This window comes from Pinus tabuliformis, chromosome 3_1 (assembly GCF_031772625.1).
Source record: "Pinus tabuliformis cultivar Carrire ecotype Pingquan chromosome 3_1, CPIR1, whole genome shotgun sequence".
NCBI classification, from domain to species: Eukaryota; Viridiplantae; Streptophyta; class Pinopsida; order Pinales; family Pinaceae; genus Pinus; species Pinus tabuliformis.
This window is the reverse complement of record NC_142301.1, coordinates 71,903,895-71,975,983: the sequence shown is the minus strand read 5'-3', so window position 1 is coordinate 71,975,983 and position 72,089 is coordinate 71,903,895. Positions and strand designations below refer to the sequence as shown.

At 37.4% G+C, this 72,089-nt stretch overlaps 3 protein-coding genes across 3 annotated transcripts; all 3 read left to right on the top strand.

The window, feature by feature from the left end:
* The first annotated feature begins 8,692 nt into the window (after positions 1–8,692).
* LOC149185838 (uncharacterized) lies at positions 8,693–9,640 on the top strand. The gene has a single exon (XM_089412503.1). The coding sequence runs from the start codon at positions 8,942–8,944 to the stop codon at positions 9,143–9,145; it is 204 nt and encodes a 67-aa protein (XP_089268629.1). The 5' UTR covers positions 8,693–8,941; the 3' UTR covers positions 9,146–9,640.
* A 28,907-nt stretch (positions 9,641–38,547) lies between these two features.
* Positions 38,548–39,207, top strand: LOC149185837 (uncharacterized). Its single transcript, XM_089412502.1, has one exon. The coding sequence runs from the start codon at positions 38,771–38,773 to the stop codon at positions 38,972–38,974; it is 204 nt and encodes a 67-aa protein (XP_089268628.1). The 5' UTR covers positions 38,548–38,770; the 3' UTR covers positions 38,975–39,207.
* An 8,424-nt stretch (positions 39,208–47,631) lies between these two features.
* Positions 47,632–48,308, top strand: LOC149185836 (uncharacterized). The gene has a single exon (XM_089412501.1). It carries the CDS (start codon positions 47,866–47,868, stop codon positions 48,067–48,069), a length of 204 nt encoding a protein of 67 aa, XP_089268627.1. The 5' UTR covers positions 47,632–47,865; the 3' UTR covers positions 48,070–48,308.
* The last annotated feature ends 23,781 nt before the right edge of the window (positions 48,309–72,089 follow it).

Below are 72,089 nucleotides of genomic sequence, written 5' to 3'. Positions count from 1 at the left end.
AAACCCATAATGGATATTGGATTAAAATTGGCTCTGAAGCTAATGATTTATGAAATCCCACACATTGGACAAAGTCCTATATTGAAATGTAAATACAAACTCTGTTTGTTTTTTCATTAAGCACAATCTTTTATAACTTCACACGGAGAGAGTAACTCAACAAATTAGGAGAGAAATGATCAATACATCTTAATGACTAGCAACTAAGCACACTAATAGATATAGTTAGATATAGAAACTCAACTACTCCACAAGAATAAGCAATCAAGAAAGCTACAAAAATAATAATATCAATAATAATCTCCTAAGTGGACACAAAACCTAATCGATCATATACTAAAAACTAAAATCCCTATCTTTTTGTGTAAGTCAGATGAATATATTATATCACAAAATATGGTACAAAAAATCTGCAACAGCAGATCGAGAGGTACTGAAAGACTAGGAACCAAAACGCATCAACTGCTCAAAGAGTTCAAAAAGAAACTGCTCAGCGCACACCGCGCAGGGTGGCCCGAGCAAGGAGCTGATGCCTATTTACCCAACACTAAAACATGGTATCTGCTCACTGATTTATAGTGCATTCCCTTGTATTTCCTCATGAAGCCTGTCTTAATCCAGCTGGTAGTGGGAGTACTGTGATAATAAATTCGGTTGAGGTTCGCACAGGCCGAACCGCTCCAAGCCGAATGAGCTTGATTGTGGCTGATCTTAATTCCTGTTGAGTTGTGCCATGTGTCCTGTCCTTCTGAGCTGTTGATATGGTGAATTGTGGTGTTTGATTTTTCCCGATTACCAGTAAATCTAGCCTCCTTGTGCCATGACTCGGGCCAACCCGCTCCTCTCGATATCATCATAAATGTTGTTGATGCTTTCCCATACGGCACCGTCCCAGGTGTCTCATTTCCTATATTACTGATGCAGTATGCACTGTGGCGCGATCTATTATGATCATTCGCCTGACTGGCCTGCCACCGCCAAGAATTCCACCGCCAAAAATGTCCTGTCATCCGATTTCCGTTGATATTATTGCTAACGTAGCCGGAATCTTCAAACCTCCGGTGCCGTGACCCGAAACCGTCAACGGCTAGGCTTAATCGGCTTCGATTAAGTCCTTCTCTGCCAGCTGTGCGCATGTCGCTTTGAGAATTGGGCAGTCCACCTCCTGCCAACAGCTATCCCAAACTTTGTCCTGGTTGTCTACACCGTGGTTTGCCAAGTGGTCTGCCAACCCGTTCGCTTTCCTTCTGACTGTTTGGAACACTAAACCTCTCATTCCTGCTATCAGCTCCGCTATGTTCTCTGTAACCTTAGCCAACCTCCAATGTTTGGTTGCTTTGCTGGCCCTGGTTCCTGCTTGAATGCGTTTGGCCGTCGTAATTGCCAGAGAGGAATCCCCTTCAACTATTACATTGCCTTGTCGAATTGTCCTCAGGATTCTCAGACCTTGTTCGAGCGCAGCAAACTCCATTTCATTGTTTGTGCTTTCCCCAAGCGCCCTACAGTAGATATGTAAAATTTCTCCGGCCTGGTTGCGAATTATGCCTCCGATACCTGCTGTGCCTGGGTTGCCCCTCGATGCCCCGTCAAAATTCAATTTTAGGCCTCCCTCCGACGGGCATTGCCATCTATGGGTTTGCGAGGAAGGTTGTGCCCTGTTTCCCCCATTCGGTTGATAGTTGGATGCCTCCAAATGAAAGCTCTTCAGGATACGTAAGTCCTGAGCCGACGGTTTTTCATTCGGTACTTCTTTGCATTTTGTTTGAATGAGCTGTTGGATGTTGATTAAAATTGAATCTTTGGCAAATTCTATGTTTCTGGTTTCCTCTTGAAATATCCTTCGATTGCGCTCCTTCCATGTCGTCCATAAAATGAAACCTGGGATACATTTCCATATGCTTTCAACTCTTCGAGTGCGAGAAAAGTTTTTCCTCCAGTTAATGATAGTTCCTTGAATGGAATCTCTGTCCCGATCAGAGGCGCCTAGCAATCCTTCCACCCAGTGCCAAAGCTGGTTAGCCCACTCACAAGAATTGAATAGGTGATTCATGGTTTCCTCTGCTTCCGTGCACATTGGGCACCTTGAAGGTCCCTTAAATCCTTTTTTGAGTAGGTTTTCCCATGTCAGTGTTTTCTTTTGCATAAGAAGCCATAAAAATGTTCTGATCTTCGGCCAGTGAAGGCTGTCCCATACCTTGTCGGACCAGGGCACTGTTTCAGGCTGCTCTTCCTTCTCTATTATGCTCCTGGCTTCTTTCAGGGAGAAATCTCCGTTGCCATTCGGACCCCATCTCAACTTGTCATTCTCTCCGGCAATCCGAATTTTCCTTTTGAGAATTTTCTGATTTAAAACTTGAATTAATTCCTGAGTGTTTTCGTTATTGTTTGAATTGAAGACTGTCCACTCCCTCCATTCCGGGTCTCTACTGAGTGGGTTCCAGTATTGATTGACTCTAAATTTGCCCTCAATTTGATTAATTTGCTTCAGGGGTGAAAGCTGTGGGGATTCCAGTCTCGGGGATTGCTGCCATGCATCCTCCCAGAAAAGAGCTTGTGTGCCATTTCGTATCTCCCAGAAACTGTGTTCTTGAACTATGCCCCTGTTGCTTTTGGCATGATTCCATATTGGCGATCCTTCGGGAGCGTCCTGTATTCTGATAAGGTCTAGATTGTTACAATTCGGCAGATACTTTTCCTTCCAATGATTGGCCCAGGGTAGGCTTGTATCAGTGATCCATTTCCACCAGATTTTGGCCCCACAGATTCTGTTAACTACTGAGGGATCAACCAGATTTAGTCCCCCCCTATCCTTTGGTTTACATAATTTCTGCCAAGCAACCAGAGACCATTTTTTCTTGTCTCTGTTTCCACTCCATAAAAAGGATCGTTGGATTATTCTCATTTGATTCAAGATTCCTTTTGGAGCAGGAAGAATTGAGAGTAGATATTGAGGGATGGCCTGCAAGACCGCTTTGGTTAATATGAGTCTGCCTGCAAAATTTAGAGCTCTGTTAGTCCAATGTTTGCATTTCCTCTCCATACTGGCCAGAACTTTCTCCCAATGAACCTTTTGCCATGGTTTAAGGGTGAGAGGGGCTCCAAGATATCTCGAGGGCAAGGTTCCAATTTTGAATCCCAGAAGCCGAGACAGATGTGACTGGATGGCCTGATGAGTATTGAAAAAGAAGATTGTAGATTTGGAGAAATTGATCTCCATGCCCGAGGCTCTGCTGAACAAATTGAGAATATCCCTGTAAGCTAGTGCTTCTTTAACTGTAGGAACACCATGTAACATGGTGTCATCCACAAACTGTTGATGAGTTGTGGCTGGAATTGACCTAATAGGTTGCAGACCTCTGATTTGACCCTCTGCTTTTTTCTTGGCTATTAATCTACTTAGGCCTTCCATTAGAATGACAAAAAGGAAAGGGGATAGGGGATCACCCTGTCTGATGCCTCTTGATGGGCTAAGGGGGCTGAGGGGGCGCCATTCACAAGGATGGAGAGTCTAGGAGATTTTATGAGGGCTAAAACCCATTTTATCCATTGTTTACTGAAACCAAATGCTTCTAAAACTGCTTCCAAGTAAGTCCAGCTTACCTTGTCATAAGCTTTAGAAAGATCTAGTTGCATAAGCATTCCGGCTTCTTTCCTTGAATGAAGTGAATGAATCATCTCCTGTGCCAGCAGAATGTTATCTAGAATTTGCCTTCCTTCAACGTAACCAGATTGCTCCTGCGATATAATGCCCGGGAGGATCGACTTCAGCCTGTTGGCTATGACCTTGGAGATGATTTTGTAGATGACATTACAAAGGGCTATGGGCCTAAATTTCTCCGGTTTGTTGGCTGCTTCAACTTTGGGTATGAGAGCAATGAAGGTTGAATTTAGAGATTTTAGAATAGTTTTGGAACGTCTTGAATCTTCCACAACTTCCCATATTTCTTGCTTAACAATGGGCCAGCAGGCTTTGTAGAAGTTGATGGTGAATCCATCCGGTCCTGGTGCTTTGTCGCTAGGCATGCTACGTACTGCCTCCTCCACTTCTTCCAAAGTAATTTCTCTTCTAAGAGCCCAATTCTGATCCTCTGTGATGGATTTAGGGATGGCATTAGTGACTTCTTTGATGGCTTCCTCTCTATTGATCCTCGGTTCTTGCGCTATAAAGCTAAAGTGATCCGATAAGGAAACAAATATTTCGTTATGATTCTTAAGGATTTCTCCTTCACTGTTTATTAATTCTAAGATCTTGTTGGCACTTCTATAATCCATGGCTGATCTATGGAAGAACTTAGTATTTTGTTCCCCTTCCTTCAACCACTGAATTCTTGACTTCTGCCTCCATAAGGACTCTTCCTGCTTGCATCTATTATGCCATTGTTGAGTGAGCTCTTTTTCTTGCTCATAGGTCTCCTCATTCCTGCATCCTGCCGCACCATCCTTTTGAATTTGTTCCAGTTTGTTTTCTAGGATGATTTTCTCCTGAAAGATGTTGCCAAACACTGTTTTATTCCAGTCTTTTATCCTTATTTTGATGTTTTTTAGTTTCTTTTGAAGATTGAACATTTTGGAGCCCGTTTCATCCAAAGGTTCTGACCACCATTTTTCAACCATCGAGAGAAAGTTGGGGTGTTCTATCCAGAACTTTTCGAACCTAAAGGGTTTATTCCTGGGGGTGCCCTGAAGCTCGATAGTGAATGAAATCGGCCAATGATCCGACCCTCCACTTGGGAGGATGTTCGATTCAACTATTGTTCCATCCATAATTATGCTTTCCGAGACTAAGAAACGATCCAGTCTGGAAGCTATTAATCTTTCACCCCCCCTTCTGTTGTTCCAGGTAAATTTACCACTCTTAGGGAGTACATCTACCATTCTGGCACTTTCAATGAAGCTAATGAAAGCTTCCGCATCCCTGTTTAGTTTTCTGAGGCCTCCTTTTTTCTCTAGGAGGGAGGTGATCATGTTAAAATCTCCCCCTAAAATATGATTCGAGTCTGGGTACCTTTCTAGGAGTTTGGATAACGAAGCTAGGAAACTTATCTTATCTTCTAACTTCTGAGGGTTGTATAAATTAATACATAGGAAAGATTTGGAGTTACCTGTGGGTTGAGCTTCCAACACTATGTAGTGTTTGCTTGCCTCAGCTGTTAGAATCTGGATCTCCCTGGTGTTCCAAAATGTAGCTAGGCCCCCTTCTCGCCCCTGGCTTTCAATCTCCAGGACTTCAAAGTTTCTCCCCAGCTTGCTGCGTAGGCGATCTATGCTGGCTCTATTACATTTGGTCTCTTGTAGGAACAAAATTTCCGGGTTGTATTTCTGCATCTGCCGCTTCAGAATTCTCTGTTTAGCCTGGCTGTTAATCCCCCTTGCATTCCATGAGACTATCTTCATTATTAAACAAATTGTAGGAAGGACGGGAAGTCACTTAGCATCTTTATCTTACCTGCGTTATACAGCATCTCACCAAGCTCCTGCAAAACCTCTGCGCTTGTTTTGCGGCCTCTACGTCGTTTCTGCCTCGAGCCTGAAGTTTTTCCCAGGAGTTCTTTATGATGTAGGCTGCTTCCTTTGACTATGCCTAACTTTCTCTTCTGTTTTTCCATTTCGGCTTTCTGCCGTGCTATGAATAACTCATTGACCTTCTTGATTTCTTCCTCCGGAGCTGCCTCGATTCCTCCGTCTTTCCAGCTCTCAGCAATCGCTGGTAGGTCTATTCCTTCCATAGTTAGGGTTTCTTCCAGCTCCAGATCCTCACTCCCCCCTTCACTGGTCAGCATATCTGTCTCTTCTTCCGTTTCTGCTGTTCTTTCCTGCATTTGGACTTCATTGTAAAAGTCTCCTTCCTCAGTCCCTTTTCTTGTGGGTTCTTCCTGTCCTTCTTGCTCTGCCTCCACATTAGGTATGTTCTGCTTGTTCTCCGAGTCAGTTTCAAGATCCAGGATCTCAAAGGGGTTGCTGAAGTAATTTCTTTCTGTGCTACCTTTGTTAGCTCTTCTCCTGTTGGCTCTCTGCCTGTTCTTTGGCTTGATGAAATTGTTCTTGTCTTTGTTGTTCTGTGTTGTCTCTGCTTCTACCTCCTTTCTATTCAGTGGACAGTCCCTGATCAGATGCCCATGTTCGTGGCATTTACGACACCTAAAGGGTATTTGCTCATAGTCTAAGGCTTGATAGTATTCCTCATCCCTGTACTCGAGCCATAAGCCTTCATGTAATGCTCCAGATACATCCAGTTCCACACAGATTCGAGCGTATGAAGTGTATCTTTTCTGCATGGTAGCCTCCGAAGCTTTAACAAAGGTACCCAGCTTATCACCAATCTGTTTTAAGGCGTTCAATCCCCAATAGTCTATTGGGAGAGAGAACAGTCTGATCCATACCGGGACTTGAGTAAATGATTCCTTTTCTGGGACGAAGTTTGGCTTCCAAGGTCTCATGTACAGGCCCGCAGATGCTAGAAAATAAGGACCACCTTCGAATACTCTGTCTTTGTCTTCTAGATTTGTAAAGACTACCGTAAAAAATCCTTTAGCACCCAGATGGAGCTGCACATCTCCTTTCGGCTTCCACTGCTGTCTTATCCATTGGCACAGAGTCCTCTCAGATGGCCAGACTCCCATGAACTTACAAATGATGGCATGTTCCTCCATATGCTCTCTGTAAGCCTGGATTTCAGGGTCATTGATTATTACCCTCAGGTTGTCTGTTTTTTTGGGCTTGCAGGCATTATTGTTCATAGAGGTCTTGTTGGGGTTCGCGCTGGTCTCCCCTTCCTTCTCCGGTTGACCCTCGTTATTACTTTTTGGCTCTTTGTCTTCTTCTGGTTGTTCCTCCTCGTTTCCTGAGGGTTGAAGCTTTGCGGCTGTTTTGTCTTTAGTGTTTGCTCTGTTCTGCTTCTCTTTATTCCTGACTTCTGAGGTGTTGACTGTCTTGTCAGGTATCATTGGTTTCTTCTCCTTGTTTTTTCTGCTATTCTGCATCTTGCTGCTCATTCCATCTATTCTAACTCCCTCTTTCACGTTCTGTTGCTGCTTCTGCATTACAATCTGCTTGAAAGTTGGGGTCCCACTGGACCCCTCTGCTCCCATCCAGTCCGACAGCACTTGCCCCTTTCGAAACAGTGCTGCCAGTCTGAATCTGTGTTGTTCCAGCACTGTCTCAAACGCTGAACCGCATAAACCCTAGCTCAGAGCTAAACTAAAAAAAACCACTAAAATCCCTATCATTTGTTGCTTGTGTTTATTTTTTTATGGGCCAAGCCATCTCAATGTCTAGGAATGCCACTTTTTCAAAACACATTCCATCCACCAGTGATTATATTTTCCAAAATTAAAGTTTCCTAATCAAACTTGGGACATACCATTCAACTTTAAGAATCAATTCATTATTCGAGAGGTGGAGATAAACATAACAAAACCCCATAGTTCATTTGATGGGGCCTCACAAGGTAATCCATGTTAGAATTGGAGGAGGAGGTAATCTACCCTTGTCAAACTCATATAATTCACTTCTAATGTGGTTTAGGAAGATAGACTAACAATTGTATAGAAGAAAAAGCTAATGGAATACTATTGTCATTTACTTTGAAGATTGGAGTAATAGAGATATGAGTCATGTGAAACTTGACACTCGATATCTCGTTGTTGAATGCTAGAGGAACCTAAATATACATGTAAATTTACAATGAATAATGACATTAAAAACAACATTCACTTGTAAACAAGTGTATATATAGTTCAATTACAAAGTAAATAACATAAGAAAACATAATTATAACAGAAAATACATTTTTTCGTAAAAACAATAATTATTCCTTAATTCACATACTTAAATCAATATTAATCTAATACTTAGTATAAAAAATTAAAATCCTCACTTAAACTAATTATATATATTCATTATACTCACGAACCAAACCAATTTTGAATTTTAATATGCTTCTTGATTAAATAATTAAAATCCAACCCATGCTCATAATTTTATAATAAATGATTTCCAACCATTCAAATTTTCAATTTGAGAAGATAAAATAATAGTTTAAATGTTAAACACAACTACTTTAAATAGCTTTCTTTAAAAAAATGAGATGAAGTGGTCTGAGTAAAATGCGAATTGGTGGAAGGTGTATTTCTATTCATTTTCTTCTTAACTTGATATTAAGAATGATCAAATGTAAAGTATTTTTTATTTTTTTGGGTTCTCTCTTTACATTCAGTTTACTTTATACAACAAAGTAACGAGAAAATTGGGTAAAGACTAAATACTTTTGAAAGTTTGTAGTCAAAAATCTCACACTAAGATGTTTAAGTGGCATCTTAAATGGTATCGTTGAAAGTGACAGCGCAGCACCTTGGAATGAACATAAACTCTAAAGAACACCAACGGGAAGGATTGTAGGTGGCGTGCCCTACCTCCTTGCTTTGGGTCGTGGTGACTAAATTATTTGTTAGGCGTGTCAGGTGGGTCACTCGCAAATAAAGAAGAGGGGCAAGGCAAAAGCGAATCTATAGCTACCAATGATATGAACCCACGCATTGTGAAAATACCACAGCCAGCCTAGCGGCCATGCTGTCCGTTCGGCTGTCGCCATCCATACTGATTCCACTTTCCGACCCATATTTAATCAATTTTCCACATTTGACAGCTCGGATAGATATATTCATATATTTGTTCGAGACGCGTGATTTGCCCGTTGCTAGTGGGAGGTGGGGATGAGTATTAATATGCGCCACTCTCAACCGCACTGCTGTAGAAATTGTGCACTCACATCTGTCGATCTTTTTGGTTGAGTGTTCGAATCTCAGAGAAGAAGTGTGCCGCTTCACTTTTGGAGGGTTCTTGTCTTTCTGATATTCACATTTGTTCGGAGAGGCCTGGTCTTAGCATTTCAACATTTCAGTATCTGGTAGCAGAAGCAGGTTTCTTGTGAGTGCGAGAAAGAATGGCAGGCGCAGGCAAATACGTGTCTGTAGCCCTCTTGGTCATTGTCATGATGATGATGGGAGCATCAGAAGCAGCAGAGGTGAAGGCAGCTGCGCCTAGTCCGACAATGGAGGCAGGGGCTGCTTCAATGCTCGGCCTTCCCTCCCTATTCTCTGCCCTCGTCGCTTCCTTCATTCCCTTTCTGGCATGTCGATTTTACTGAGATGTCTTGCGGTTGATCTCAGTTCCATTTTTCTGATGCCCTTCAGAGGCGGCCACTATTTTCTTCATATATATAGTTCTCATTTATGTCATATTATTCTTTTCGATTCTTTTCCGGACTAGAGGCAGTGTATTTTGTACCTGGTACACTGTTTTCTTTTTTCAAGTTAATCAAGGAAATGAAGGGATCTTTTCAGGGTCCTTTCTAATTTATTGTATATTCTCTGAACCAATAAAATTCTCTTGGACAATCTTGGATTATTACAATAGGGACGACATTCCACGGAGTTAGGGTTTGTCCGTTTAAGGGTTATTGATGAATGATGAATGCCTTTGAGCAGAATGTACAGTAACTTTTCAGATTGAATAGGTGATGGCCATTTGTATCCTGTTGCTTCAAGTGAATACTATATATGTGGATGATTGCCGATGTTCAGTAATAGATTAGAAGATATACAAAGAAATGATCAGTGATTGTTCAATTAGTTTTCTAAAAGATTGAAATGGCTCACAACATCATGTTGGGTTCTTCATTTTATTTATCAGGCAGGAATGGCTTAACATTGTTCTTGGATGTATGGGATAATTGTAGGAAATAAATTTAATGATGTTTGACTTAAATTAATGTTAATTTGACCAAATTTACAAAACCATGGACAAAACTACCATGCTTAAAAACTCATGTGTGGGTTCACCCAAATTTGTTTTGTTGGGCTGCTCTAAACTTGTGTAGGGGATTACTACCCCTACAACTCCAATCATGCCTAGTGCAGCTTGTCGCTATTGTGGTTAGTCATGTAAAGAATATAACACATATCTAACATTTTGTTATTACCTATGAAAATGAGAAGAAAAAAAAACACTAGTATTTTGGGCCACCTCGAGAACCAACTGCAAAACCCAAAGCCCGGCCACCTAAAGAGCCAAAATATAGACTACTTATAGGACCTATTCCACCTAGAGTAATTAAAGGAAGGAGACATGCTAGGGATGGTGGACAAATTGAAATACGATGACCACGATGTCCAGGATTTGAAAAAATTGCCATATTTTGCATGTAAGACAACACAAATTGGAAACTAACTCAATTGTATATTAAGAATGATCTCAATGAATGATGTACATAGTGTATATATTAAAACAAGAAGGAAACTGTGGATTTACTTTTTGGGTTTCCTTGGACTCTAACAACTATCACTATAACACACACTAACCCAAACTTAATCCCGAGAATTACATGTCTAACATTCATTCCCCTCTTAATCCTAAGGGATGTATCAAAGTCCAAGAATAAAAGCTAAAACTGCAAAAATGCATCCCAACCAAGAACTAAATGTCTCTTAGAAATGGTTTTCAAGGATGACCACAAACTAATGATGATGGTTTTTAAAGGATGACCACAAACCAATGATGATGGTTTTTAAGAGAAAACCACAAACGATACCAAAAATGTGGGAGAACTCGAGGTCTCAACCAACACCAACTTTGGAACTTTCATAGCAGTTCTCAGAACAACCAAAAATGTGGTTTTAAGGTGACCACTAACTCTGTAACTATCAATGCAGTTCTTCGAACAATTTTGAATTTGGAAGTGCTCGTTCACAAACAACTCATTCAACAAAAACTGAAGTCTCTCTGGCTACAACTCTAGCTCTAACTAGTATAGGTTGTGTCTTAGGCTCACTTGTGGATCTTTGACTCAGGCTCATTTGACAAATTTGTGTCTTAGGTTCACTTGTGGATCTCTGACTCAAGCTCGTTTAACAAATCTGTATCTTAGGATCACTTATGGATCTTTGGCTCAAGCTCGTTTGAAAAATCTTCAAATCTGTAGCAGACCATCATTTCCCCCCTTGTCAAATATATGGTGAGAAGATGAAGTACTCTTTATCACTGCAACGCTGGTCAATACTCTCGAACATATCTTGTGGTATGACTTGTAAAAATTCTTGGTTGTTTTGGACTAATCCCAAGAAGCAATCCATCCAAAATTTAGTTTCTCTCTTGTAGTAGTCTTCTTTCTAGAACATATGTTTGAATGGTGATTATGCTTTCCACAATGCTCACACGGATGAATATCAAAACACCGATCTTTCACATGTCCAAATCTGTCACAATGTTGACATCGATCAATTTGTTCAAGAAGAACATCATCTAGAAATCCAACAATTCGAAATTGTATAGGTCTAGAAAAATTAGGGATTTCAAAAGATACATCTAAGACATCTGTTATATCCCAAGCCAATTTTGTTTTGTTGTGTACAATTTCTTCCCATGATCTTCTAAAGGTTTTGGGAACTGCAGGTTTCATAGTTGTATGTATGCAAATGACTCTTGCATACCCTTGCTTGAACATTACTTTCTGTTGCATCCAAATTTGCTTTTGAAATCACTTCATTACTCTGATCATTCTCTCATTGATGATCAGGCTCAAACAAACTATTGTTATGAACAAGAATAGGTTCATAATTCTTTTTTTTGCAATTCATGTATTTCATCTCGTTGGAATTCATATTTGAGTTGAAGAAACTCGATCTTCTCTTGTGCATTTTGCAAACAATTTATAATATAAAACATATTGTCTTTGATGATTTGGACATTGTTATGAATTGTAAACGACATTATATTTTTTAATAACTCTAACAAATCATTTAGTTTATCCATTTTCTCCAACTCACAATCAATTTCGAAAAGGTCTCAACTACCACCGAAAATGAACCCAATACAATGCTATTCAACAAATAAAATATGAATAGTTTTCCTTACAATATTTAAAATGCTGAAAAGAAAGGATGGACAAATGTACAAGGCAAAAATAAACACCCATATAGAAAGTTAAATACTTTATAAATCTTAAACACTCAACGCTATTCACTTCACACAAAATGCTTCAAAACCAATCCCAATACCTCTTTCTCAGCTATTTCCTCTTTTACATTGCTTTTTCTCAAACCTCTTCTACAAGTCCACTCGCAATATGATGCTCCTGACACCATTGATCCATGTTTTGCAAATATTCTTTGGGTGGTTATAAAATAATGTAATCCCTAGTTCGGATGGCCAGATATATTCGGTCTCACCCGTGTACCAAAGTCCTAAAAAATTGTTTTTTTAAGTACTTTAGCTCAATTATACTTTCTCTGATCTTTAGAAGCATGGTGCAACTTTTTCTTTTCTGGAGCTTGATGAGCAACAATGACTTGACACTACTAACATCAACGATGGCATGTAAAATTACCTTGGCTACCTTGCCAAATTCACCGGGAGGCAGTGTTCTCTACACAAAATCAGAATTCACACAACACAATTAGGTCAAATCAACAGATCACATGACAATGCCTCACAACTTCCGAACTGGGACTCTCAAGAAAACATTGTTTGACACCCACTCATTGGTTCATTATTCACATAGGTCTCTACCTATCTAACATTCCATGCAATGCATAAAATATTTGGATTCCCGCCAGAGTTAGACACACTTACACGTCATCCAGTCCTCCACGTCATGGCTTTCACTCTGGGCTTGGCTTCTATACTCCATGTTGTTCAACAGTCTTTCAGAATATTTAAAATCTTTTCTTGGCTGGTCAACAATGGTCTTGCATCGACTCACAATGTATTGCTTTATGTACATTTCTCCACAGCCATCGGACTTTCTTGAGTATTCCTTGATGCGGAAAAACAAGTAACTAGTTTTTTTTTTTTAACTTTTGTAACTTGAAATGAACAGGGATCGCGGGATCAAAGCTTCAATATGTCCAACCCAATTCCAGTGGGTGGCTTGTCGAAGAGTCTATGCACAATGTTGCAATTTGGAGCAGGGCTGCTAACATTGGACCAGACATTGATGTCGAGCCCCAAAATGAGAATGTTGGGGTATACTTACGCATGCCATGAATCATGCTTCCTTCTACTTCAATTTCTCTCAGGTCATGGACAAGATGAGAGCATACTTTAACAAATGTGTAAGAGTCCAAATACAACAAGAGCAGATGGCATAACAGTTGTTTGAAAAAAATGATGGAAAATCTCCATTCCATTCAAGTCAATATGAGACAAAGTACTTCTAAACGGGAAAACCATTCACTATATGACGACCTCTTTTGGAAACAAATAAAACATCTTTCATTTAATAATAAAAGTGCTTTTTAGAATTTCATGAATCCAATACACTTGGATGAAAAGTCAAATAAATCTTGCAACTAACAGAAACTAGCATACCACGTTGTGTGATCTCATCTCAGATTTCGATCTCGTCCATAGGGCTTTTTCAATGTTGTGAGAAAGTTTCCTGCAAGAAGTCTCCACAATCAAACTCCTTCAACAAGTCGTTCTATAACAATGTGTTAGATGAGAGGTCTCCTTATCAACCTTCTTGTTCTACACATTTTTGTTCTGCACAATGTCCCATCCGGGACGAATTTGATAGGCAACTTTGGCATCTCCTTCTCGGCATTAATATCACTTCACCTCAACAACCAGTGCCACCGCAATCATCGATTGAATCTACTTTGACACAACAGGCCATGTACAAACAACTAAGAAAGGAAAGCCACAAAAATAGTGGCTCGATCTATTCTCTTCTCTCATTCAACATAGCATTTCACCCACTCTGATACCACTATAAGACGATACAAATTGGAAACCAACTCAACTGTATATTAAGAATGATCTCAATGAATGTACCTAGTGTACATATTAATACAACAAGAAAATTGTTGATGTACTTTCTAGGTTTTCTTGGATTCTAACAACTATCACCATAACATGCACTAACCCAAAATTAATCATTAGGATTAGGTGTCTAACATTGCAGAGGACAGATACGCTACAAGGATCGAGCAAACGTGCCAACCCATTGTTGTCAAAGTTCAACGGTGGGTTGCAGGCTTAGAAAACTTAGGTATATTGAACTTATTGGATATTCTCTAAGCACAAAGATCAATATTTTGTCAAAATGTTATTGAGATGTATGCATGGTGGATTCTTATGGCTGGATGAACCAATTGAGATCAATACCCATTTAATTTCTCAAATCACAGGCATCCCAACTAACATTGAAGATCTAAAGCCCTTATTTGGCAAGAAAAATGAGAACTTAATGGAAAAAAAAATCACAGAGAAGTGTTCCACCATTTGCGGATAGCGTGGCGTGATGATATCCAACACAGCTCATGGCCTACAAGTTATTACAAAAATGCAAGAAAGATCAGTACCCTACAAGCGCAGAGGCTGCAACTCGACGGTGTCCAAATGAATTGGGTGACCTTCTTGTTCAATCAGTTCATGCAAGATTATGTTGAAGCCCAAGCCAAGAACATGGAGTTTCATTACTCCTAGCTATTAATTTGATAGCACTCGCAACTTGTCAAATTCCAAATGACACTTAATTTCAGCCACTAAGGAAGCCAAAAATACATTGCATTGAAGTTCAAGTATCTATGGCATACTGTGGACAAACAACGACAAATGGATAACAATGTGTCATTCTATGTATGGAAGGAGGCCATCCATGTCCTTCGTAAGGTACCTCACATTTGTGTTCAAATTGTTGAAGCTTATAGATCTGTGGCGATGTTTCGCGACAAACCACACTCCATGTGCGTTTAGGCTCACACTGACCCAAAGAAGCGATCGTTGTAGTTCCTCTACAAGCTCGATGATAAAATTGTGTCACAAATTATGAATGAGTGACCATTAGAATGGTGAAACCTACTACATCAAAATTGGAGGCACAACATATAGAAAGTGGAAAAGAGGGACAACATGATGGGTCACTGCAGAAGTCCATAGAATAAGCAAAGTAAGAACATCAGGAATGATAGGGAGAATTTTACCAAAGAAGAGATGCTTCCATTAGGTAGCAAAAGTTAACAGAAGCATCACCCAATAAGCGACGCACTCCATGAGAAAAAGAAAAGAAAGGCCACAAAGCCCACTGGTACAAAGATGTCATCTCTGTCAAAGGAAGACTTATAATGGATTAATGAATAAATAAAAGAGGTGGTCGAACACGGGAATGCACCTCATGTCTCCACCATTCATAAGATAGTCCGAGAAGCAAAAGGACTTGCTAATAAGGACACAAGAATAGTTGGAGTGACTGCGATAGCTCATCGAGTCCACCAGAGTTATGATACCACAACTAGTAGCGATGGACTCCACTATTGCCACAAAGGAAATGAGCAAATTCTAGGCACTAGAAGATAGGCTGACATAGTCTTATCCTTCTTTTGCATATGTTGAGCATCATGGACTTTCCATTCCACCGGTGGGACTACATTTTCAAATACTAAAAACTAGCAGTGTGCACAGTTGCTATCACATATTGACATTATTATGTCAGAACTGTTGTCACAGAGTTTGAGTCATCTCCAACAAAGTGTCATGTAGGAGTTGCATTTATGCATGCAGGGTTCCTCAATAAAATTGGTTCAACTAACTAGCGACTATGGAACTTTGCAAGTTGAGCATGCACAAATGTTTGAAGAGTGACAACTGATGGACTAGAGAGAGAGGATAAACCGAGATAGGCTATAGATTAGGTATTCCACCACCTACCTAGTGTTGAAATGGTCATTGACACACATGCAAAAGGGACGTTGTCAAAGATCCATGAGATTGTTTAGGGCCTGAAAGTGAAGGTTGAAGAACTACAACTGCAGGTAAAATCGACCACTCCACTAGAAGACATGTAACAGAGAGAAAAGGAGAATGAAGCATCTAAATCATTCAAAAATGTATGATGCCTTGACACTGAATGAAAATGATTATACAAATTGGGCTTAGACATATGGAACAAATTGCAGGACACTCTCAAGATAAAGGAGTTTGCAACTTAGATTCAGACTGCGTAGCAGAGGAGCGAATCAATCTATAACAGCGTGAGCACTCTACCAATGTTAGAACGTAGACTAGCCATACTAGAAAGTGCAACTTTGGGGAAGAAAATCAATCAACTAAGGGAAAATCAACAACAACTTTCATAGAAACAAGATTAGATGTAGGATGAAGCACTTCAGGGTACAAATAACATTGTTGCAACACAAAACACAACCAAGTAGGTCATTGAACAAAATCAGGCCTTGTTCTGAATGTTGATACCTATCGAAGTAAAAAAATTACTAGCCAGGGAGAGGAAGCAAAGGCAACAATGGTGACAACAAAACAAAAGTTTGAGCAGTTTTTGTCGAAGACTAAGAAAATACTCGACATGTAGTCAAATTAGAGTGGCTTGTGGGCAAGCCACAAATAGTGTTGAGGGATTTTTGGAGAAGAGTGTAACTAAAGGAAAAGTTCTACAAAGTTTTGTAATTTTGGCTAAGAATGGAAATTTTGGTTAACGGATGAAGGGAATTTTGGCTAAGTATGGGAAGATTACTCAGGATACCATGCACTGCAAAGAATGATTAACATTGCTTGCAGCATAGTGGTAAATGATGATACCTTGTAGATATGCGATGAAGACGGGAAGGACCATGATGGAAACAACAAAATGTAGCAGCCAACCACTTAGTTACAACACTTCAAATTGTTGTTATATCCTCCCAACAAATTCAGTTGTTGGTCTTTGTCTGGTAGATGTAGATCTATGATGTTAGTAAAACATGCCAGTTAAGTTGTAGTTATTTTTATTATTAAAAGGATCTTGTAGAGGTTGTTATGTTTGTTGAGAATGAAGTTTCTTATTCTTTTGATGGAAGGGATGAGTTGTAATGGTAATTGTAATTGTAAGAGAGAATGAGAGATTGATGAAAAAAGAGAGGATGCATGTATGTGAAAGATGATATTACTATAGAGTCGAAGATGAAGGATGTACCTATTACTATTTAATGAAGATTTTTCTATGATGAATAAAATCTAAATTGACTTGTTTCTTTGAAATATTGTTATAAATGTCTATGTTTGTGTAATGTAATGCTAATGAACAACGTTGGAACATATTGCTATGCTTTAATGTGTAATGGTTATGCCTCTAAAGTTATTTGACATAATATATCTACATTGCGACAAATATGAGTATTTTTATTGTGTAATTGGTTATATCTATGTTGTATTTTGAATTTTGGTGGTTGAAGAAAGTAGTCGAAGTTAAATCGTCTCTATCTCCCATTTTCTTGCAAAACCCTTCAAAGGTTCTTGCAATCCAATCATGATGCCTTGGGTGAGATCTCACTTGTTCGCTGGTGTTGAATATGCTAGTGTCTGAGGGGTTTTTGTTGGCCAAATCATGAAGCATGGGTTAACCCTGTGCAAACCAACAATGTATTGAAGGACTCCTGGAAAAAAAACAAAAAACAAAACAAAAAAACAAAAAAACTTTGACCCACATCAAATTTGGATTGGCAACAATGAGATAAGAAAGGATCATCATTTGTTGATATTATGAAATCCCACATATGAGAAAAGTTCTACATTAAAGTGTTAAATATAGTCTTAAATTATTTTTTCTAACAACCAAAAGATTTTATAGCTTTACATGAAATAACTAACTCAAAAAATTAGGAGATAAATGTTCAACTAGATCCTAAGAACCAACAGCTAAATACAACAATAGATATGGTCAGATATAGGATGTCAACTCCTCCACAAGAATAGGAAACCAATAAATCTATGCAAATAACAATCCCTAAGTGCACACACAACATGATCAAACATATGTTAAAAATTAGAATCCCTATCATTTCTTCAGAAAACAAAGGCATTGACCTCCAATGGTTTTAGGAGAGAGGGTAAATGTCGTTACATTTGGTGCTGAGAAATCCAATGAGCTTGATGCATAAGCTAACCTTGATTATTGACAAAGCAGAAAGTAGTGGATCCCTGATGAAACTAATGGGATAATGTTTGCAATTGAAATTATTGAAACCAAACTTTGCCCCACTAAATCCAATGAGAGAAAATAAAACAACAATAATTGTGGAATGAAAAACCTATATCTTAATAATGTGGATGGATAAAAACCTAAATTGGATCAGAAGAATGAAATCAAAACCCAAATTAGCTTGAAAGAATGCTCAATGTCAATTGAGAAAAGTTCCATCAAACAAGTTGCTAAAAGGTCATAACACCATACAAAGTGGCATGATCCAAAGGATGCAGTTGTTGAAGTAGAACAACGTGATTTCAAGTCTCTAAAAGGTACCCCAATAGTAACCTTGGCTTGGAGACATTAAGTCCTTCAGAAGATTTCAAAATAAGGTATATAAATTCCTAGAGTCACAGATACAATAGTATGCTTGTGAAAATGCATAAAGAAGCATGAAAAATCACTACTCAAGGTAGCATTACAAAGTGACCCATAGTATGAGTGCATAACACAATTTATGAAAAATACTAATGATCACAAATGTCAAGGGATTTTCATTGTTGAGATAAACATCAATTATAAGGATGTAGTTAGTTTGTTGAAGCCCTTTGATTGCACCAACTAGGTAGAAATAAGGATACATGGTAATAATTGTAAAATGAAAACACTTTGAATATACTAATCGAATTACCTATGTCACATCATGGAGCATTGCTTCTTAAACTATCCAATGCAAAACAGACAATCATTTCACATAAAAAAATATGCAATACCTATAAGAAGACAATGGTCCACAAGGTGGTTGCACTAAAACATATATTAGATGACTTCATATGCATTCTTTTTAAACCTTACAAATGTATTCAAGATAAGAATTGACATTGATTAAGCTAGCATATTACCCTCTAGCATGATCATAGAGCGCAATCACAACACCCATTGATTGAGGAGTTACTCCCTCATTTCCATTGTCACTCTAAAATACTTTGATTGTTTGAGTAAAGCACAAATCTTGTGGACTAGAGTCATATGAATCTATGCTATTATTCTCTTTGGTAGTAAGGTGCATATAAAAAAACCATGTGTTGTAGTAGCTACAACCACCCTCCAAAATTTTTCCTTAGCTTTGTTTTGGAGCCTCCCTTCCAACCTTCACAACAGCTTGCCTTGCTTCGTCAAGTTCACAAGTTTCAGTGTTTTGCTTGCACTAAGGTAGCCTATTGATCACAGCTCGATGCGTTCCCCTCATAGGCTAATCAACCGGACTTGGTCCAGCTGCAGGTTGAGCAGCTCCCACAAGAAATTGCGCAATTCTGGAGGGCAACCAGCCTTCCCTCCAGAAATTGCACAATCCTGACTAGTAGCCTGCTGGGCTTTAGAATTGTGCAATTGTGGCAATCAACATTCATAGTGAAAATTGTGCAATTTTCCCCACGAGGGCTACTTAGCCCAGAATTTGCACAAATCTTGGCAGCATTCAGATGCTCTGCATAGAAATTGTGCAAATCTCTTGGGCATCCAGCCTAGCTCCTAGCCAAATGCACATTTTCTCCTAGCAGTCGAGTAGTCTCTTGCATGTGTAGCTGAGTTGACCGGTTCCCTCCGGGACCGAGCAAAACTAACTTGCACGCATGGGCTGCTTCTCCCAAGACAACATGTGAAGGCATCCCTTGTTCCAAGGATATATTTTAGCAGTTGGAGGTTACATGCAAGGATCATTTCAGAAACCTCCCACCAAGTGTCACTTTCCCTAGATTTGTGGCATGCGCGTCACAACCTCGATGTTATCAAAACTCATCAACCGGATGCCATAGAGCTCATTCCTCACATCAACCTTGCAGCTTTGACATCCCACATCACATCTATGAGTTTTCGGCACACTTAACTCAACTGTTTTGGGGTAGGCCTGCTTTCCATGACTTGCGTTTCATTTCTCGCACTTTTTGTGTTTCGCTTCGTATGAACGTTGTCTAGTTGATTTCAGTGAATGCTTGTTGTTGTTTTGATACACGGTCGCTGATTTAGCGACTCGCTTCACCCACATGCATGTTGATCTGCTTACTGAATATTTCATTCAATGTTTACATGCATGATCAATCACTTCTTCTTTCACTCAATATCACCATGCATTCGCACTCACATTCGTGTCAGTTTCCCAACGGCGAGTTTGGGCAACCTTGGCCCAGACTCTGCCTCACCAAGAGCCTCACAAAGGCAACATTGTGCAATCCTGAGAGGGAAGGCTTCGTCTTCCTCTCAAGAAATGCACATTTCTACCTAGTGACTGTCCTCCAGGATTGTTTTGCACATTTTTGAAGGACAATGACTGTTGGCCCAGAAAATTGCGCAATGCAGTCACTAAGCCTGCAGCCATTGCCAGTTGAACTTGTGCATTGCACAATTCCAACAGTGAGCAACCCAGACTGTGCCTTGCATAGTCTTGGCAGTCAGTCTCCCAACCTCCTGGCCGAAATTGCGCAACCTTCATGATCAGTCACACAGGTATGTTGCAAGTCAGTTCTCAAGTTCATTTTGGTTTTTGACTGACAGATTGCTTGCCATGAGTGTTTCCATGTCTCCAAGTATTGTAGGTGTTCATTTGCCTCTTAGCAGCATAGGTACAATGGTTTCCAAGAGAGCAGAGTCGAAGACACCATTCAGAGCACACTTAGAGATGCAGTCGATCAAATGTATATGAGCTTGCCTACTCACGAAGATATCAAGTTGTTCATAGACAAGGACATTATTATATGACAACAATAGCATCACAACGAGCAGCATCATGAACAAAAACTGAAGGCAGAATACCTAATGCAACGAACGCAACGAATGTAGCGAACGCACTGAATGCAATGAACGCAACGAATGCAACGAATGCACCGAATGCAATGAACGCAACGAATGGAAGGAATGCAACGAATGAAAGAGGAAGGTTGTTGACAACTCAGAGGCGTAAAAAAGTTGCAAGCTCAAGCATATTCACTGATGATGAAAGCAACTTTGGAGACTTAGGCTATGAGGTGACAACGTGACATGAAGATCGCGCAAAGAAAGAGAATGGAACAAAGAAAGAGTTGCATGTGATGAAGCAACAAATCAAGGAAGAACATGCAGTTGCACAGATAGACGAATGAGTTGCTACAAGAACATGAACAATAGTGGGCGCAACATGTACTCATAGATGAAATTGCGCCCGTACAAGTTATAGATCTATCCCAGCAACAGGCACGAAGCAAACATGGTGAGCAATGTTTTTGATCACATGCAAGGGATTCATGTCATTGTGCACACGCATGCGATCCAACCCATTCAACACACTCACCAAGGCGAAGACAAGAAGCAATTCCAACTGGAGTTGAACATGTACTTCGGCAAGTTGATGCGCATAACCACTAGCACACACTTGAAGATCATCACAGACACTATGCATTAGTGTGTTGTCGCTTCAGCCACACCCAAGAAGACTATGCATGTTAGCAGAAGTGTTGGATGAAGGAGACAAACCAATGCATTGGTTGCAATGGAGGCAAGAGTTTGCTTCAACAAGATGTCACCATGCGGTGCATGCACACCATCACGGACAACCAAGCTTGGCATCAACTCACCACCTTCACCATCACAAGCATGTCAAAGAGTTGGTCTCACCACAACATACCGAGTGTCAGTGATGTCTTGCATGGCTTGCTCAAGCCATTGAGCACATGTGCATTGTAATGTAACGTCGTGTCAAGTGGAAGTTCAAGTGTCAACAGTTGGATGTAACAGTCATAAAGTAGATGAAGAGTCATGAGGGTAGATGAATTGTCACAAAGGGTCACCCCAACCTTTGCTATAAATAGAACCTCATAACTCATTGTATAGGCTTATGGCCAGCCAAGCTTCTGATAAGACTATCTTGGAGAGAGCTTGGACAATATTGTAATGCGCCTTGGCTTCTCCACTGCACGGAGCTAGTACATCTCTTTGGAAGAGCAAGCGGATGTGGCTGTAACGTTCCAATGTTGGGGCTAGGAGGTGTACATGGATGAATTGTATGACTGGAACTTACACTTATTTATATAATAAGAGCCAACATGTTTCGTGCATATGTTGTATTGTATTCCCGCTGTCTTGTTTACTCTAAATGGCATATGTATTTTCTTTCTTACACACGCATGTATGGACTGTTCTTTATGAGCATGTATGAATCTTTCTGAAATTTGCTGATTGGTTTAATCATCACTTTGGATTGCAAGCTGACTTTCTTTCTAGCTTGTGATGCACCTTCGTTCGTGTGTTCCCTTTCCATCCGAGTACTATTACAGGTTGCCAAGGGGTGCACTCATCTCAACCCACATGTGTTAGAACCTCTCATGCACCTTCCTTGACTCACCGTAGCGGTCACACCCTTGTTACCGACAGAGTTATCTTACTTGCCTCTATGCAAAATCACAGTCAGGGCATTGCTATACGACCCACTGTTGGGACTCCTACACCAAACGGTCTGAGGTCTAATTGGGACTTCTTACCGGGGAGATCCCCTTACATGTTGGCAGGTCCATCACCATCAACACCATGTCACTTTTATATTTCTACAAAGATTACTCTACAAAGAGTATTTGAGCACCTACAAATTTGTTATCCCAATTGAAATTTGTGACCGTGGCACACAATCCTTTGTTATCCCCCATGACATACCCAAACACTTCCACATTACATCAAAAAATCGAGAAAGAAATTTGAATTTGGATCTATTAGATCAGAGGCCATGTATATCATATATTGGTCATTAGAAAGAAGAGGAGACCATATAATAGATGTTTATGGTTTGGATTCTACCTATTTTTTCCAAGTAATAGTCTTGAGATCATCTAAAGATCACTTTGAAGAATGCTTGTGATGCAGGAGGTTGATGAAATGAGGTTGTAGTCGGAAAATAGACTAATGGTTAACTTTATAACCAATCAGCTTCGCTTAAATGGATTCTGTACATGGCTTTCTTTTCTCTAAGGGTCTCACTTTTCCTCCTAATCATCACCTGTCCCACTTAACTTTTCCTCAGAAGCAAGCACTTCGATCTGCACGGTCAATTTCACCTTTCCAGATCCAATGGCTATCACGTTGTATCACGCGCCAACTAGCCGGACGATCACCACCGTCGATTGACCCCGCTTGATCCAATGATTCTCGCACGAACTCTAGCACGGTCATTATCAAATTGAGAGCACGCGAGAAAAGTTGTTTTGGTGTGCTACGTGTCGAGCGCTAAGGCTAATCGCACGGACTCAAAATAATACTACTTACCACTTTTTGAGCGCACGAGATACCGCTTTCCGCTCATCAACTACAACCCACATGCTTATTACTTAACTTTAAGAAAGACACTTTAAGTAAGGTTTAGTGCTTTAGCCCCAATATTAACCTTAAACACGAATTGGCAACGATTAATGATAAAACACATAAATGGCTGTGATTTATAAATAAAACATTTAAATAGAGGAAAATACCCGATTAGGGTCCAGAACGCCGATATACAGATATAAGTGAACTTCTGCACCAGGATTAACACACAACACCACACTTAATCCTTTATTCAATAAAATGTGAATTACAGAGTCTTGGCCCTCTCTGCCCGATTGCAATAGTTTCCTGACCTCTGTTCTATCTCAAACCCTATCTCTGTCACTCAAAACTCTCACTTACACACTCTGTTCTCAATCATCTAATCCCTATCATTACATTCTTTTTCTCTTTTATGAATCGAATCCTATCCTAACTGCATTAACAACTCGATCCCTATTTCAATCAATATAACAAATAAATCTCTATTCTCAAGCTCTGTTACACACCTATACTAACAACTTATATCTTAGTCTAAAAATAATACAATATTTGGAATAATGAAGTAAAGATCATCTTTGAGAGGTCCAACCGTCTCTACTAAAACTGACTTTGACCACTCGAGTCAATGAAATTCATCTCATTTTAGCCACAACATGTGAACATACAATCACATTGCTGGCTAAGTCTGGATGCTCCTGCGTCAGACTCTCAGGGAAGAAAAGAATCATCCCTCATACTTTCAGGTTTTACTCCATACTTCTGCAACTCTGATGTTGTCAACCAACTAGCATCCTCCACTGGCTGTCCCTTCCATTTGACTAGATACTGAAAATAAACCTGTCCTCTAGTTCTTTTGGATACTCTTTTCCCCAAAACATCTTCCACTTCTTTCTTGACCTTCTTTGGCATTTGTTCTTCCCAGTTCAAAGTTTGAACTTCATCTTCCATATGTTCCTTCTGTAGTTCTGACTCTGTCTCTTTGTATGGATACAAATCTGCAACATTGAAAATAGGTGATATTCCAATTCCTTCTAGCAATTCAATTTCATAAGCATTAGTTGAAAACTTCCTCACAATTCTGCATGGTCCTATCTTTTTCATCTTTAGTTTATTATAAGTCCCAATAGGAAATCTTTCTTTTCTCAAGTATACCATCACTAGATCTCCCACTTGGAATTCCTTTTCTCTCCTCTTCATATCAGCTCTTTGTTTATATTTACCGCTGCTTTCCTGTAATTTGTCTTTGACATCTTCTTGTAGTCTCTGCATCTTCTCTACAAACTCTTCAACTTTTGCACTTCTTGTCTCCTATTTACCCAAATTTCTGAGTTCATACACACCTCTTGGATTCATTCCAAAAACAATCTAAAATGGACTCATTCCAGTACTTCGGTTTGGAGTGTCATTATAAGCAAACTCAGCTTGAGCAAGTGCTAAATCCAACTGCTTAGGATTTTGATACACTAAACTTCTCAATATGTTCCCCAAGCTTCTGTTTACCACTTCGATCTGTCCATCAGTTTGAGGGTGATATGCCGAACTAAAACTAAGGTTGGCACCTAGTTTCTTCAAAAGAGTTCTCCAGAAATGCCCAACAAAATTTGTACCCTGTCAGACACAATACTTATAGGCAATCCATGTAACCTTACTACTTTTGAAAAAAATACATTAACAATATGTGTTGCATCACTAATCTTTTTACATGCAATGAAATGTGCCATCTCGGAAAATCTATCTACCACAACATAAATGGAATCATTCCCTCTTTGAGTTCTAGGTAACCCCAAAACAAAATCCATACTAACTGCATCCCATGGTCTGTCTAGTATTGGCAATGGTTGGTACAATCCTGTATTTTGGCTTCTCCCTTTAGCATGCTAACATATCCTACACTTCTCAACAAATCTCTTATTTTCAGTTTGCATCTTTGGCCAATAGTAAAAACCATTTACCTGAGCAAAGGTTTTGTCTTTTCCAAAGTGACCAGATAATCCTCCATTATGTTTCTCCTTGATTATGTTGGGAATACACAATTTGTTACCTTTAAACAATAAACCTCCTTGGATAAGATAATATAACCACTGACTTTTGTTATGAATTGTTGGATTTTGTACAACTGCATAAATATCTTTGAATTCTGCATCATCTTTATACATATCAACCATTTCTTCAAATCCTACAATACCAACTCTTAATTCTTGTATAATGAAATTTACCCTGCTCAAAGCATCAACAACTTTGTTCAACTTACCACTTGTGTGTTTTATCACAAAAGTGAAACTCTGTAAAAACTCTACCCACTTGGCATGTTTCTGGTTCAATTTTGGTTGGTTGTTTATGAACTGCAATGCATGATTGTTAGAATATAATACAAACTCCTTTGGTAGCAAATAATGTCTCCATTTTTTTAAAGCTTGCACAATAGCATAGAACTCTTTATCATAAGAAGAATACTTCTTCTTAGCTTCATTTAGTTTCTCACTAAAGTAAGCTATTGGTCTCTGTTCCTGACTCAAAACTGCTCCAATTGCAACTCCACTAGCATCAGTTTCAACTTGAAAAACTTTCTCAAAATCAGGTAAAGCTAAAATTTGTTTCTCTGTGATTTTCTTCTTTAGCAACTTAAAATTTCTGTCTGTTGCTTTTGTCCACTTGAATGGTTGATTAGTCTCTTTGATTGTCTCAATAATTGGTGCACAAATCTGACTAAAACCTCTGATAATTTTTCTATAAAAACTTGCAAGACCATGAAAGCTTCTTACCTCAAATATGTTTCTTAGAGTAGGCCAGTTCCAAATTGCTTGGACTTTCTCTGGATCCATTTTCAAGCCTTCTTTAGAAACTAAAAATCCCAAATAGACTAATTCTTCTTTCATGAAACTACATTTCTTCAGATTTATCAGTAGTTTCTCTTTCTGCGGAGTTTTTAAAACCAACTTAAGATGCTCCAGGTGTTCTTCTTTGCTTCTACTGAAAACTAAAATATCATCAAGGTAAACAATAACAAACTTGCCTGCATATTCCTTCAAGACTTCATTCATTAATCTCATGAATGTGCTAGGTGCATTAGTGAGTCCAAAAGGCATCACTAACCACTCATACAAACCACTATTTGTTTTAAATGCAGTCTTCCATTCATCTCCTTCTCTAATTCTTATTTGATGATATCCACTCTTCATATCTATCTTAGTAAAATACTTTGACCCACTCAAACAATCCATCAAATCATCCATGCGTGGTAAAGGAAATCTATACCTGATAGTAATCTTGTTTATGGCTCTGGAATCTATACACATATTCCATTCACCTCCTTTCTTTGGACTAAGTACTGTTGGTACAACACATGGACTGAGACTCTCTCTGATCAATCCCTTATCCATCAGTTCTTGCACTTGTCTTCCAACTTCTGCATTCTCTTGAGGAGTTAATCTATATGTTGCTTTGTTTGGCAAACTTGCTCCAGGTATTAGATCAATATGATGACTAATACTCCTAATTGGTGGTAATGCATTTGGTAACTCATCCACAATAATATCAACAAAATCATTCAACAAAGTTTTGATTTCTTCAGGTAAATCATCTAAGTTTGTGGAAGTTAAAATTACCTTAGGTCTCCCTATGACAACAAAATGCATTTCTTCACCTTTTCCAACTTCTTGCAACAACTCCTTTCCACTCATCAGCATAACATTGTTTCCAGGTGCCTCTTTGCCTGCTTCATCCTTCAATGGCAGCAGTGTGTGTTTATTTCCATCCTTCTCCAAAGTGTAAGTATTCCTTCTCCCATCATGAATAGCCTTCTGATCAAACTACCAAGGTCTTCCCAGCAACACATGGCATACATCCATTGGCATTACATCACACAATATCACATCCTTATAAGTACCAATATGTATCTCTACCTTGCATTGTTCTGTCACAATAATCTGATGTCCTTTTTGCAGCCATGACACTTTGTAAGGAGTAGGGTGTGTTGTTTTCACTAATCCTAGCTTGTCCACCATTTCTGTAGAAACAAGGTTATCAGTGCTTCCACTGTCAATTATCACTTTGCAACATTTTCCCTTGGACTTGCATGTAGTTCTGAATAAACTCTTTCTCTGAGCTGGTTCTCCTGTCTCTTTCTCTGCCTTAAGCAATACCCTTTTCAACAACAAGGATTCTCCTACTTCAGGTGATTCTTCCTTGTCTACAATTTGAGGTTTTTCTTCCTTTGCCTCAGCCACATTCACATTCCTCTGACTTGTTGCTTTATTATGAGGACAGTCCCATGATCCATGTCCCCATTCTCCACATGTATAACACCGAATTTCTCTTCCTCGGCCCCTTCCTCTGGGTGAAAATATTCCTCTATTAAAGTCTCCTCTCTGTGGTGGTCTACTACTTGAACTTCCTACTTCACTCTGATGGTGCTGAAATCTTGGTCTAGTAGTTCCTCTACCTCTTGCTGAACTTTTTCCTCTGTTCCTTTGATTTTGTTTCCTCAACATCTTCTCTTCTACCTTCAAAGCTACTTGATAGGCATCTTCAATTGTCTTCAGACTCAGCAAGTTGATTTCATCTTGTATATCATACCTTAAGCCATTGATATACCTAGCTACCTTCTCTTCATCATCCTCTGCATGTCCTGCTCTAATGTTCAGCTTGTAAAACTCTTTTGTGTACTCTTTGACAGTCATGTGTTTTTGTCTCAAGTTTTGTAATTGCCTAAAAAGATTTAACTAATAATATTTTGGCATAAATTTGGCTTTCAATTTACTTACCATTTTATCCCATTGTTTGATCTTGGACTTCCCTTTTCTTGCTCTAGATGTTTGTAATTCATCCCACTAGATAGTTGCATGACCCTTCAATCTGGTAACTACAAATTTCACCTTCTTTTTGTCATCAACCTCCTCCTCATAGTCAAAATACTTGTCTAGTGCACTGATCCAGTCCATCAACTCTTCTATATTGAGATTCCCATCATAAAAAGGTATTTTTATCTTTGGTCTTCCACTTGCTTTAGCCAACACCTTGAGAAATTTGGCAACTTCACTTTCAACCTCTTCTTCTTCCTCAAAAGATTCTTCTATCGCACTGGCATCTCCTTCATCAATTGCTCTCCTCTGAGCAGTCTCCATTGTCTCCATCCTTGTACGCAGATTCCAAATCTCATCCAGCAGAACTGCATTCACTACAGGTCTCCCCCGACCTATGCTAGCTCCTCTCCTCGATGGCATGTTTGCTGTAGCAAAACTTAATCTTTGTGCTCTGATACCAAAATGACGTAGGAGGTTGACGAAATGAGGTTGTAGTCGGAAAATAGACTAATGGTTAACTTTATAACCAATCAGCTTCGCTTAAACGAATTTTGTACGTGGCTTTCTTTTCCCTGAGGGTCCCGCTTTTCCTCCTAATCACCGCTGGTCCCACTTAAATTTTCCTCAGAAGCGAGCGCTTCGATCTACACCGTCGATTTCACCTTTCTAGATCCAACGGCTATCATGTCGTATCACGCGCCAACTAGTCGGACGATCACCACCGTCGATTGACCCTGCTTGATCCAACGATCGTCGCGCAATCTCACGTGGACTCTAGCACGGTCGTTATCAAATTGAGAGCATGCGAGAAAAGTTGTTTTGGCGTGCTACATGTCGAGCGCTAAGGCTAATCGCGCGGACTCGGAACAATACTACTTACCACTTTTTGAGCGCGTGAGATACCGCTTCCCACTCATCAAATACAACCCACATGCTTATTACTTAACTTTAAGAAAGACGCTTTAAGTAAGGTTTAGCGCTTTAGCCCCAATATTAACCTTAAACACGAATCGACAACGATTAATGATAAAACACATAAACGGTTGTGATTTATAAATAAAATGTTTAAACAGAGGAAAATACCCGATTAGGGTCCAGAACGCCGATACACAGATATAAGTGAACTTCTGCACCAGGATTAACACACAACACCACACTTAATCCTTTATTCAATAAAATGTAAATTACAGAGTCTTGGCCCTCTCGGCCCGATTACAACGGTTTCCTGACCTCTGTTCTATCTCAAACCCTATCTCTGTCACTCAAAACTCTCGCTTACACACTCTGTTCTCAATCATCTAATCCCTATCATTACATTCTTTTTCTCTTTTATGAATTGAATCCTATCCTAACTGCATTAACAACTCGATCTATTAGGCCCCTATAATACTATTGATTCCCCCATTACTATTGTCATTGTATCCCTTATTGTTATTATTGTACCCCTATTGTCCCCATATTGTTATTAGTATTCCCCATAGAAACCCACTATTGTTATTTTTGTGCCCATATGTTATTACTGTTATGTCGGCTTGATTATATTGTGACCCCTTAGACTCCTATATATAGAAGGGAGGTTTAGTCATTTGTATCATCAAAGAATTGTTCATTTGTGTAATTTAAAGGAGGTTTCCCCCTCGAAGAGGCTAAATTATAAGGCGTTGATCTATCTTTTCTATCTTTTTGTGAGCTGGTTTCCTAACATTTGGTATCAGAGCTTTGGATTCTACGGTTTCGCTGCTCTAAACAGGTCATTTTGGAATTTTCGCTATAACTTTTGTTCTATGATGTTTCAAAAGCTACATACAAAACCCATTTGAGCCGAAATTGTTCTGAACTTTGGGTCCAAATTTCAGAGCTTGTGTCACTATATTTGCGGAGATATGATCGGAGGAAGTTAGGGTTTTTGCAAACTCCCGAATTACATTCGAAACATGTGACCTGGGGAAAATCATCATAACTTTTGTTTTGAGCATCAGATTGAAATTTTGTAAGAAGTTTCAAAAAGAGGACGACCTTTAGTTTTCTGTGTATCAGTTTTAGGTACTAAGGTAGAAACAGTGACATGTGACATGTCATACAAGTTCGTTCTACTAAACTAGTCTATAATCAGGTCACCATGGGAGATTTAACATAACTCTTCCTTGGAGAATCCAATCTTGATTAGACTTGTGGGGTTAGAAAGAGGACTCAAAGGGATACTGCAGGATGAGATTTCAGATATTCGAGGATCGCAGTTACAGAGATACAACAGATTCAATATTGAGCTCTTATAAAGTGAAAAAAAGGTTCGTAGTTTTTTTTAAATTTTGCATAAGATTGGTTTGAAAAATTAGTTTGAAGGAATTCAAAGGGAATAGTGAAGAATTATTAGCATTACTTAATGCCTCGAAGAAAGAAAATGCAAACACCTAGTAAGAAACTTGAAAGATCTAGCATGACTCGTGAAGAAGAGGAAGAAATGCAACATGATATATCAAAATTACAAGAACAAGTACAACACATTTCACTCTCACTAAAGGTAAATGTAGCCAAGATGAATGGCGTGGAAGCTAAGATGAATGTCATGGATGATAAGATGGAAGAATTGAAGATAAATTTGAATAAGTTGCTACAAGAAATGGTCACTAATGGTGAAAGGGTAGTAAAGAAAACTCATGATGAGAACAAAACAAATGTTAATCATGATTTCATAGACTCTGATGTTGGATTGAAGACCCACCATGTTCCAAAAATTGATATGAGGAAGTTTGATGGCAAGGGTCCCGGAACATGGATACTATAGATGGAGCAATTTTTCGATCTCCATAATGTGAAAAACACACAAAATGTACGTATTGCAACTTTATATTTGGAACCAAATCAGTTTTGCATGGTATCGATGACTTTGCTTTCGTAAAAAAAAATGTCACTTGGGCAATTTTTACGGAATAAATGATAGCACATTATGAGGATACAAAAAACAACATTTTTTTTAGCTAATTGATAAATCTCAAACAAAAGGGTTCAATGATGGAGCACATTGAGGACTTCCAAAAATTGAACATAAGGGTAAAAGATATTCTAGAGGAGCATAGGATTGATGTGTTCATAGGGACTTTAAAGGATAATATCCAACATGAGGTTTGCCTTTGGGAACCTGATTCGTTGGAGAAGGCATTCAGGTTAACAAGAAAAATGGAAAGCAAAATTATATCAACCAAGAAGCCTACCCCTCACAACTATAAAGATGTAAGTGTTGTTGCCCCTAGCCTTCCACAACATACAAGGTTGACACCACAACAATTGGAAGAAAAAAGAGCAAAAGGGCTTTGTTATAGTTGTGATAGCAAATACACTAAAGGTCATAAGTGTGCTGAGAAGAAATTATTCTACATAGATTATGAAGAGGAGGAAGAAAAGGAACAAGAAATGTCAAAAGAAGAGGATATACTCCAGGAACAAACCCTAGATAAAGAAGAAATGAATCTGACCATATCTTGTAATGCATTGGCTGGAATTACCACTCCTCAAACTATCAAGATAGAAGGACATATCAAGAAGAAAAAGGTAATAGTGTTGATTGATTCGGGAAGTACCCATAATTTTATTCATTGTAAGATAGCAAAGGAATTGAATTGCTTCCTATATCCAGCACCAGAGTGTCAAGTGATGGTTGCAAGTGGAGGAACCATAAATTGCTCTGGAAAGTGCCATAATATCAAGCTATCCATGGGAGAATATGTATTGAATAGCCCAATGCTTTCCAGTCCAATGGCTACAATCCTTGGGTACAATAGCTTTTAATTTTCAAGAACTTTTCATGAAATTTTGTGTGGAAGGAAAGGAAGTTGAATTAAGGGGTATTGCAGGGAAATAGGGAAAGATAATCAGCTCTAATGGTATGAAAAAGCTTCTAAAGAAGGAACAACGAGGTGTAATTGCACAATTATGTTCTCTAGAAGTTCCCACATCAAAATCATCTATTTCTCCAGATCTCCAAAAAGTCTTGGGCAATCATTCCAAGGTATTTGAGACTCCCAAAGGTCTCCCACCTATTCGTGATCATGATCATGCTATTCATTTGATTCTAGGAAGTGTTCCTCCAAACATCAAGCTGTACAGATATCCCTATGCCCAAAAGAGTGAAATTGAACGTATGGTTACATAAATGCTAGAGGCTGGTATAATTCAACCTCATCAAAGTTATTTCTTTTCTCCAGTAGTATTGGTGCACAAGAAGGATGGATAATGGCACATGTGTCTGGATTATAGGGAGTTCAACAAGCTCACTATTTAAGATAAATTTCCCATTCTTGTCATTAATGAATTATTGGATGAATTGCATGGATCAATTTACTTCACCAAGTTGGATCTTCGTTTAGGATATCATCAAATCAGAATGAAGACTAAAGACATTCTGAAAACAACATTTAGAACTCATGAGGGTCATTATGAATTTTGGTCATGCCTTTTGGCCTTACCAATGCACCTTCTACATTTCAAGGTTTGATTAATTCCATTTTCAAACCCTTCCTTAGAAAATTTGTGTTAGTATTTTTTGATGATATACTAATCTACAGCAAGTCTCGGAAGGATCATGTTGAACATGTTGAAAGGGTGATCAAACTATTGGAGGAGAAACAATTATATGCAAAAAGCTCCAAATGTTTCTCTGGAGTAAAAGAGTTGGAATATCTGGGTCATATTGTATCTCATGAAGGTGTTAAGGTGGACCCTAGAAAAATTAAAGCCATTAAGGAAATTATGGAAAATCCTCACATACATAAAGCATCTGAGAGGATTTCTCGGGTTGACACGGTATTATCGCAAGGTTGTTAAGAATTATGGGAGAATAGTAGCACCTCTAGCAACATTATTGAAGAAAGATGCATTTTCATGGACTCCAGAAGCAACAAAGGTCTTCGAACATCTTAAAGAGGCAATGTGCCAAGCACCGGTCTTAGCTACGCCGGACTTCACAAAATCCTTTATTGTGGAATGTGATGTTTCAGGGAATGTAATTAGTGTTGTTTTAATGCAAGATGAAAGACCGATTGCTTTTGAAAGTTGTCCAATCAAGGGAAAGTATTTACACAAAGCTATTTATGAGAAGGAAATGTTGGCAATACTACATGCACTTAAGAAATTGCGATCCTACCTAATGGGAAGACACTTCAAGGTAAAAACGGATCATGATAGTCTTAAAGACTTTTTAGAACAAATATTTTCCTCTGAAGAGAAACAAAAATGGGTCACAAAGATGTTGGGTTATGACTTTGAAATCATCTACAAAAAAGGGAAGCAAAATGTTGTGGTAGATGCATTCTCAAGAAAGGATGAGGATGTGGAAGCATTGTTGTGTGTCATTTCTATTATCCAACCAGATTAGATAAACGAAGCAAGGGAGGAATAGAAGAATGACGAATAAGTGTGGGAACTCATTCGAAAGTTACAACAAGATCCCAGTACATCTGACACATTTAGCTGGAAAAAATGATTTGTTATGTACAAAGATCGCTTATACCTACGTAATAATTCCCAACTCAAAAAAATATTCTTATGGAATTGCACACTTCTCCCTTAGGAGGGCACTTAGGATTTTTAAAAACTTACCACAGGGTTAAAAAAGGTTTTTTTTGGGATGGCGTTAAATCAGATATTCAAAAGGTTGTGGCGGAATGTTTGGTTTGCCAACAAAATAAAGTTGAAACAATAAAGACCCCAGGTCTATTACAACCTTTATCCATTCCAAGCCAACGTTGGGAGGAGGTTTCAATGGATTTTAACACAGGTTTACCCAAGTCCGAAGGAAAGAGTGTCATCATGGTGGTAGTTGACAGACTTACCAAGTATGCACACTTTTGTGCATTATCACATCCATTTAAAGCTAGTACGGTTTCTACTGCATTTATGGAAACAATTCAAAAGCTACATGAAAACCCAAAGAGTAAGCAACAAAGATCCCATTTTCACTGGAAATTTTTGGACAAAATTATTTTCTTGTCTCGCTACTGAGTTAGCTCATAGCTCATCTTATCATCCTCAATCTAATGGGAAAACTGAGATAGTAAACAAATGTTTGGAAGGATATCTTCGTTGCTTTGTATCTGATAAACAGACACAATGAGTCAAATGGTTGCCTCTGGCTGAATGGTGGTATAACACTTCCTTCCATATTGCAGCAAAAATGACCACATTTATGGCACTTTATGGATATCATCCACAATCCATCACATCATATTTAAGAGAAAATTCTAAGGTTCAAGCAGTGGAACATCACATCGAGCATCAATAACAAGTTCTCCAACTCTTAAAGGATAACATCATGTTGGTGCCAAATAGAATGAAATAATAGGCAGATCAACATCGCAGCGAAAGAAGTTTTGATGTAGGTGACTGGGTATTCCTACGACTACAACCATATAAACAAATGTCCCTCAACCAAGCTAAGAAGGATAAGAAATTATAACCAAAGTATTATCGTCTGTACAAGGTGTTGCAAAAGATTGGTACTATGGCATGCAAATTGGAGCTTCCTGCAACTTCCCGAGTGCACCCAGTTTTCCATGTTTCATGTTTAAAGAAGGTTATAGGTGACAAGCTCCCAGTTCAAACAATATTGCCAGAACTTGACGAGGAAGGAAAAATCATATTGGAACCGGAAGCAGTCACAGAAACAAGAACTCGATAGCTACGAAATCGATCAATTTCAGAGTATCTCATCAAGTGGAAGAACTTATCCGTTGAAGTTTCCACATGGAAGGATGAGAATTTTATACAGAAGCATCTAGAACTACTCAAGCATTGAGGACAATGCTTTTCGGAAGGAGAGGAGCATGTTAGGCCCCTATAATACTAGTGATTCCCCCATTACTATTGTCATTGTATCCCTTATTATTATTATTGTGCCCCTATTGTCCCCATATTGTTATTAGTATGCCCCATAGAAACCCACTACTGTTATTTTTGTGCCCTTATGTTATTACTGTTATGTCGGCTGGATTATATTGTGACCCCTTAGACTCCTATATATAGAAGGGAGGTTTAGTCATTTGTATCATCCAAGAATTGTTCATTTGCATAATGTAAAGGAGTTTTCCCCCTTGAAGAGGCTGAATTCTAAGGCATTGATCTATATTTTCTATCCTTTTGTGAGCTGGTTTCCGATTACAATGGTTTCTTGACCTCTGTTCTATCTCAAACCCTATCTTTGTCACTCAAAACTCTCGCTTACATACTCTGTTCTCAATCATCTAATCCCTATCATTACATTCTTTTTCTCCTTTATGAATCAAATCTTATCCTAACTGCATTAACAACTCGATCCCTATTTTAATCAATCTAACAATTAAATCTCTATTCTCAAGCTCTATTACACACCTATGCTAACAACTCATCTCCTAGTCTAAAAATAATACAATATTCCAATTATTACAATAATGAAGTAAATATCATGTTCGAGAGGTCCAACCCTCTCTGCTAAAACTGACTTTGACCACTCAGGTCAATGAAATTCATCTTATTTTAGCCACAACATGTGAACATACAATCACATTGCTGGCTAATTCCGGATGCTCCTGCATCAGCTTGAGAAGGATGATCTCCTATATTGACACCACAATTTGTAGCGATGAATTAGATTGCAAGCGAGGTCATGTTCTAGCTCATGCAAAGGAGGAGTAACATAGATTTATGGGCTTGTGTTTTAAAACAAATGAATCACTACTTTGACTCACGGATAGGAACAGATGGTGGCTTGCACTAGTAGCTCTAAAAACTGAGGGCAAGGAGCCATGCCCTAATCATTCCAGGCTGCATTCTAAACCACACCCAATGGAATAGAAGCAACCATACCAATTCTGATTGGAATAGATCTAGAATTGAATAGATCATTGATGATCATTGGTGCAAGTCTTGTAGAGATAAAATGTTGGATTAGATAGTGGCAACAACTATGTACCTGCATATTATAGATTGTTAGTAATAGGACAATTTTTTCATAGAATTACAAAATACATACAAATCTATAACAAATTGTAACTAGCATGCAATGGATTACAAGCCAAAGAAATAAAAAATAAATGCCCTACAATCCATATTGGATCAGAGAATAAAATTTAAGGAAACAAAGAGCACAAACGTAATCCCATAATGGATAATGGATTAGAATTTGACTCTAAAGCTAATGGTTTATGAAATCCCATATATGACAAAGTTCTATATTAAAGTGTGAAATACAATCTCTAATTGATTTTTCATTAAGCACAATCTTTTATATCTTCACATGGAGAAAATAACTCAATAAATTAGGAGAGAAATAATAAATAAATCCTAATAGCTAGTAGCTAAGTGCAATAAAGATATAGATAGATATTTGATCTCAAGTATTCCATAAGAATAAGGAATCAATAAAGATACAAAACTAATAATCTCCCAAGTGCACACACAACATAATCAATCATATACTAAAAACTAGAACCCCTATCATTCATTGCATGTGTTTATTTTTTTATGGGCCAAGTTATCTCAATGTCCCAGAATGCCACTTTCCAAAACAAATTCCATCCACTAATGATGATATTTTCTAAAATTAAAATTTCCTAGTCAAACTTAAGACATACCATTTAACATTAAGAATCAATTCATTATTGGAGAGGTGGAGATAAACATAACAAAAGCCTCTAATTCATTCGATGAGGCCTCACAAGGCAATCCATGTTATAATTGGAGGAGGAGGTAGTGTACCCTTGTGAAACTCACATAATTCCCTTCTAATGTGGTTTAGGAAGATAGTCTAATAATTATGTAGAAGTAAAAGACTACTTGCATACTATTGTCATTTGCTTTAAAGATTGGAGTAATAGAGATATGAACTATGTGGAAGTTGAAACTCGATATCTCTTTGTTGAATGTCTTTATGACATAAACGAACCTAGATATATATATATAAATTTATAGTGAGTAATAACAATAAAAAAAACATTCAAAACATTCACTTGTAACCATGTATATAAAAAACTTAATTAGAAAATAAATAACCTATAAAAACATAATTGTAATAAAAAAAAAAAAGATTTTTTTTATACTAAATATCTCTAAATATAAAATTTAATGATTCCTTAATTCATCTAATACTTAATATAGATATTTAAAAATTTCCTTATACTATTATTCTCTAAATATGAAATTTAATTATTCCTTAATTCATATACCTTAAATTAATATTAAACTAATGCTTAGCATATAAATTTAAAGTCCTCACTTGAACTTATTCTATATATTCGTTGTAATCATGAACCAAACCTATTTGGAATCTAAATATGCTTTTCGATTAAATAATTAAAATCTAACCCAGGCCGATATGATAATAAATGATATTATACTAGTAAAAGCAAATGTTGTATAATAATAATAATTTAAATTTAAAAAATTAAATATAATAATAATAATATTTTAAAAATTTAATATAATAAATTTAGATGATTTTTAAAAAAAATAAGATGAAGTGGTGTTACTAAAATGAAAATTGGTGAAGTTTTACTAGCGCAATAAGTTGAGGATGGGCCTTTTTAGCACGAGGTGGTTGTGTATGTGCTAGGGTGACCGGGGATCAAACCGCACGAGGTGGTTGTGTATGTGCCAAGATGAAGAGACATGAGACATTTTAAAAATGCCCTAAAAGATCACACACAACTTGACAAACAAACAAAAATGAGAATTAGTAGAAGGGGTATTCCTATGTATTTCCTCTTAACTTTGATATTGATATTAAGAGTGTTCAAATCTAAAATCATTTGTGAGAGATTTTTCGGCGAAAATCACATGGAATACCATTTGTCGACGCGTTTCGAACCAACTAGTGCAAGCATATAGTACAATATGTTTTAGAATAATCCATATTTTTCAAAATAATCATATATAAACATGTCAATGAAACTTGAATTTGAGTGAAGTAATTATTATTAAACCCTCCCAACCACCTAAATTACAATCTTACCGGTTTAGTTACACTGGGAATGAAAAATTTAGGCAAAGGCTTAATACTTTTGAAAGTTTGTAGTCAAACATCTCATATTAAGATGTTTAAGTGGCATTTTAAGTGCTTTGGTCGAAAGTGACAGCGCAACTCCTTCGAACGACCATAAACTCTGAAGTACCACCAACGAAAGGATTGTAGGTGGCGTGCCTTCCCTCGCTTTGCGTCGTGGTGAACGAATTATTTGTTAGGTGTGTGAAGTGGGTCACTCGTAAATAAAGAAAGAGAGGCAAGGCAAAATCGAATCTATAGCTACCAATGATATCAGCCCACGCATTGTAATAAAAACCCACAGCCAGGCTAGCGGCCATGCTGACTGCTCTGCTGTTGCCATCCATACTAATTCCTATTTCCGACCCCACATTTAATCAATTTTCCACATTTGACAGATCGGACACATATATTTTATATCTTTGACGCGTGAATTGCCCGTTGCTAGTGGGAGGTGGAGATGACTATTAATATACGCGGCTCTCAACCGCGCTGCTGTATAAATTGTGCGCTCACATCTGTTTTGGTTGAGTGTTCGAATCTCGGAGGAGAAGTTTTTCGCTTCACATTTGGAGGTTTCTTTGTCTTTCTGATATTCACATTTGTTCGGCGAGGCCTGGGCTTAGCGTTTGAACATTTCAGTATCACCTAGCAGGAGCAGGTTCCTTGTGAGTGCGAGAAAGAATGGCAGGCGTAGGCAAATGCGTATCGGTAGCCCTGTTGGTTGTTGTCATGATGATGATGGGAGCAGCAGAAGCAACAGAGGTGAAGGCAGCTGCGCCCAGTCCGACAATGGAGGCAGGGGCCGCTTCAATGCCCGGCCTTCCCTCCCTATTCTCTGCCCTCGTCGCTTCCTTCATTCCGTTTCTGGCATGTCGATTTTACTGAGATGTCATGAGGCTGTTCTCAGATCCATTTTTCTGATGCCTTTCAGAGGCGGCTACTATTTTCTGATTTATGTCGTATTATTATTTTCTATTCTTTTCTGGAGTAGAGGCAGAGTATTTGTATCTGGTACACTGTTTTCTTTCTTCAGGTTAATCTAGGAAATAAATGGATCTTTTCAAGGTCCTTTCTAATTTATTGTATATTCTCTGGAGCAATAAAATTCTTTTGGACAACCTTGGATTATTATAATGGCGGTGACATTACACGGAGTTAGGGTTTGTTCGTATAAGGGTTATTGATGAATGTCCTGGGGCAGAATGTGAAGCAACTTGAATAGGTGATGGCCATCTGTATTCAGTTGCTTATAGTGAGTACTATATATATCTGGATGATTGAAATCGTCGCCAACATAATGTTGGGTTCTTCATTTTATTTTCCAAGAGCGACTGAACATTGATCTTGGATGTATGGGTTACCCGTAGGAAATAAATTTAATCACGTTTGAATAAAACTGATGTTAATTTTACAGTTTGCAATCTCACAGTGGGCTCACATCGGCCCTGAGATGATAAATATAAAGGTCTAGAGAAAAATTTAAAAATCATATTTATAACCGATGTAAATATAATTTGGAAATCTCTGTTTAGTGTTCTTTAAAAACAGTTTTAGTTTCAAAGTTCTTTCTTTTCATTTTTTTTCCCTTTTAATAAAAATTCACATGTAAATATAATTTGGAAGTTTCTGTTTATTATTCTATGAAAATGGTTTTAGTTTCAATTTTTTTTTTTTCCCTTTGTTTTTAAATAATTTTCTTTTCTTTTTAACAGAAACTTTACTTTCTTTCCTTTTCCCTTTATCTATTTCCGCTTGTATTCATCTTTCTCTATTGTTTAGCTGTTCTCTCTTTTATTCTTGATAAAAACTTCATATCGCATTTCTTTTATTTTGTAAGTGATTTCTTCTTTTATTTGATTTTCTTTTTTAAGTTTTTTATTTAGCAATTTTCTCTTCTATTTTTTTTATTGATTTTTTTATTCCATTATTCTCAACAATTTTTTAATCCAATTTTCTCCCTTTTCTTACTCTTTTGTAAAAGTTTTCTCAATTTTCTCTTTTGTTGATTTTTTTTTCTAAAGTTTTCTGAATTTTCTCTTCCATTAATTTTTTTTCTCATTCTTTTTTTCTATTTTTTTAATATTATAAATCTATTTAAATAAAAAATTTCTCCAAAAATATAACTATTTACATTTTTCATTCAAATCCATTGATCCACTATCACCCTATATACATTGTCCATTCAAGTATCCTCTGAGGAGCAACGTTCGCTTGTTAAGGTGCTCTCTCTCATAATACTCCCTTAATGCACTCTCAAAGGAAATCTAATATGGAAGCAATCAGGGGGTGTTACAAATAGATAAAACATTTCAATTTCAATTTTTGTATTAAAGTTATTTCTACAATTTGATTTCTTTAGAGTGGTATAGCATTAAAAAAAAAAAGAAGAATTATCAAAATTTTATATCAAGATCATTTCACGCAAAAGAAAAAAAACTACGAAAATTTTATTGCAAATTGAAGCAAAAACTACAAAATTTTTATTGCGAATTGAAGCAAAGCCACGAATATAAAAAACATTTCACACAATTCCCCAAAGGGGAAAATTCAATTACTTCATCAATCTTGAGTGTGGTAATTATTATATAAATGGTTTTTTATATAACTATAGGTTACCATAATAATTTTTTAACTATTTTTATAATATCTCGATAACTACTAACTCCCATGATTTTTCCATAATATCTCCTCGAATCCCTTTATGAATTTCTCAATATTTTTACATTTATATTTTCACTCATTCCTCCTCAACTCCCTTGGACTTCTAAATTTAATCTACATCTCATCATGTTATTTATTTATTAATCATTACAAACTTACAAATTAATTTTAATGACCATTTCTTTATCTTTATGTTTTTATTTTTATTTTTATTCTTCTTCGTTATTTTGTTCTTAATTTTCTTTTTACACCAACACATCATAAACATTGTTAAAATCCATATGAAAAAATTAACATACATGGAAATACATGACCAATTATTGTATTGGTGAATTTTGTAAGAAATTATTTCACATACATGATTATGAGCCTTTCTTCCACTTTCTTCCATTAATACTTATAACTTTTACTCCACATACATCACCCGTTATTATCTTGAATTTTTTTTTGGCTTACCTACAACTATTATGTTGATTTTTTTTTGGCTTACCCACAACTATTCTGGTAGTCTTTCATTACAATTAATTATAAAATTATTAACCCTATTTACTTTTGTGTCTCCTAAGAAATTTATATACATATAAAAATATGATCTTCAATGATTGTCATAGAAAATAATGACAACTTTTCACTATAATATTATAATCTTTACTTTTGGTTTTAGATTTTTCACGTTAAGATTGGTTTAAGTTTAATTTTAAATGGCATTGTAAAATATTAAATTAAATAAAAATAATATTTTACATCCTAGGTTGATGCAAGAGTTTATAATCACAGTTTAAATGGTGATTATTCTAGGTTGATGCGTGAGTTTAAATAGTGATTTTTCATGATATTTGATTTCTTGGATTTTCTTGGAATTATAATATAATATATGTTATTTAATTTAATTATTTATATTTATATTGAAGGTTGTTTTATATAAATTTAGATTTTTTTTATTATTAAAAATATTTAATTTATTGATATGTCAATTTTAAATTATATATTTAAAAATCTAAGTTAAAGTTTACTATTCAATTAAACAAATTTCAAATTTTATAATATAATTATTTAGAAATATTTACAACTTTGGGTAGTTTGTGATGTTGATTTCATTTTCAATGATTTATATACAAGCAGATTTTATTTTATTTTATTTTCTATATTTTATCTTCTTTCATAATTTTATTTGCATGATTTGATGGACACTCCAATTTTGTTTGGCTATGCAATAATGTTTTTTAGTTTATTTAAATAGTTTTTAAATATTAAAGAGTTTTCAAATGTAATTTATATCAAAATTAATGTGGATTAAAAATGTAAAAGATTTAATATGTTTATTAAAAACATGTATGTGAATTTGTCCATTAATATAGAGTTGAGCAAAAATATTGAGAAAATTAGTTGACAATTTATACAAAAGATTAAAAATGAATATATATGGTTAAAAGATTAATTGTTATTTAAAATTATACTCAATTATTTGATTATTTATGTATTGTATAAGATAAGATAAGATAAGATAAATATATTTATGTCCAACTAATGACTATAAAGTAGGTCAAACGGACTATTGAGTACAATGATGTCCATACAATGTGGGAGAACCAAATTGTCTCTTATAAAAAATAAAATGCATGAATATAAAAGGTACAATGCAGGAACATAAAAGATACAATGTATGTAATGCCTTGACGAAGAAGATCCAGGGGCTAATGGGTTTGAGGACCAAACCCATCTCTCCTAACATTCTAGGCTGACTGAAGAACAATGAAAAAAGCTCCACAAAGTTTGCTAGCCTGATGAAGGGCCAGTGGGAGGTGCAGATTGTTAACTAAATTGTTGTCTGGGGGAGTTCGCGCAATACTGAGGTTTGGAGGACCTAGTCCGTCTACTAGGGACAGATCTGAGACAATTTTGTTGCTGATATCTCGTGTGGCGGGGTGAGGTCCCACAGATCCTTAATGGTTTAAAGTCTGGATATGAAACAATATCAATCGTTCTCTTTGTGCCCCTGTCTGAAGGTAGTACCCTAAAAAATGTCGTGATCCTATGTGTGGGGTCTGGTCTAATGGGAGGTTGAAGAATATGTGCTTAGAACCTGAGAGCCTCCTACATATATAGGGCCAAACATCTCTGATCGAGATACATGAAAGTTTGCGAGGGTCTAAGAGTCTCTGAACAAGAAATGGAACCTTCCCCTGATCTCGTAATAGATAGGGCATCCAAAAATGAAGTGCGCCTCAATCTCTACTTCCTAATGACATACCTGACATATTATGTTTGGTCTATCAATCTGGTGGTCCATCTCTACTCGAATTCTATGAGAACCTACTCTAAACTGGCCTCGTGGAATGCGAAGAGCATGCATCCAATGGTGAAACATATATTGGGGTCGAATAATGAGCCTGTCTCTCAACTCCAAGAAGTGCTCAACGTAGAAGACCATCTTTGGGCGCAACCCTCCCGGAGGACTTAACCCAGGTGACCTGGATGAACTGGTTGTAGATGTCCTCCCTGATGATCTTGCTCAACTCCTGTCTAGTAGGTAGAAGGTGACCAAGAAAGCCTACCTTGCCTCTGGCTGAATGGTGGTATAACACTTCCTTCCATATTGCAGTAAAAATGACCCCATTTATAGCACTTTATGGATATCATCCACCATCCATCACATCATATTTAAGAGAAAATTCTAAGGTTCAAGCATTGGAACATCACATCGAGCATCAATAACAAGTTCTCCAACTCTTAAAGGATAACCTCACGTTGGTGCAGAATAGAATGAAACAATAGGTAGATCAACATCGCAGTGAAATAAGTTTTGATGTAGGTGACTGGGTATTCCTACGACTACAACCATATAAACAAATGTCCCTCAACCAAGCTAAGAAGGATAATAAATTATAACTAAAGTATTATCGTCTGTACAAGGTGTTGCAAAAGATTGGTACTATGGCATGCAGATTGGAGCTTCCTGCAGCTTCCCGAATGCACCCAGTTTTCCATGTTTCATGTTTAAAGAAGGTTATAGGTGACAAGCTCCCAGTTCAAACAATGTTGCCAGAACTTGAAGAGGAAGGAAAAATCATATTGGAACCGGAAGCAGTCACAGAAACAAGAACTTGACAGCTGCGAAATCGATCAATTTCAGAGTATCTCATCAAGTGGAAGAACTTATTCGTTGAAGTTTCCACATGGAAGGATGAGAATTTTATACAGAAGCATCTAGAACTACTCGAGCATTGAGGACAACGCTTTTTAGAAGGAGAAGAGCATGTTAGGCCCCTATAATACTAGTGATTCCCCCATTACTATTGTCATTGTATCCCTTATTATTATTATTGTGCCCCTATTGTCCCCATATTGTTATTAGTATGCCCCATAGAAACCCACTATTGTTATTTTTGGGCCCTTATGTTATTACTGTTATGTCGGCTGGATTATATTGTGACCCCTTAGACTCCTATATATAGAAGGGAGGTTTAGTCATTTGTATCATCCAAGAATTGTTCATTTGCGTAATGTAAAGGAGTTTCCCCCTCGAAGAGGCTGAATTCTAAGGCGTTGATCTATATTTTCTATCCTTTTGTGAGTTGGTTTCCGATTACAACGGTTTCCTGACCTTTGTTCTATCTCAAACCTTATCTCTGTCACTCAAAAATCTCGCTTACATACTCTGTTCTCAATCATCTAATCCCTATCATTACATTACTTTTCTATTTTATGAATTGAATCCTATCTTAATTGCATTAACAACTCGATCCCTATTTTAATCAATCTAACAATTAAATCTCTATTCTCAAGCTCTATTACACACCTATGCTAACAACTTATCTCCCAGTCTAAAAATAATACAATGTTCCAATTATTACAATAATGAAGTAAATATCATTTTTGAGAGGTCCAACCCTCTCTACTAAAACTGACTTTGACCACTCAGGTCAATGAAATTCATCTCATTTTAGCCACAACATGTGAACATACAATCACATTCCTGGGTAAGTCCGGATCTCCTACATCAGCTTGAGAAGGTTGATCTCCTATATTGACACCACAATTTGTAGCGATGAATTAGATTGCAAGCGAGGCCATGTTCTAGCTCATGCAAAGGAGGAGTAACATAGATTTATGGGCTTGTGTTTTAAAACAAATGAATCACTACTTTGATTCACAGATAGGAATAGATGGTGGCTTGCACTAGTAGCTCTAAAAACTGAGGGTAGGGAGCCATGCCCTAATCATTCCAGGCCGCATTCTAAACCACACCCAATGGAATAGAAGCAACCATACCAATTCTGATTGGAATAGATCTAGAATTGAACAGATCATTGATGATCATTGGTGCAAGTCTTGTAGAGATAAAATGTTGGATTAGATAGTGGCAACAACTATGTAGGCATATTATAGATTGTCAGTAATAGGACAATTTTTTCATAGAATTACAAAATATATACAAATCTATAACAAATTGTAATTGGCATGCAATGGATTACAAGCAAAAGAAATAAAAAATAAATGCCCTACAATCCATATTGGATCAAAGAATAAAATTTAAGGAAACAAAGAGCACAAACGTAAACCCATAATGGATAATGAATTAAAATTTGACTCTAAAGCTAATGGTTTATGAAATCCGATATATGACAAAGTTCTATATTAAAGTGTGAAATAAAATCTCTAATTGATTTTTCATTAAGCACAATCTTTTATATCTTCACATGGAGAAAATAACTCAATAAATTAGGAGAGAAATAATAAATAAATCCTAATAGCTAGTAGCTAAGTGCAATAAAGATATAGATAGACATTTGATCTCAAGTATTCCATAAGAATAAGGAATCAAGAAAGATACAAAACTGATAATCTCCCAAGTGCACACACAACATAATCAATCATATACTAAAAACTAGAACCCCTATCATTCGTTGCATGTGTTTATTTTTTTATGGGCCAAGTTATCTCAATGTCCCGGAATGCCACTTTCCAAAACAAATTCCATCCACTAATGATGATATTTTCTAAAATTAAAATTTCCTAGTCAAACTTAAGAAATACCATTTAACATTAAGAATCAATGCATTATTGGAGAGGTGGAGATAAACATAACAAAAGCCTCTAATTCATTCGATGAGGCCTCACAAGGCAATCCATGTTATAATTGGAGGAGGAGGTAGTGTACCCTTGTGAAACTCACATAATTCCCTTCTAATGTGGTTTAGGAAGATAGTCTAATAATTATGTAGAAGTAAAAGGCTACTTGCATACTATGGTCATTTGCTTTAAAGATTGAAGTAATAGAGATATGAACTATGTGGAAGTTGAAACTCGATATCTCTTTGTTGAATGTCATTATGACATAAACGAACCTAGGTATGTATATAAATTTACAGTGAGTAATAACAATAAAAAAAAACATTCAAAACATTCACTTGTAACCATGTATATAAAAAACTTAATTAGAAAATAAACAACCTATAAAAACATAATTGTAATAAAAAATAAGATTTTCTTATACTAAATATCTCTAAATATAAAATTTAATGATTCCTTAATTCACATGCCTTGTATCAATATTAATCTAATACTTAATATAGATATTAATTTTTTTATATACTATTATTTTCTAAATATGAAATTTAATTATTCGTTAATTCATATACCTTAATTTAATATTAAACTAATGCTTAGCATATAAATTTAAAGTCCTCACTTAAACTTATTCTATATATTCGTTATAATCATGAACCAAACCTATTTGGAATCTAAATATGCTTTTCGATTAAATAATTAAAATCCAACCCAGGAATAAATGATATTATAGTAGTAAAAACAAATGTTTAATAATAATAATAATTTAAAAAACTAAATATAATAACAATAATATTTTAAAAATTAAATATAATATATTTAGATGTTTTTAAAAAAAAAAGATGAAGTGGTGTTACTAAAATGAAAATTGGTGAAGTTTTACTAGCACAATAAATTGAGGATGGGCCTCTTTAGCAAAGCAACCTAGGATCAAACCTCACGAGGTGGTTGTGTATGTGCTAGGGTGACCGGGGATCAAAGCACACGAGGTGGTTGTGTATGTGCCAAGATGAGGAGACATGAGACATTTTAAAAATGCCCTAAAAGATCACACACAACTTGACAAACAAACAAAAATGAGAATTAGTAGAACGGGTATTCCTATGTATTTCCTCTTAATTTTGATATTGACATTAAGAGTGTTCAAATCTAAAATCATTTTAATTGTTTTGATCTCTTTTAATATTTTTTAAGGAAAAACATATAGTACAGTACCTTTTAGAATAATCCATATTTTTCAAAATAATCATATATAAACATGTCAATAAAACTTGAATTTGAGTGAAGTAATTATCATTAAACCCTCCCAACTACCTAAATTACAATCTTACTGTTTGGTTACACCGGCAATGAAAAATTTAGGTAAAGGCTAAATACTTTTGAAAGTTTGTAGTCAAACATATCATATTAAGATGTTTAAGTGGCATTTTAAGCGCTTTTGTCGAAAGTGACAGCGCAACTCCTTCGAATGACCATAAACTTTAAAGTACCACCAACGAAAGGATTGTAGGTGGCGTGCCTTTCCTCGCTTTGCGTCGTGGTGAGCAAATTATTTGTTAGGTGTGTGAGGTGGGTCACTCGTAAATAAAGAAAGAGAGGCAAGGCAAAATCGAATCTATAGCTACCAATGATATCAGCCCACGCATTGTGAAAAAAACCCACAGCCAGGCTAGCGGCCATGCTGTCTGCTCTGCTGTTGCCATCCATACTAATACCTATTTCCGACCCCACATTTAATCAATTTTCCACATTTGACAGATCGGACACATATATTTTATATATCTTTGACGCGTGGATTGCCCGTTGCTAGTGGGAGGTGGAGATGACTATTAATATACGCGGCTCTCAACCGCACTGCTGTATAAATTGTGCGCTCACATCTGTTTTGGTTGAGTGTTCGAATCTCAGGGGAGAAGTTTTTCGCTTCACATTTGGAGGTTCTTTGTCTTTCTGATATTCACATTTGTTCGGCGAGGCCTGGGCTTAGCGTTTGAACATTTCAGTATCACCTAGCAGGAGCAGGTTTCTTGTGAGTGCGAGAAAGAATGGCAGGCGTAGGCAAATGCGTATCTGTAGCCCTGTTGGTTGTTGTCATGATGATGATGGGAGCAGCAGAAGCAACAGAGGTGAAGGCAGCTGCGCCCAGTCCGACAATGGAGGCAGGGGCCGCTTCAATGCCCGGCCTTCCCTCCCTATTCTCTGCCCTCGTCGCTTCCTTCATTCCGTTTCTGGCATGTCGATTTTACTGAGATGTCTTGAGGCTGTTCTCAGATCCATTTTTCTGATGCCTCTCAGAGGCGGCTACTATTTTCTTTATATATATATATAGTTCTGATTTATGTCGTATTATTATTTTCTATTCTTTTCTGGAGTAGAGGCAGAGTATTTGTATCTGGTACACTGTTTTCTTTCTTCAGGTTAATCTAGGAAATAAATGGATCTCTAATTTATTGTATATTCTCTGGAGCAATAAAATTCTTTTGGACAACCTTGGATTATTATAATGGCGGTGACATTACACGGAGTTAGGGTTTGTTCGTATAAGGGTTATTGATGAATGTCCTTGGGCAGAATGTGAAGCAACTTGAATAGGTGATGGCCATCTGTATTCAGTTGCTTGTAGTGAGTACTATATATCTGGATGATTGAAATCGTCGCCAACCTAATGTTGGGTTCTTCATTTTATTTTCCAGGAGCGACTGAACATTGATCTTGGATGTATGGGTTACCCGTGGGAAATAAATTTAATCATGTTTGAATGAAACTGATGTTAATTTTACAGTTTGCAGTTTCACAGTGGGCTCACATCGGCGCTGAGATGATAAATATAAAGGTCCAGAGAAAAATTTAAAAATCATATTTATAACCGATGTAAATATAATTTGGAAATCTCTGTTTAGTGTTCTTTAAACACAGTTTTAGTTTCAAAGTTCTTTCTTTTCATTTATTTTTCTTTTAATAAAAATTCACATGTAAATATAATTTGGAAGTTTCTGTTTATTATTCTATGAAAATGGTTTTAGTTTCAATTTTTTTTTTCCTTTGTTTTAAAATAATTTTCTTTTCTTTTTAACAGAAATTTTACTCTCTCCTTTTCCCTTTATCTATTTCTGCTCGTATTCATCTTTCTCTATTGTTTAGCGGTTCTCTCTTTTATTCTTGATAAAAACTTCATAGCCCATTTCTTTTATTTTGTGAGTGATTTCTTCTTTTATTTGATTTTTTTTTTAAGTTTTTTATTTAGCAATTTTCTCTTCTATTTTTTTATTCCATTATTCTTAACAATTTTTTAATCCAATTTTCTCCCTTTTCTTATTTTTTGTAAAAGTTTTCTCAATTTTCTCTTCCTTTAATTTTTTTTCTCATTCCTTTTTTTTTTTTTTATTTTTTAATTATTATAAATCTATTTAAATAAAAAAATTTCTCTAAAAATATAACTATTTACATTTTTCATTCAAATCCATTGATCCACTATCATCCTATATACATTGTCCATTAACGTATCCTCTAATGAGCAACATTCTCTTGTTAATGTGCTCTCTCTCATAATACTCCCTTAATGCACTCTCAAAGGAAATCTAATATGGAAGCAAATTAATGACCACAAGTAAAGTAAAATTATCAGGTGGTGTTACAAATAGATAAAATATTTCAATTTCAATTTTAACTTTTTTATTGGTGTTACAAATAGATAAAATATTTCAATTTCAATTTCAACTTTTTTTATTAAAGTCATTTCTACAATTTTATTTCCTTAGAGTGGTATAGCAAAAAAAAGGAATTATCAAAACTTTTATCTAGATGATTTCACGCAAAAGAAAAAAAACTATAAAAATTTTATTGCAAATTGAAGCAAAACCTACAAAAATTTTATTGCGAATTGAAGCAAAGCCACGAATATCAAAAACATTTCACACAATTCCCCCAAAGGGGAAAATGCAATCTTGAGTGTGGTAATTATTATATAAATGGTTTTTTATATAACTATAGGTTACCATAATATTTTTTTCAATTATTTTTATAATATCTCGATAACTACTAACTCCCATGATTTTTCGATAATATCTCCTCGAATCCGTCTATGAATCTCTCAATATTTTTCATTTATAATTTCACTTATTCCTCCTCAACTCCCTTGGACTTCTAAATTTAATCTACATCTCATCAGATTATTTATTTATTAATCATTACAAACTTACAAATTAATTTTTATGACTATTTCTTTATCTTTATGCTTTAATTTTTATTTTTATTCTTCTTTTATTTTGTTCTTAATTTTCTTTTTACACCAACACATCATAAACATTGTTAAAATCCATATAAAAAAATAAACATACATAGAAATACATTACCAATTATATAAAAAAATTAACATACATGGAAATACATGACCAATTATTGTATTGGTGAATTTTGTAAGAAATTATTTCTCATACATGATTATCAACCTTTCTTCCATTAATCTTCATACTTATAACTTTTACTCCACATACATCACCCGTTATTATCTTAGAATTTTTTTTGGCTTGCGTACAACTATTATCTTGAATTTTTTTTGGCTTACCCACAACTATTCTGGTACTCTTTCATTACAATTAATTATAAAATTATTAACCCTATTTACTTTTGTGTCTCCTAAGAAATTTATATACATATAAAAATATGATCTTCAGTGATTGTCATAGAAAATAATGATAACTTTTCACTATAATATTATAATCTTTACTTTTGGTTTTAGATTTTTCACGTTAAGATTGGTTTAAGTGTAATTTTAAATGGCATTGTAAAATATTAAATTAAATAAATATTATATTTTACATTCTAGGTTGATGCAAGAGTTTAAATGGTGATTATTCTAGGTTGATGCGTGAGTTTAAATAGTGATTTTTCATGATATTTGATTTCTTGGATTTTCTTGGAATTATAATATAATATATGTTATTTAATTTTATTATTTATATTTATATGTGAGGTTGTTTTATATAAATTTAGATTTTTTTATTATTATTAAAAATATTTAATTTATTGATATGTAAATTTTAGATTATATATTTAAAAATTTAAGTTAAAGTTTACTATTCAATTAAACAAATTTCAAATTTTATAATATAATAATTTAGAAATATTTACAACTTTGGGTAGTTTGTGATGTTGATTTCATTTTTAATGATTTATATATAAGCAGATTTTATTTATTTATTTTTTATATTTCCTTTCATAATTTTATTTCTATTTGTTGGACACTCCAATTTTGTTTGGCCATGCAATAATGTTTTTTAGTTTATTTAAATAGTTTTTAAATATTATAGAGTTTTCAAATGTAATTTATATCAAAATTAATGTGGATTAAAAATATAAAAGATTTAATATGTTTATTAAAAACATGTATGTGAATTTGTCCATTAATATAAAGTTGAGCAAAAATATTGAGAAAATTAGTTGACAATTTATACAAAAGATTAAAAATGAGTATATATGGTTAAAAGATTAATTGTTATTTAAAATTATACTCAATTATTTGATTATTTATGTATTGTATAAGATAAGATAAGATAAGATAAGATAAATATATATATGTCCAACTAATGACTATAAAGTAGGTCAAAGGGACTATTGAGTACAATGATGTCCATACAATGTGGGAGAACCAAATTGTCTCTTATAAAAAATAAAATGCATGAATATAAAAGGTACGATGCAGGAACATAAAATATACAATGTATGTAATGCCTTGACGAAGAAGATCCAGGGGCTAATGGGTTTGAGGACCAGACCCATCTCTCCTAACATTCTAGGCTGATTGAAGAACAATGAAAAAAGCTCCACAAAGTTTGCTAGCCTGATGAAGGGCCAGTGGGAGGTGCAGACTGTTAACTAAATTGTTGTCTGGGGGAGTTCGTTCAATACTGAGGTTTGGAGGACCTAGTCCGTCTACCAGGGACATATCTGAGACAATTTTGTTGCTGATATCTCGTGTGGCGGGGTGAGGTCCCACAGATCCTTAATGGTCTAAAGTCTGGATATGAAACAATATCAATCGTTCTCTTTGTGCCCCTGTCTGAAGGTAGTACCCTAAAAAATGTCGTGATCCTATGTGTGGGGTTTGGTCTAATGGGAGGCTGAAGAGTATGTGCTTAGAACCTGAGAGCCTCCTGCATATATAGGGCCAAACATCTCTAATCGAGATACCTGAAAGTCTGCGAGGGTCTGAGAGTATCTGAACAAGCAATGGAACCTTCCCCTGATCTCGTAATAGATAGGACGTCCAAAAATGAAGTGCGCCTCGGTCTCTACTTCCTAATGACATACCTAACATATTATGTTTGGTCTATCAATCTGGTGGTCCATCTCTACCCGAATTCTATGAGAACCTACTCTGAACTGGCCTCATGGAACGTGAAGAGCATACATCCAATGGTGAAACATATATTGGGGTCAAATAATGAGCCCGTCTCTCAACTCCAAGAAGTGCTTAGCATAGAAGACCATCTTTGGTCGCAACCCTCCCGGAGGACTGACCCAGGTGACCTGGATGAACTGGTTGTAGATGTCCTCCCTGATGATCTTGCTCAACTCCTGTCTAGTAGGTAGAAGGTGACCAAGAGCATCCATGGAATATCAAAAACGAGGGAGACAATCCAACTGAATGCCCACTGACCCTAAGAGATCTGAAACTCCTGAAACCAAAATCTAGCCCGACCCAAAGTAGTAGAACGAGCAATAGTCTTAGAAGAGAAATATGCCAAGTAAGGGCAACAGTCCCAACTCTTTATCGAGTCTGCAAATCCACAGACACGATGCAAGAATGAGACCAAACTGAAGACTGTCTCAAGCCGAAAGGGCTAAGCTCCAAACTCTGCAAGGATGATGTGTTGAGGTACTGTCTGTTTGCATCTAATGATGCAGTAGAGAAGAAGAATCTGGACTCTCTCAACTTAAGCCCAATCTGACTCAAGATAAGACGGTCCCCAAATCTCTGAGCAATATAGAGTAGTGGGATGGATCAAGGTGTCCATGAGGTTCATCTTGGACGAGATGTCCTAGAAGTGATGTCGAAAGCACTATTTCTCGAGAAGGGCTAAGGATCCATATCCTTTGTTGATCTAACGCTGAAGCGCTGGTCACAAACTAAAGTGATGACCTGAGAATTGCAGCCCCAAGTACGTATAGATGCTGGTGATCTCAACCTCCTCCCCTAGGAATAGGAAGTGAAGGTTCAAAGTTTTCTTCACCCCATTGAAGATCATAATCTTGGTTTTACCTAGGTTGACCATCAACTGTCGAAGATCGCAAAACATAGCTAAGGCATCCAACTGCCTCTGTAATCCTTCTGGAGATGAGGAGAGGAGGACCATGTCATCAGCAAATAGTATAATAGATATCAGGACCTGGTGAAGAAGGCAACCATCAATGTCTTGGATATGCTCGTGTAGAAAAGCCTCCAACTCATCAATATAGATCCCAAATAGGGTAGGGGACAATGGACAACCCTGTTTAACCCCAATAGTGCTTCGGATGAAATCAAACATCCCATGAGTGATGCGAAGACGACTAAGGATGAATTCATATAGATGTGCAATATTTGTCAATAGGATCACCGAGATGCCAATATCTCTGAGTCTCTTGAGTAAGGTTTCCCTCGGAACAAAGTCAAAAGCTTTCTGAAAATCTACGAAACAACAATAGAATTTTGAAGAGCGATGTTGTGCCTCCTCAATCACGATGCGGAGGGTGAAGATGTGGTCAATGGTCTGATGAGTTGGTCGAAAACCTACCTGTCCCCTAGCTTCTGAGTTGTATCTACTCAAAGTCATTGGAGATCTTGTTGTGTAGAACAATAGCATACAACTTCGAGAACGTGTGGCCCACCATGATCATTTTGTAGTTATTGGGATTTTAGCTAGAGCCTTATTTGTGGATCGGATGGATGATGTGGTGTGACCACGCCAGTGGAAAGCCTTCACAGGCTACATGGTTGAAATGATCAGTCAAGTAACTAACCAAAGCACGGAAACCGTGTTTAAATAACTCTGCTTGGTAGCCTTCCTCATCAGCTACTTTGTTGCTGTTCATCACCCAAATGGCCTCTCTAATATCTTTGTCTGAGAATAGGTAACATGAAGTGGGTGGGGAGGTAACATGAATTTGGCTCTGGCCTGGAATATCATAAAGGTTGGAAGTGTGAGAGAACATGGATGTAGCGTCAAGGTCAGATGGAAGAGAGGAGCGTTGAGGAAGGATTTTATGCCATAATTTTTTAGGGGAGTGGGCAAAGGAGAGAAAAAGGTTCTCGTCTTCTATGAGATACAAAGAGTCATTTCTTGTGACGAAGGAGATGATGGTAAGAAGCTTTGAGGTTAGGGTAGAAGGGTTCAGAGTGGCTAAAATCATATTGAAGTTCTCGATGTAGAGTCTTGCATTCATCATCATATTGGAATTTGTTCATGGGGCCAGATCCAACTTTTCGGGAGGTGGAAGTGGAACGAGTGGAGTGAGGGAAGATTTTGAGTGCTGCTTCCCAAATGGTAGATGAAAGACGAGTGTATTTAGTGGAAGCAGAATCAAGAAAGTGGAACTGGGTCTTTGATGGGAGCATCTTGCATAGGGTAGAGGAGAAGATGTCAAGGTCACCTTCATCAAATTGAAAGGTGGTTCGGGGTGGGACCCGAGGGGAAGGATGGGGTGGAAGGGGAGGGTCAAACTAGAGAGAGAAGGAAATAAGTGCATGATCAACAAGGGGGATGGGGGAGATCAAGAGATGACGAATAGGGAGCAAATTATGGCTAGTGAGGTGTTGTGCTTATCAACAACCCCCCCATTTACTAGTATTAGTAATAACTGTTAATTTTGGGTATGCTCTATGCTGGAGCAATTTATTTAATTTCTTTTCCATATTAGCAATCACATCAGCATAAAGTAAACTACAGATAGAACATAAATATAAATCGCAGAAGACAAGCCAAGAGAAGAGGATACAAGATGTGGCACCATCCAGGGACAAACCCCACAATGTGTGGGGAAACCCTTTGATCAAATCTTCTTTTATCTTCAAAGTTTAGCAAAGAAAGAGAGAGAGAGAGAAAGTACATTCATAACAGATGTCAACACTTTGACTTGTCTAGATCTAAGCATAGATCATCTCCTATAATGATGAGATCAGTTGAAGACATTCTGCTTCAACTGATACCTATCATCGTGTTGCATCCTCTAGTTGCACCACTGCATACTGCACCATGCTGCACTAGACATGATAATCATCATGCTACCCATACTAATATGCATCATCATCATCAAACTGCTGTCCTTACAGATATGTATCTAGAGAGTAGACCGAGACAAGGAGTGTCCCTTCAAGATTCTTGACTTCACGAGTATAGCGTATCTCCATGACTGTGCATAAGGTGTCAACATGACAGTGTATAGATGTATCCATGACCTGCATATAAAAGATTCCATGTCCTATATATAATTTCCATGGCCTATATATAAATTCCATGGCTGCGTATATAAATGTTTCCATGGCTTGCATATAAAAGATTCCATGTCTTGTATATAATTTCCATGGCCTATATATAAATTCCATGGCTGCGTATATGTTTCTCAATGCCTTGCGCATAAGTATACTCCTTTACAGTGTTAAGGGCATCACATGGCTGTAGTTTAGGGTTACATAATGATGCCATCTTCACACTGAGATTGGCAGTTATAGGTCTCTCATGACTGCGGCTTCCTTCTATGACTATGTTGATCTCTCTCCCATGATAGCGTGAAGATGCCATTGTCTTCATTTGCCTGCGGATCTTTATGTCCTGCATATGTGTCTCCATTGCATGCAGAGACTGCATCTATTCCTTCCTTACTGCGGCTTGATGGCATATATATTCCTGCGGTTAGGCTCCACTACAGTGTATAAGCTAGGGCTGCGTATAGCATTCACTGCAGACAGCGTGATGACTGCATACAACTATCCAGCGTGAACATTGAGACTGCGTGGTAGTGTTGTGCGCTGAATGGACTGGGTATTGCGTGGTTCCATATATATACTTGGTTTCATATAACGTGGTTCCATATTCATATGACTGTGTATAAATGAACGTGAACAGCTTATATGAACAGCGTTTGATATATAACATGAACAGCTTTTGCATACATATGTTCCATGCACAGCGTATAGGTCTTACCATGCTATTTGTGGCATTTTCATCACGTTGACTGTTGCTTTAATCTAGACATTGCCAGGACTGCGTTTTATCATAATGCCACAACGTTCAATATGACTGTGTTTCACCATAATGCCACGGCTGCCCAGATTACACGCTGCCTGTTGTTCTACGCTGTTTCTTCTTGGACTGCGTTATGAGATCTTGTGCCTTCCTGTTGCTGCGTATTTAGTGACAGCTTCTAGGGTTTCTTCCATAGTAGTGTTTAGATCTAGATCATTATGCTACTGCGGCTAGGGCATCATAGCAAATACTCTTGGATTTTCTCCTTCTCCAAAAACCCAGACGTGGAGAAGAGATCACGTGAAGAGTGTCTAAATGACTTCAAATCCTCTTCTATTTATACCAAAACGTATAGGTTCAATAGACATGACGTTTGGGCTTCTAGAGCCTACATAAGAGCTGGTTGGCTTGATAATAATTACATAAACAAAATAAATTCATATCTCCATAAATACATATCGGAATCGGATGATCTTTGGATCAATTCTACACCTCTCGACGAGAGGGATCCAATAAAAATATCAACAACCATAAATAAGCCAACCCACATGGAGTTTTGCCCTAGTTTCCAATTTAACACTCCCTCTCAACTAGGGAGAACTCCATCCGGTGATCCATAAGTCCGATTGTACTATCTCTGCCATCAGTGCCCTGCACTGCTCTGCTCAGAGTGGCTGAAATCATATTGAAGTTCTTGATGTAGAGTCTTGCATTCATCATCGTACTAGAAATTGTTCATGGGGCCAGATCCAACTTTTCGGGAGGTGGAAGTGGAACGAGTGGAGTGAGGGAAGATTTTGAGTGCTGCTTCCCAAATGGTAGATGAAAGACGAGTGTATTTAGTGGAAGCAGAATCAAGAAAGTGGAACTGGGTCTTTGATGGGAGCATCTTGCATAGGGTGGAGGAGAAGATGTCAAGGTCACCTTCATCAAATTGAAAGATGGTTCGGGGTGGGACCTGAGGGGAAGGATGGGGTGGAAGGGGAGGGTCAAACTAGAGAGAGAAGGAAATAAGTGCATGATCAACAAGGGGGATGGGGGAGATCAAGAGGTGACGAATAAAAGGGAGCAAATTATGACTAGCGAGGTGTTGTGCTTATCAACAACCCCCCCATTTACTAGTATTAGTAATAACATTAATAAATGGGGACCCTTCCAAAAAAATCAATCCTATCATCTAGTCATGCCTTTTTATTTTTAGAATAAAATAAGATGTCAAAACAAAACTTGCAAAATCATGGAAAATTTACCTTTTCATACTTTAGCGTATAGAACTTCACAAATGATGAGTTTCATAAACAAGCGCCACATGGTAAAATAACCTAAAAGTAACTTTATACCCATAAAGTTGTAAATATTAAAATAATCCTTCAAAAGACCCTCTTTTAAAGGACAGATTCTTGTATCGCAAAACGATTACGACGGACCTTCCTTATAAAAGCTACCCCATGAAATCACGATCCGCGAAATGCGAAATCATAAAACTCCTATAATCGTCTCGCATCGCAGTTTCAACCATGCAACGCTACTCAATAAAGCATAAGAAAATATTGCGAAATACGATAGCATCTCACATATCGTGTGTTTGGTCAATTTAGTGATGTCTAAATTGCAACTTTTAAATGTCAACCCGGGGCTCGTAAGCTGATGAAGTGAGGTGTACTATATGTACTTAGGTAACTGTTTTCTTAATCTTTTGTCGTTTTTATCTTTTTAGTTTGTTCTTGATTGTATCTTTCCTAATGTGATGTGATGGAGATGTAATAAAGCGAGTGAATGTGGGTGATTGTGATGATTTCTAAGTGATTTCTTGAAACTTAAAGAGTATTCTAAAAGGAAACTTGAACAATAACTGAAATAAATTCAAAGCTTAAAATCAAATAAAGGACTAATGGCATCGGCCCAGTATCTCTGCTGCTGATGAAAATGAAAATGAAATCTATATTAACTCAATGAAAAGCAAGAACAACTACTTTATACTACTTTACACTATTTTAACTCTTCATTAAAATCTAATCAATGTGAAATCTAAGTGAGACAAATCACACCATTTTAACCTTTTCTTAATCATGTGAGAACAATTATGAACAGGTCAGCAATGTGAGTCTTAAAGCAAAATAAACCAAGCTGCACTAAGTGATATTTTGGCTCTCAATAAAGATATTGGATTATGGAAAAAGAACCATCAATAGATGAACAACTTGATAACTACTGAGCAGAAAGTAAAGTGCAAGTTAAAGAAATGATACTAATGAAAATCAAACTGCAGAAAAATAAAGGTCAGCAGCCTAGACAAGATGATCACACATGCCACTAGTTGTACAAAGAAAAGAAAGAAAACTGTCCCGGGCTCGCCTAAGAAACCTGCATAACACACTAATCAGTCATGAACAAAAGTGCAGAAATGTAAATCAGCAGAATTCAAAGTTTATGTACAGCTATTATACATGTTGAAAACGTAGCAATTAAAAGACATCTGTACAACTATTATACATGAAACAAGAAAAAGAAACGCTGGAAATTAAAAGTAAAACTATTGTACAGTGGCTGCCACAAACAGGGGCCCTCTGCCTACTTCAGCCAATCCAAAGAGCAATTACACGCTTAGAAACAGAACAGTCTTCTCATGTATTAATCATCAAAATGTCAAGTACAGTGGGGAGCTCAAAATTACAAAATGATTACAGCAACGACTAACTATCCAGCGTTCAAAGACGCTTTATTTATAACAGAGGAAAGCAAACTAACTTAACGAAAACTAAGCTATTCAAGCAGCTGTGTAAAAACACGTAATCTGGCTGCGTCCTCGGATTTAGGCAACGGTCGTTGTGGGCATTCAATCTGCTGTTGGATTCATGTTTCCCACTGTCTTCGTGGCTGAGGAAGATGCCACCTGTTCTTCACGTGCTCCAAAACAGAACACGCAGAGCCGTGCCACCGCTAATGACTTCTGTTGACCGTATTTGCCTCCTCGTTGACCACGGGTTTTTATGACCGGTTTGGGTGAGCTGGAAGGATACACACCATGTCCTTGGTTCCACGAACTTGCCCATGTGGCTCTTCTTCTCGGAGGACACCTGGAACATATCATTTAATAAAACAGCTGCGGAATCCGGGGTTGGCTGCGGAAACCGGGATCAGCTGCGGAAACGCAGCACTTTGAACCAAAATTCTAAACCAACAACAGTCATTAGCATAATTAGCAAACCATGTAAAAAGTCCTAAAATACAATGATTTGAGCAATTTGATGGAGGGAATGAGTGGCAAAAGAAGGAAATGAATAGGAAAATGAGGCTGAGAGGATGTGTGAAGAAGTGCAGGTTTGAGGCTCAACATACCCCCACTGTGAAGGTGTTCCATGTCCTCATGCAACCAAAACTTTGTCATTGTTTTTCAATCCATGTGCTCAGATGCTTCTGCCAAAACATCTAGCCTTCTTCTCTTTCTCCTTGCTGCCAAAATTGTCCTTGGTTTTTTGACTAAACACCTGAATTTCAAATTGATCAATGCCCTGCTCAGCTTCTTACATTTTCTCTTTAATTTTCTGTTCTTCTTCTGCCAGAGTCCTAAGTGAAGCATGGTATTGTCATGGACAATTTTGTCCACCTTGCTTTGTTCTTTCAATGCTTCGTTTTCTTGTATAATATGCCGGTTCAGGACTTCTAGCTCAAACACCTCCTGTTTTAAAGATTGGACTTGTTCATCAAGAGACAATATAGTGCTTGGACCTGCAACTGATTGCTCCAAGGTCTCCAAATAATTGTATACCTCCTGCTGGTCAGGGTCAATTTCAGGTGTTCTTCTTGGGCTATGTTCAAAATCAAATTCTGTTTGAGGTTCTGGCTAAAAGGGGCTCTCTTCACGTGGAGGAGTGGACTCAACACGTGGAGGACTCGACTCAAGGTCAAGCTGAGTTGGAGCCTTTTCAGGTGTACCTTCTCCCAAATCAATGAAATGTGATTGTTTTCCTTTAGTCACACTCATTTTTTCTTTAAGTCTACTGCTTCTTCTCACTTGTGCACTAATGCTCTTTTGCTGGGCACCCTGTTTTTCTTTCTGTTTCTTCTTTGAGAGGGCAGCAGCTTGAAGTTGTGCTAGTCTATCAGCCAAGGTTTGAGAGTCTTCTTCTACTGAAGGTTCAGGTGATGGATATGATTCTTGAACAATTGTTTTCCCTTTATCTTTTTTCAGTTTCTTGGTTTTATCTCCCTCTTCCTCTTCTTCTTGAGCAATTTCTTGAGTTTCTACTGTAGGAGGATCTTGGGCTGCAACATTTCTTTCTCTTCTCCTACTTCTTTTTGGGATTCTAAGGGAACTGCTAGAGGCTTCAGTCACCTCTTGGAAATGGTTTCTGACTAGAAACTTTTCCCATGTATCCTTGTTATTCTTCAATTGCTCTTCTATGAGAATTCTAATGAACCCGTGATGATACAAGTGGGGTTCAATATGGCCTACATTCTTTTGGACAGTGGAACTCATTTTCTTTAGGCTTGCTAACAGAAAGTGGGGTAAATTGAGGGCATGGCCTTCCATGAAATTCATCATAATCCTTGCATGGTACATATACATAATGCCAAAGAGGCCCTCACATGTGATAAACTTTTGAACAAGTAATAACAATGCAGTCCATTCTTCCTTAATTACATGCACAAGAATCCCTTTAGTGAATATTGAAGTGTCCATACCTGGGTTCTTAAGCATGTCTTTCCATCCCTGATCTTCCAGCCCTCTGTTCTTAAACCATCTGTCTCCCTCTTGTGGTAAACTGGTTGCGGCTGCTATGGTGTTCTCTCTTATTGTGAATTTCAGGTCTCCTACTTCCACGGTGTGTCCATTGAAGGATCAAGCAAATGCTTTCGTTACCTCCTTATTATACCCTCTGAATTTTTGAATAAACTTCAACCACTTTGCTTTCTTTAATGCTTCCTTCGTCTGTGGATACCCTTCTAAATACTTCGGACCCTCAGGTTCAGCTCTAAGCAGCTTCCCCATCTTCGGCTCTCAACTTCGGCTGAAGCTTTGACTGTGTGTGGATGCTCAAGGAGGATGCTCACGGGAAAAACAGGTGGATTACGGCTGTAAGTGGAGTAGCCGTAACGTAATGCAAGGCGTATTGCAGAACTGTAATCGGGGTTTGAAACAGAGCTGTGGAGTTTGCGGCGGAAATGAGAGTGGAAATAGTGTGAGTACGAGGGAGTAGAAGACAAACACGAGAAATGAGTTCAACGCATGCGGAAATGGAGTGATAAGTGGACGGAATAACGGCCGAATCCTTTAGAGTCGGGTGGCTTACGCACACGTCTCAGCGTTGGCTGCGGAAATGATGGTAAGGAGAGCCGTGGTACATTGGGTTACGTCACAGAGGTACGGCCAATAAATGAAAGCGCAGCCCCATTTCGAGTTTGAATTAAGAGTGATTATGGAACCGTTAGAAAGGTATGAGGTGGATTATCGTGGAGGAGGAATGGGATGATCTTGCCGAATCATTGCATTTAGTGGCTCTTTCCACGATTTAATAACTATGCATAAAATGACATTAAATTGTTGTTTGGAAAAGATTTTGATCATACCTTCATAAGTTCGCCATTTGTTGATTAAGGTTGCTGACCCATTATTGCTTTTTGATCTTGCAGATGCCTCATATCTTTGCTATTCTTGGTGATGATGATACCTCTGACTGTGACTTTTGAAAACAGAGTGCTGCTGTAGAGACAGAGTGTGCTGGATGCGGAATCATTTCGAGCTGCGGAAACTGGTGCGAGCTGCGGAAACGGTTCCCAGCTGCGGAAACGGTTCCCAGCTGCGGAAACTAAGACAATTCCCCTTTGGCTGCAAAAATTTAGTTAGGAAAACAACTAACTGAATGAAATAGTCCTGAGAGGGACTTTTATTAATGGAATGGAATGAAATGAATGGAATGAGATGGAAGTGAAGTGGAATGGAGATGAAGATGAGATGGAGGTGAAGATGAGATGGAGGTGAAGATGGAAATGACAAGTGGAGTGAAGATGGAGAGAAAGAGATTTTTTTTTTGGAAAATATAGAGTGTCAGGTGTCCCTGATTTTCACTCCATATTTTCTGTATAAGACCGCCAATCTGGGATTGGTTTTCAGGCTTATACACATTTTTTTTTTTTTTTTTTTTTTTTTTTTTTTTAATTCAGAAAGAAACTGAGATTAGGATGATGGAGGAGAAGAATTCTTCTCCACCAGCCTCATTGCAGAATTCTCTTGAAAAAATTTGACAAAGTCCTCTTTTGAGAGTGGCTTATGATAAATTTTCAATCGGTGGCCATTCACAATGAGAGGAGTTTGAAACTCATCAATAGTCTTGACTCGAACTGCTCCATTGCTAAAGACTTTATCAATCTCATATGGTCCAAGCCAATGAGTTTGAAATTTTCCTTTGAAGTCTTTAAATTTTGAATCAAACAGTAACGCCCAATCTCCCTTTTGAAACTTCTTCTCTTTGATATATCTGTCATGCCACTTAGTTCTTTGGTGTTGAACTAGATCGGTCCTTAAAATTGCATCTTGTCTTATTTCATCTAGCTCATTTAGCTGCTCCATTCTGTGCTTTTGGGCTTCTGATAGACTCATCCCCAACTGAACTGCCATCTTGAAGGTCTTGACTTAGAACTCAATGGGGAGCAAGACTTCTTTCCCATAAACAAGTTCATAGGGAGAATGTCCTGTTGTGTTCCTCCATGTAGTTCTATAGGGCCATAAGGCTTCAGAAAGCCTTTCTGCCCAATCTCTTCTGTGGAGATGAACAGTTTTGGTGATGATGCTCTCAAGAACTTTGTTTGTGGATTCCACTTGACCATTTGCTTGCGGATGGTATGGAGTAGATTTTCTATGCTTGATTTTGTATTCTTCCATCAGCTTCTCCATCAAGTTAGATGTAAATTGACTTCCCTGATCTGTCATAATTTCTCTTGGGACACCAAAACGAGTAAAAATATCCTCAAAAAGAAATTGAACAACTGAATTTTCAGTGGCAGAAGGCAATGCCTTGGCTTCTACCGATTTAGTAACATAATCAGTGCAAACCAATATATACTTCTTTTGTTTAGATGGTGGATTAATAGGTCCAACAAAATATAAAGCCCATTTCTCAAAGGGTTCGATGAGTACCTGTGGCTGTAATGGCATTTCATTTGAAAGAGTTGGTCTCCCAACTCTTTGGCAGCAGTCACACCTTCTAACATATTGTTTTGCATCTTTGAAGAGAGAGAAGGCCAATAATATCCTAAAGAAAAGATTTTATAGGCCGTCCTCTTGTCAGCAAAGTGTCCACCGCACGGTTCATCATGACATGCCTTAAGGATGTCAGGCATTTCATCTTACCGAACACATCTTCTGATCACACAATCTAGCCCTGTTTTGAACAATTCATTAGAAATCCATGAATACTTTGAACTCTCCTGAATGATTTTCCTTTTCTCATTAGGAAATAAGTGTGGAGGTAGCTTCCCTGTAACCAAATAGTTAGCAATATCGCATACCAAGGAGTTTTAGTAGTTACTGCAAACAGATATTCATCTGGAAACTTGTCCTCTACGGGAGAATCTTCGTTAGTATTTTGGATTCTAGACAAGAAATCATCTACTATATTTTGTTTTCCTGGTCTATCTAACACAGTAATATTGAATTCTTGTAAAAGTAAAAGCCATCTTGTGACTGTGCCATTAGTAACAGGTTTGTTCATGAGATATCTAATTGCAGAATGATCAGTATGGACAAAAGTTTCATAGCCAGTTATGTAATGTCTAAACTTGTTAATTGCATGAACAACGGCTAAGAACTCTTTTTCAGTCACAGTATAATTTAACTCAGTGGGAGTCAAATTTTTACTGGTGTAATAAATGGCATAAGGAACTAAATCCTTTTGACCCAACACAGCTCCTAGAGCTGTATCTGAAGCATCTGTAGAAATTTGGAAAGGAAGTTTCCAATTTGGCCCTCTCAGAATGGGTGCTTCAAATATTCTTGTTTTTAGAGTTTCAAATGCAGATTGACAGTCAGGATCCCACTTGAATTCACAGTCTTTTGTAAGTAATTTGAAGAGCGGAGATGCTATCTTGGTGAAGTTTTCAATAAATCTTCTATAATATCCAGTAAACCCAAGAAAACTTCTAACATATTTTTGACAATTTGGAATAGGTAACTTGGAGATGACTTCAACTTTTGATCTATCAACTTTAATTCCATCTCCTGAAATATGATGTCCTAAAACAATCCCTTCAGTAAACATCATAAAGCATTTTTCATGACTTAATGAAAGATTTGTTTCCTTACATCTTATAAGGACTTTTTCCAAATTTTCTAATGCCTCTTCAAATGAATTACCATAAACTGTAAAATCATCCATATAGACCTCTACACAATCATGAATTAGATCAGAAAAGATTCCTAATACTGCCCTTTGAAATGTTGCAGGTGCATTACATAATCCAAAAGGAAGTACTCGGTAAGCAAAAGTTCCCCATGGACAGGTAAATGTGGTCTTGTCCTGATCTTCAGGTGCTACCTGAATTTGATTGTAACCACTAAAACCATCCAAAAATGAGAAGTACTTTTTGCCTGCTAAAGTATCTAATACTTGATCAATAAAGGGTAAAGGAAAGTGATCCTTCAAAGTTGCTTTGTTTAATTCCCTGTAATCAATGCAAACCCTCCATTTACCATTCTTTTTAGGTACTATAACCAAAGGGGAAACCCACTGGCTATCTGAAATGGGGTAAATGAAGTTTACATTAAGTAACTTTTGGAGCTCTTCTTTCACTATCTCCCTAAGGTTTGGATTCATCCTTCTTTGAGGTTGTCTGATTGGTTTACTGTTTTCCTCAATGTAGATGTGATGAATGCAAGTTTTAGGGTCAATACCTTTCATATCGGTATACTCCCATGCAAATGCAGTAGAATGTTTTTGCAAGATTTTGGTTAGCTCCCCTTGTTGTGATTTTTCCAAGTTTCTGTTGATATTCAATGTTTTTCCTGGAAAAATCTCAATGGCAGAACTACCAAACTCTTCCATAGAGAAAAGAGACATTTGTCTAGATGATAGACACTCAATGTCAGAATCCAACTGAAATTGTGTGGAGTCATATTCTGAAGATGGTTCAAAATTCTCTAATGTGTTCAGAATTTGACTATCTTCACTAACCTCAGAAATGGTAAAGACAGGTTGTATAGTATCTTCATCATCAATCCACTCATTATCCCCTATTTCTGTAATTGCTTTTGCTGGAGGATACAGATTGAACTTCTTTGTCGAATTACCATCAGAAATATACATATCCCCAGACCTACAACTTATGAAAGCATCAGCTGTGGCTAGCCAAGGTCTTCCTAAAATAAGAGGATGTCCTCCTAGATTACTCTTGGGAGTTAAAATCATGAAATCCACTGGATATTCCCAAGAGTCTAGGGAGACTGGAATGTCTTCTAATACACCATCTGGTTTAATAATTGATCGATCTGCCAATTGCAATAAAGTAGGTGTAAAAAGAAGATTAGGAAGTTTTAGCTGTTCCATAGTCTGTCTACTCATAATGTTAATAGCAGCCCCTAAATCAATCAAAGTATTTGGTATTTCTACCCCATTGATATGTGTTTTGACAATTGGACTACCAGGGTCTACATATTTCTGCATAGTAATTTTTCCCATCATGATATCTGCAATTTTTCCTACCAGGTGGATCCTTCTGGTATCTCTTGGTTTCCTTCCTGGTCTTTTAAGGCTCAACTCCTTTATTGTTTTTGTTAGAATAGGAATTTCCTTAATGGCTTGTAACAAGGGAATCTTGATATAGACATTCTTCAATTCATCTAGAAAATTATAGTCAGGCAACCAAATTTGTTTTTCCACTCCTTTGTCAATTTGTAATCTTTCAGGAAAAGGAGGTGTGGATAAAGATGCAGGTTGCTCAACTATGGGAGTTGTGGGGGTTAATTCTTTTTCTTTTTCTTTTTGAGTGTTTGGGTTTTGAAGAGATGCTTCAGAACCCTTATTGGCTTCAAGAGATTCTTCCTCAAAAATGCTTTGCTTTTGATCATTTATAGAAGGCTTATCTAAGACTATACCTGATCTGAGTTGTACTTCATTGAGAGGAACAATCATATAGGTAGGAAATGGTTGACCTTCCAACATGTAAGCATTTTGAGGATTTTTATTATTGGGGTTTGGCAATGGCTGAGAAGGAAGTTGATTTGACTTCTGTTGGAATGGAAGCAAGAGTTGAGAATTTGGATTCTGTTGAGAAGGTTGTTGTTGTTGAAATGGCAATGATAGTTGTGGATTTTGATTTGGAAGTTGTGGAGCTTGTTGGTTTTGAAAAGATGGAGGATATTGGTAAAATTGAGCAAATCTCCCATAAGGATTTTGCATACCTTGTACCCATGATTGAAAAGGATTTTGAGGTTGGGACCAAGGTTGTTGCCAAGGATTCCAATTTGGTGGGGGTTGAAAATTCATAGAGTTGTTAAACCCTTGATTTTGTTGCCCCTGCCAAGGTCTCCTTGCAACAAAACAGAGAGATTCGAGTGTATTTGGATCTTCTTGAAAGACAGCTTTGAGCCCAGGGATTGAAGGAAAATCCTTGGTCTCATGATTCTCTGAACAAATTACACATGTCTCTACAACTTTTGCATCCAAGGGACATTCCCTTAGAGCATTTTTCTTTCTACACTTTGGGCAAAAGATGGCCAAAGCCTCAGCTTCTGCTTTCTGCTTATTGTGAATCTTAAGGGTGTCTAGTTGTTCACTAAGACTTCCTAAGATATCAGTTTTAAATTCATCAAGCATATTGCCAATCTCAGCCCTACTTACTGATCCAGTTGCAGATTTGTTTGCTCTGATGAGAGAAGGATCTCTAGGCCCTTTTTGAGTTTTAGACTTCCCCCTTGAGAGATGGACACATAGTTCTGCTATATCATTGAGTGAAAGTTGAGATATATCTCCCTTTCCCATCATGTTCAAAATATCTATCCATTCATCTCTAATGGCTTTCAATAGAAGGGATTTTAAGGTCTCCTCATTTAAGTTGTTCATTTTTGCTCTTTTCAAGTTGTATTGAAATCTTTCAAGCAAATCCTCCAAATTTTCATCTTCTTTTTGCATCATTTTGAATACCTCATACTTGTGATTGGTGGGCATACAATAGTCCAGGTACCTATCCAAAAATGTTTGTTTCATATCATTCCAAGACCTAATGGACTGAGTGAGTAATCCCATGAACCACTTCAAGGCTGCTCCTTTCAATGTTGAAGGGAACAGTTTGAGTTTTTGAGAGTCTTCCAGATAGTCATAAGTTCGACAAACGACTTCAAACTCAAATAGAAATGTTTCAGGGTCTTCATTCCTCATCCCATGGAAGTTTGGGAGGACAGATGGTGAGATGTTTTTCATGGTGGCTCGGGAGTCCTCATCGACTATAGGAAATCCGAATGAGTTATCTCCATCCCTATTTCCCCCAATGTTACCTCGACCTCCTCCATTGTTTCCTCCTCCTCCTCCTCCTCTACCTCTACCTCTACCAAATCCAGGTGCTCCTTCTTCTGTCATGGTAGTCTCCCCGGAGACTTCAGAGTTTTCTGGTTCCTCTACTAAGGGTGAACGAGAAGGAATTTCTCCCTCTTCTTCAGATGATTCTACTTCTTCAATTACAATTTGTCCTCCTATGGAAGGAAGAAAAGGGTCCCTTTCTAATTCAGATTCGATAGATGGTGTGGGAGAGTCAACTATTGCCTCTTGAATTCCAGGAATCCTAGGGCTAGGAGTGTAAGTTGGAGATGATGGAGGTGTCTCTTGTCTATTCCTTGAAGTAGATGGACTTGTAAAAATCGAACTCTTGGCTCTAGCTAAAAACCTTCCCCTAGAATCTCTTGCTCTATGCATGTCATTTTTTATTTTCCTTCAAGTCAGGGTAATAATTCTCTTTCTGATCTTCTAGATCACTCTAGGTGCAAGAAGAGAGCATACTCAAGAAACTATTAAACCAATAACTTTCTCTTTTCTGATCCTCCAGATCACTCTAGGTGCAAGAGGAGAGCATACTTTGAGAGGTTATTAATTTTCCTTCCTTGAAATTTTCTTGTTTTTTTTTTAAGAATTGGCTACCTAATTTCACTTCCCCGGCAACGGCGCCAAAATGTTTGGTCAATTTAGTGATGTCTAAATTGCAACTTTTAAATGTCAACCCGGGGCTCGTAAGCTGATGAAGTGAGGTGTACTATATGTACTTAGGTAACTGTTTTCTTAATCTTTTGTCGTTTTTATCTTTTTAGTTTGTTTTTGATTGTATCTTTCCTAATGTGATGTGATGGAGATGTAATAAAGCGAGTGAATGTGGGTGATTGTGATGATTTCTAAGTGATTTCTTGAAACTTAAAGAGTATTCTAAAAGGAAACTTGAACAATAATTGAAATAAAATCAAAGCTTAAAATCAAATAAAGGACTAATGGCATTGGCCCAGTATCTCTGCTGCTGATGAAAATGAAAATGAAATCTATATTAACTCAATGAAAAGCAAGAACAACTACTTTATACTACTTTACACTATTTTAACTCTTCATTAAAATCTAATCAATGTGAAATCTAAGTGAGACAAATCACACCATTTTAACCTTTTCTTAATCATGTGAGAACAATTATGAATAGGTCAGCAATGTGAGTCTTAAAGCAAAATAAACCAAGATGCACTAAGTGATATTTTGGCTCTCAATAAAGATATTGGATTATGGAAAAAGAACCATCAATAGATGAACAACTTGATAACTACTGAGCAGAAAGTAAAGTGCAAGTTAAAGAAATGATACTAATGAAAATCAAACTGCAGAAAAATAAAGGTTAGCAGCCTAGACAAGATGATCACACATGCCACTAGTTGTACAAAGAAAAGAAAGAAAACTGTCCCGGGCTCGCCTAAGAAACCTGCATAACACACTGATCAGTCATGAACAAAAGTGCAGAAATGTAAATCTGCAGAATTCAAAGTTTATGTACAGCTATTATACATGTTGAAAACGCAGCAATTAAAAGACATCTGTACAACTATTATACATGAAACAAGAAAAAGAAATGCTGGAAATTAAAAGTAAAACTACTGTACAGTGGCTGCCGCAAACAGGGGCCCTCTGCCTACTTCAGCCAATCCAAAGAGCAGTTACACGCTTAGAAACAGAACTGTCTTCTCATGTATTAATCATCAAAATGTCAAGTACAGTGGGGGGCTCAAAATTACAAAATGATTACAGCAATGACTAACTATCCAGCATTCAAAGACGCTTTATTTATAACAGAGGAAAGCAAACTAACTTAACGAAAACTAAGCTATTCAAGCAGCTGTGTAAAAACACGTAATCTGGCTACGTCCTCGGATTTAGGCAACGGTCGTTGTGGGCATTCAATTTGTTGTTGGATTCGTGTTTCCCACTGTCTTCGTGGCTGAGGAAGATGCCACCTGTTCTTCACGTGCTCCAAAACAGAACACGCAGAGCTGTGCCACCGCTAATGACTTCTGTTGACTGTATTTGCCTCCTCGTTGACCACGGATTTTTATGACCGGTTTGGGTGAGCTGGAAGGATACACACCATGTCCTTGGTTCCACGAACTTGCCCATGTGGCTCTTCTTCCCGGAGGACACCTGGAACATATCATTTAATAAAACAGCTGCGGAATCCGGGGTTGGCTGCGGAAACCGGGATCAGCTGCGGAAACCCTGTGTGAGCTGCGGAAACGCAGCACTTTGAACCAAAATTCTAAACCAACAACAGTCATTAGCATAATTAGCAAACCATGTAAAAAGTCCTAAAATACAATGATTTGAGCAATTTGATGGAGGGAATGAGTGGCAAAAGAAGGAAATGAATAGGAAAAGGAGGCTGAGAGGATGTGTGAAGAATTGTAGGTTTGAGGCTCAACATCGTGTATTGCATCAACTCACACGGCAATAAGTCTTAAATGTAAACGAGTTTTTGCGATATTGCGTAGCAAATCGCAAAATCGCTTTTATCGCAACTCGAAGGGCTCACAGTTCTAGGAGAATGCTTCCCGACTTTCGATGTGAAGTGATGGACATTAAGTTAAGGATAACGGTTCATTAGTGGACATTTATTAAAAGAATAATTACGATCAGGTGTGAAAGTCCATTTGACGCAAGTTGATATCTTCTAATGTGATTTAGAATTAAGACCCTCCATCACCTTTATTTCGTCCTTTTATTGATTTATTTCTACATTCACTATCATTTTTATCCTATTTTGCTCTCCACTTGTAACTTTCAGGAAGAACACACAGAGCAGGACATCTGAAGAAATGGTGAAGAAAGGAAAGGCACCCACTTCTGAGAAATCAGAGATGACCCCCCTGTTCACAGATACTACTTGTAATCGAGAAGCAGGGACGTCCACATGGGAAACTATGTATCAGCTATTAGAGGAAGAACAACCGAGAGTTATGGAAACAACAGTTACAGTGGATGGATGTGTTTCTTCTGATGCTACTCTGACTGAACTTGCGTGCTCATTCTTGCACTGCATTGCTGCAAGACCAAAGATACTTCCCTATACTGACATGGTTAAGTGGATCATAGACGATGCGGACATATCAGACAGAGAATTCAAGACAACAAGCCAAGAATTCATAGGGTCGTTTACTCCAGACAACCTGAGACTCATGTACCATCTACCAGAGCCGCAGGCCATCTACAACAGGCAGTTTGTCGAGAAGTTCGTCAAGGAAAATGAAGACCCGATAGAATGCATGAAGAATTGGTCAAACAACAAAGAAAGACTCAAGAAAGATAAGAATGGTATGTACACCACCGGTTCTCTTAGTTCCCCTTTTTGTTTTGCTGCCGCTATGTTATGTAGATTGTTTGGTAAACTAGACAACACCAAATTCTCATCAGAATGGTTACCCCTAGTAGATGCAGCCGTCAACGCTACAATAATGAATTGGGCTCAAATCCTGTTTGATAACTTAGCTACAACAATTTTAGAGTACAGAAGAAAAAGGAGTATTGCTTCGAGGGTTTACCCTCCATTTTTTATGAGCGCCTATGTTATGGATGCTATTTGTTTTGGTTCCAAGTTTCCTCTTATGGGATGGAAGTGGACTGCTCAAAACCAACTTCCTATTCAAATATATCACAAAGACATGTGGGAGTCTAATTTTGCACCACACTTCTTCAAGATTTGTCACGGGGTTATGGTTCTGATTCACAAAAGGATTTACAACTGAGATTCCCCTAGGTTCTCCTAAGAAGTTGAAGTAGATATTCTCCCCATAGCTAGATGGTTCGGGGAAGAATTATTCACATATATCAGAGTGTTCAACAGTATTGCCTCTCCTCATGTTCTACCTTTCTATGTCCCAGACAAACTGATGGCTAGAGAGATAGCCTATCAGACATGTAGCGAAGGAGGGATGAGCAAGATATTGAAGGATTCTAAGAAGGGAATTTGGCCTCAATTTCCTATAACATGTGGAGTATTTGCATTGCATGACTTAGGACATGCTTTCAGAGAGGTTGACAATGTATTATCTTTGCAATTACCCAAGTTCCCGGGAAGACAATATGATCCCTTGGGTATTGTCAAATATTTTACCACAATGGTCAAAATAAGAATGTTTACCCATGAAAAAGGCCCATTTGATGATGTTTTCCTATAGAAAAACACCTTCAAAGAAGTAAAGCATATGGCATAAATACTTTTTGATCAAGAAGGTCTCCAAACATTTGATAACTATAGGAAAACGAGGTTATCTAAGGTCCCATTGGACCAACTACTCATTCAGCCAATGAGAGATCCTACTCCCAGTGCAAGCATACATGGGGACTCAAAGGAAAAATCCAAAACAAATTCTGGAAATGAGACCGTAGAAAAGTCTAACGAACAATCTGAGAAAAAATTAGAGAATGAACACAACAAGAGTGAGGAATCATTTAAAGACACAGCCCAATCCACAACAAAGTCATATTAGTAGACTCCGCTCATAATACAAGTCAAAACCTCAACTCCCCTTACACAGCGAG

Coding starts and splice junctions, on each gene's coding strand:
- LOC149185838 (XM_089412503.1), top strand. CDS start 8,942: ATGGCAGGCGCAGGCAAATACGTGTCTGTAGCCCTCTTGGTCATTGTC.
- LOC149185837 (XM_089412502.1), top strand. CDS start 38,771: ATGGCAGGCGTAGGCAAATGCGTATCGGTAGCCCTGTTGGTTGTTGTC.
- LOC149185836 (XM_089412501.1), top strand. CDS start 47,866: ATGGCAGGCGTAGGCAAATGCGTATCTGTAGCCCTGTTGGTTGTTGTC.